Genomic DNA, 72089 nt, shown 5'->3' with positions numbered 1-72089 from the left:
CATTCAGAGTTTTAAGGAAACCCTTTGTTCCCGTCTCCTTTGAATTCTTTGTTTAGTCTTCTTTTCCTGAAAAAGTTTATGCCTCACAGGAAGCACTTCTGTCTTTTGTTACCTCTCTTCTTCCCTCCCAAGATAGTGCCAACAAATTCAGAAAGGGCAGCTTTGTATGGACAAGACAGCATCTCATAGAGAAAATGATATAGTTAGTAAGACTGAGGGAGGGGGTCCTGCCTTCAAGAGGGAAGAGGAAACTCTTTTTGGTTGTTTGAAAGTATTATAGTTTGAAGAGTAAGGATAAAAGTATAATGAAAAAAACCCAGAGTTTTCCTGAAAAATTTTTCAGTTATATGCTGAGTTACATGCAATTAAACTTTTCCTGACAACTCTAACCCACCCATTATTTCTAAGTGAAGAATCTTTATCATCACTAGTGCACTTGAAGTAATAAATCACATACTCTTCAATAGCATTTCTTTAGTTTTACTTGTTATATATGAATATCTTATGTTCTGAAATATTTCCCTTGAAGTCAAAGAAAACAACATCAGATATATTTCCTATCATGTCTAACATGCTGAAAGTGTCTGTATTCATCAGCATTCTTCAGAGAAACAGAATGCACATATTTTATAAGTGGCTTGTGTGATTGTGGAGGCTGGCTAGTCCAAAAATTGCATGATAAACCATCAGGCTGAACCATATCTCAAAATACAGTCATTTTCTGAGATAACTAGGAATTAGGAATTCAACATACAAATTTGGGGAAGGGCCACAATTCACTCCACAATACTGCTCATTAATATTTATTGGAAAAAACTGTTTTTACCTAAGTATAATCTGATCATTTGATCTCCATGTTTATCCTTTCCTTCCTCTAACACAGATTTCCATTTTAATTTCATTTCTAACTTTAGGAAACTACATGTTAATTGATGTACTGTCTAAGCTTGGGTGGGGTTGTGTGGCCACCTCATTTGCTTTGATGCACTCACTTGTGAACTTTGACACATTGCACAGTTTACTCAATGGAGTTGAGAAAGGAAGAGTGAGGCCCATAATTAGTATGAAGGATAGAGGGAACACAGAGGCAAGCAAGGATTGGCACAAACTTCAGCTGAATCCTTTTTCTTTTCATCGGTATTGTGACTTACTTTGATTATATCCCTGCTCTCCAGAAGTGAAGCCTCAGATCAACAGTCCTGGCATGAGGAAGAAATGGATCCCTCCCTTCTGGCCTCCTCTGGGATAAGGAGAACAGAAAACTGGCTTGCTAAGAATACCATTCTGCAGCAGATACAACCAGACTATCTCCTAGAGGTTCCCAAGGAAAGTGGGTCAATGATTTTTGAAAAGTTCATCATAGAAAAGTAAAATAGTTGAAGAACATCTTAGCAGATATAAAACCAAAGACTATATGTGAAAAAGTGGAAATAATCTGGAAATGAGAACGTAATATCCATGAACAGAATGATGTGGGATAAAATACAAAATACATAGAAAATAGTCAAGAAAGTTAGGATATTACAAAAATAGAAGAACACAAAAACACCTTTCTTAGAAGCTATATTGGTTGGTCTTTATCAAGCAATTAGCACCACTGGGCTGTAGGTATAACTCAATGATGGAGTACTTGCCTACCATACATGAGGTCCTAGGTTCAATCCCCAGCAACACACACATGCTCATATACACACAAATAGCATGACTAATCTTTTGGTGAGGATGAATTGGAAATTTATATTAGTACCTTTGAGTAACAATTACAGATTGAATATATACATATAATAGTTATGCCTGATATAATACATACCATGTGTTAGTAACATTTTGAAACTATAGCAAAATACCTTATTAAGTGATTTATAAAGAAAAAAAGGTTTATTTTGGCATACAGTTTGAAGGTTTCTATCCAAGATAGGTAGATTGTTCCTTTGGGCTTCTAGTAGGCCTGACAGATGGGAATGGCAGGAAGAATGGTGGAACAAAGTGCTCACTTTATAACTAGGAAGCTAAAGAAAAAGAGGAAAGGACCAGGTCCTACAGACCCTATAACAGACACACCCCCAATGATCTAAAGACCTCCTACTAAGTGCCACTTTCTAAAGGTTTTACCATCTCCCACAGTGCCAATGTAGGGACTACGTTTTTACGCATGAACATTTGAGGGACACTTATCCAAAGCATAAGATAATAAGCTATTAAGATAGTATATAATTGCTATCCATCTTACCGCAGAAATGCTTTTTTATTCACAATAAAGATCAAAATGCAAGAAACCTTCCAGTAATATATTATGATATCTATGTAGGCTAAAACTCTCAAGTCAGTATTCTGATAAACAAAACAAAATGCAGTAAGCTAATTCCTTTATAGAATAGACCTCAACATGACTCAGTTTTTAAAAAAACTTATGTATCTGATACATCATTTATTTGTGGTGAAAACTTAAAATCCTCTCTTACAACTTTTTGAAATGTACAGCATAGCATTGTCAACTATAGTTACCATCCTGTTCAATAATACCATGGAATTTCTTGCGCCTTCCTAACTGTAACTTTGTACCCATTGATCAACCTTTCTCCCCACCACTTTCCCCAGCCTCTAATAACCACCACTCTACTCTCAACTTCCATGAAATCAAAATTTTAGATTCCACATACGTGAGATCATGTAGTACTTATCCTTCTGTGCCTTTTTTCAGGTATAATGATCTCCAGTTCCATCTATGTTGCTTGGAATTACAGGAGTTTTTTTTTTTTTTTTTTTTATAGTTGAATAGTATTTCAATATACATATGTATCACATTTTCTTTATCCATTCATCAGCTGATGGATGGATTGTCTCCATTTCTTGTCTATTGTGAATAGTGTTACAATGAACATGGCAGTGCAGATGTCTTTTTCACTCACTTTTTTTTTTTTTTTTTTTTTTTTGTGTGTGTGTGTGTGTGGTGCTAGTGATTGAACCCAGGGCCTTGTGTGTTCAAGACAAGCACTAGATGTCTCTTTGGTATATTGATTTCATTTCCTTGAGACATATATCCAGCAGTGGGATTGCTATATCATATGTCAGTTCTATTTGTAATATTTTGAGGAAACTTTAAACTGTTTTTCATAATGGCTGTATTATATTCCTACCAACAGTGTGCAGGGACAGCTCAGTTTTGTCTTTGTGTCACATGATATGCCAGGAATAGGGAATTTATGCAGCAGTACTTTTGGAGATTGTTAAAACTATCGACATTTTCTGACACCAAATTCCAGACAGATTATCAGGCTGATAACTTCATTTTAATAAGTTTTAAAGTAGATCAGAAGAGAGAAAAATATCAGTGAGTGAACCAATTTAACCAACAGAAGTAGTGAACTGAATAAACAGCTCCCAGTGGCAGACCACTTAGCCTCCTATAGAGGAATTGATTTTAATGGACCTGGGCAAGTCCCCTCATGCAGGAAATAGAGACAGACTGATGGGACGAAGAAAAACAAAATGTCAAAACCAAGCTTCTATCATATATATCATTCATATATCAGTGTTATGACCAAATCACATTGATGGGCCATCTGGGGCTGCTGATGCTCTTAAGTTTATTTGAATTGCAGTCCAGTTCAAATTGAGAGAAAATGTGGAGAGATTTCCCAATTATAATTCAAAATAGCTACCAGTTAGATTAGTAAATGTAATTGATTGGAAAGTATTTGTACTTAATTAGTGTAATATAACTCTTTAACTACTGAAGCATGTTTGAAGCCCCTAAGAGGTGAGACTGACCCTAGCCATAGTTAAAAGCCATCCAAACAACCACCCTTCATGGACATTTAAGGAAGGGGCAGGTGGAAAAGGGAAGGTTAGTCAAATCTCTGTTACTGGGCTGGGAATGTGGCTCAAGCGGCCCGGGTTCGAGCCTCAGCACCACATACAAACAAAGATGTTGTGTCCGCCGAAAACTAACTAACTAACTAACCAACTAAATATTAAAAAACTCTCTCTCTCTCTGTCTCTCACTCTCACTCTCTCTCTAAAAAATAAAAAATAAATAAAAAGATCTGTGCCATTAATGACCAGTTTTCACATCTGTTAGTTTAAAAAAAAGATTATTCTTTTTTTACAGTAACTTGACAATACTTTATGAACTGTGGGAAGAATATCCATTTTCTACCTCAATTTATTAATTAGGGAGTAAAATGCTTGTTAAAACACATTTTGCTGGGCCCTGGTCCTATAGTATATGATCCATTGATTTGAGATGGGACCTAAGAATTTGAATTTTGAACAAAACTTTGGGTAATGCTGATGCTTCTAGTCCGAGAACAACCCTTCGAGAACCACTGATGTAATGTTGGGTTAAGAGTAGGTCGTCAAGAAACTGGAGTTTAGAGCAAAGTTGTGATAATAAAAGTGTAGAATGTCAACCTTCCCCCTACATATCCCTTACCAATGTCCAATAGAAAGAGGCCATGAGGATAGGCACAGTGGTACATGCCTATAATCCCAGCTACTGGGAAATCTGAGGCAAGAGAATTGCAACTTGGAGGCCAACCTGGGAAACTTAGCAAGATTTTGTCAAAAAAAAAAAATTAATTAATTAATTAATTAATAAAGGCTGGGGATGTAGTTCAGTGGTAAAGCTTGTAGAGCCCACTCAAGGCCCTGAGTTCAGTCCCTGGTACTGAAAGGGGGGGGGGGAAGCAGCAGCTATAAAATTATCTTTCTTTCTCTTATTTTATTATTATTTTTTTAATAATTATTTCACCTATTTTCTTTTTTTAAAATTTTTCTCTTTTTTTTTTTAGAGAGAGAGAATTTTAATATTTTATTTAGTTTTCAGCGGAAACAACATCCTTGTTTGTATGTGGTGCTGAGGATTGAACTGGGGCCGCATGCATGCCAGGCGAGCGCGCTACCGCTTGAGCCACATCCCCAGCCCCTTCCTTTCTCTTATGATTCTCTGTCTCTTTCAGTCTGTTTCTCTCAGGACTTCTCTGGGCCTATTATCAGCAATTATACTTTGGGACTCTGTTGGGACAGAGTAAAATGAAAATAGTAACTATGTGGGGTATGAGAAACAAGGTGCCAAGGCTAACAAGTTCTCTGTGGAATAAGTCTTGGTGTATTTTCCCTTGATGGGAAACAAAGTTGCTCAGAAAACACGAGGGATTGCCTCAAGTTTTTATTGTTTGTAATTGTCTTTAAAATATATCTACATGAGTATTGATTCACAAGTAAAACAATGAATGATCAATTTAATCTACACCTTGGAGTATTTGGTTAACCTTTGAAGACCCAGAATATAAGATTCACATCTCTTTTTTTTTAATTGATTTTTAAAAAAATAAATGACAGCAGAATGCATTACAATTCTTATTACACGTATAAAGGCACAATTTTCTGTTTGTATATAAAGTATGTTGACACCAATTCGTGTCTTCATACAAGTACTTTGGATAATGATGTCTATCACATTCCACCATCCTTGCTAATCCCCTGCCATCTCCCTTTCCCTTCCACCCCTCTGCGCTATCTAGAATTCATCTACTCCTCCCATGCAAAGCTCTCTTCTGTGCACAGTGTCTGGAACCCAGTAGACTCTATAAGCTATGAAGGCAGGGATTCTGCTAATTATTGTTGTCTCCCAAGTATTGTATAGTACTTGGCACCTAAGAAGATTTCAGTCAATATTGATATAGAGTACTTTTTTTTTTTTTTTTTTTTTTTTTTTGCCCGGAGTGGTGGTATACTCCTCTAAACCCAGCTACTTGGGAAGCTGAGGCAGGAGGATCACAAGTTTGAGGCTAGCCTGGGCAACTTAGTAATTTGACTTTGTCTTTAAATAAAAAATAAAAAGGGCTGAAGGTGTAGCTCAGTGGTAAAGTGCCCCCTGGGTTCAAACCCCGGTACCAGGAGGGGAAAAGTACATTTTAACTCATCTGTGTTTGTTTATTTATTTACACATATGTATACATGTATCTGTGTGGGTGTGTATGATTGGATCTGACATAAAAATCCCTTCAGAGCCTTGCTAAGACTCTAGGGGACTTGCTGCTATGGTCTAAAATAATCCCTCTATTTTTCCTCTCAATCCCAGGCTAAACACAAACAATAAGACACCCGTACAGGCACACACCAGTGCTCTTTATTAAGTATGGTTTGCTTATAATTGCCTCTAGAGTCTCTGATTGATTTGAACACAAGGGAATAACAGTACAGCCAATTAAGGTTTGGGCCTACACCACATACATTTTTAAATAAATTGTCACTTACTACCAATAATTTGCAATCTTATAGAAAGCTTATATGAAAACGAATACCAATTTAAAAAATAGGATATTCCAAAATATAGAATTTCAAATATCCTAGAATATATTCCTCTGTTTCATTCTTTTTTCTTTCTTTTCCAGAGCTGGGAATAATCAAACCCAGCACAGGTTAGGCAAGCAGTCTACCACTGAGCTATATTGGCAGCTCCTCTTTCTTGTCTTTGAACACACAGTTCCATAATACACTGTTATGGCTTGGATCTTAAATATTCCCCAAAGGCCCAGGCATTCAGTGTTGGGTTGTTTTCCTGTGGTGTTTTGGGAGGTGGTAGGACTTTGGGAGATGGGGCTATTGGAAGGAAGTTGGGTCATTGGGGGCATATTCTTGAAGGGAACATTCGGACTCCAACCCCTCCCTCTTCCCCGGTGCTTCTTGGCTACCAATAGGTGAACAGCTTTGTACAACCTCGCGTTCCTCGCAGTGGTATTCTGCCTTACTACAGCGCAAAAAAGAACAGAGCCAATGAACCATGCACTGAAACTTCTGAAACTGTGAGTCAAAATGAACTTTTCTTCTGTATAGTTTGTTTTTCTAAGGTATTTTTTTTTTCATAGTAACAGAGATTTTTTTTTTAAGAAAGAATTTTAGTATTTATTTTTTAGTTTTCAGCGGTCACAACATCTTTGTTTGACACAACATCTTTGTTTGTACGTGGTGCTGAGGATCGAACCTGGGCTGCACGCATGCCAGGCGAGCGCGCTACCGCTTGAGCCACATCCCCAGCCCCCAAAAAAGAATAATTAATTACTGTTGCCACTAGTTGTAATTTTTTTTTTATCAAGCAGAGAAGGAATGTTGAAAGGGTTTAGGAGAGGAAGAACAAAGGATTTCCTCTGGAGACCATCCAGAGATGGACAGGAGGTGGGATGATCCCTTGCCCTTTGCTCCTCATTTAGGGATCACACTGAGTACCTAGACTAGGGGAAGATAGATAACTGATTCTCATCCTATTCTCATTGTATGGGTGGGGAAAAGGATCATGTAAGAGTGACCAGACAAAATGGCTAATGCTCTGGTCAACTTCAAAAAGTACTGAAGAGGGGCTGGGGGTGTGGCTCAAGTGGTAGTGCGCTCACCTGGCATGCCTGCGGCTAGGGTTCGATCCTCAGCACTGCATGCAAACAAAGATTTTGTGTCCGCCAAAAGCTAAAAAATAAATATTAAAAAATTCTCTCTCTTAAAAAAAAAAAAAAGTACTGACGATTTGGAGTATAGGGGAATGAGGAAATTGTTCTGCCTTGGAGGTGGGTTAGAAATGCCTTTAAAAGGAGTGTATTGAATCTTGAAGGACAATGAGAAATTCTACAGATAGAGAAAGAGAAAAGGCAAAGGGAAGGGCAGGAAAAAAAAGCTTGTATATGAAATTATTTTCAAGTTTTTTTCCTTCACGCTTTGATGTGTATCTCTGGGCCTTCTGCTAAGCCTTTGGTACTCCTCATGCACCCAAGCATAAGTAAACATCTGTCCACAATTTTTTAAATGGAAGTTTGATTTAATTGAGAAATGCTAGAATAAATTAATTTTATCATGATTTCCCCCATCTCTAAATCTTTCTTATTATTATTTTAATTATTTTTTTTTATTGGCACCAGGAACTGAACTCAGGGGCGCTTTACCACTAACCTCGTCCCCAGCCTTTTTATTTTTTATTTTGAGACAGGATCTTGCTGAGGGTCTTACTAAGTTACTAAGGTTGGCCTCAAACATGTGATCTTCCTGCCTCAGCCTACCAAATCACTGGGTTTACAGGCATACACCACTGTCCCCAGAAACATTTACTCTTTTAACCTTTTGGAAGTGTACAGTTTAATAGTATTAACTATATGCATGTTGTTATGTAATAAGTCCACAGATCTTGCCTTAGTTAGTAATTAGAAAAATGCAAATCAAAACTGCTCTGAGATTTCATCTCACCCAAATCAGAATGGCAATTATCAAGAATGTAAGCAATAATAAGTGTTGGAGAGGATGTGGGGGAAAAAGTACATTCATATATTGCTGGTAGGACTGAAAATTGGCGTAACCATTTTGGAAAGCAGTGCAGAAATTCCTCAGAAAACTTGGAATGGAACCACCATTTGACCCAGCTATCCCACTCCTCGATCTATACCCAAAGGACTTAAAAGTCAGCATACTATGGTGACACAGCCACAATAATGTTTATAGTAGCTAAATTCACAATACCTAAACTGTGGAACCAACCTAGATGTCCATCAATAGATGAATGGATAAAGAAACTGTGGTATTTATTTATTTATTAATATTTATTTTTTAGTTTTCGGCGGACACAACGTCTTCGTTTGTATGGGGTGCTGAGGATTGAACCCAGGCCACACGCATGCCAGGCCAGCGTGCTACTGCTTGAGCCACATCCCCAGCCCCAGAAACTGTGGTATTTATACACAATAGAATATTACTCAGCATTAAAAGAGAATAAAATTATGGTATTTTCAGGTAAATGGATGGAGTTAAAGAATATTATGCTAAGTGAAGTAAGCCAATCCCAAAAAAACTAAAGGCCAAATATTTTCTCTCATTAGTGGATGCTGACCCACAATGGGGACTGGCATGGGAAGAATGGAGGAATTTTGGATTGGGCAAAGGAGAGGGCGAGGAGGGGTTAAGGGCATAGGAAAGATGGTAGAATGAGATGGACATCATTACCCTTAAGTACACAAATGATTGCATGAATGGTGCATTTCTACACCATGTACAACCAGAGAATTGAAATGTTGCACTCCATTTGTGTACTGTGAATTGAAAGGTATTCTGCTGCATATACAACTAAGTAGAATGAATAAAAATAATTTAAAAATTCTTATTGCTTATTAAGTTACTAACACTAAGAAAGGCTGCTTCATCATATTCTTTAAAATATTAAACCTAGAATTTGTATCAATATTACTGTGCCTAACACTGTTCCAGACATTTTCCATATATGAAATAATTTTATTCTTACACCAGTTGTATGTGTGCTATTACTGTTCTCATTTTACAGATAAGGAAACTGAGACACTGAAATGTTAATAACTTGCCATGAGTCACACAGTTAATAAATGACATGTACAGATTCTTTGCACCGTTCTCTCTTCTGCAAGATTGGTGTCTTCTGGTTGCTGGGACAATAATATTGTTTTGAATTCCCCTTAGTAGTAAAATTAACTTCCTAGGAACCCAAGATAAATACATCTTTCCTAGTTTAAGCATTACAATCTGTTATGACTTTGCCCTTTATCTTATTTATTTATTTCATAGCACAGGGGGTTAGAACCCAAGGCCTTAGGCATTCAAGGCAAGCACTCTACCAACTGAGCTATGTCCCCAGCCCATTGATTTTGATCTTAAATGTCTCCAAAACACTTATGTCTGAAGGCTTGACCCCTGCAAATAATTATGGTGCTATTGAGATAGTGGAAACTTCAAAATGTAAATCCTAGTTGATGAAAGTTGCATCACTTGGGGGCATGACCTTGATGGATATACTTGATGGTTTATTGCTGTGATTATACTTAACCATGTGATTTGGAACCTTTGGGATTGTTCAGGAGGAGTTTTTAAAAGTTTGGAGATGCTAGCTAGAGAAGCATTAGAATTCTAGGAGCATAGCTTAATGGGTGATATTGGTGAGAGCTCAGATGATCAAAATATTGATAGGAAACCAGACAGTAAAAGCTGTGCTCCTTCCAGCGATTCACAAGGGTGAGGTAGAATGACCACAAGTTCTAGGCCAGCCTCAGCAACTTAGTGAGGTCCTAAGCAACTTAGCAAGATTCTGTCTCAATATAAAAAATACGAGAGTTATGGATGTGGCTCACTAGCTAAGTGACCTGGTTCAAAACAAGACTAAACAAACAAAACAAAACAAGACAAAAAAAACCCAAATCCTGAGGTTTTACATAGAAATGAGGACTCAATTTGGAATTGGACTGGAGACTACTTGTGTTATATTCTGGCAAGGAACTTGTCTACATTTTGTCCATGTCCTGAGACTTTTTTGAAGTCAAGTTTAAAGAATGATGAACTAGTTTTTCTGGCAGAGGGAATTTAAAGGCAGCACAGCATTCAGGCAGTGGTATAGGTATTGCTGACTCCTTTTAGCCAAATTTACAATGAGGAAACAGGAGGAAAAAGCACTACAGAAAGATTTGGAAAACTTGCAGTTTTTCCAGAAAATGAGCACATTTTAAAGTTATAGCCCAGGAAGCTGAAGTTGCTAAAGAGAGTACTGTTTAAAAGAAATCAAGTTATTTACATTGGAACAATATAAAAAAAATCTCTAATGATTGTCTCAGAAATTGTTGAGACTCTCCCCCCCCCCGCCCGCCAGCCAATGCAGACTTAAGAACGTAAAAGTGTAAGCTTATTTCTAAGATTTTGCTTTGAGAATAGAGGCCTGGGTTGCCTAGGTTTCATAGATCCATCTAGGGAATTGTTTTCCCAGGGTTTGTTTCCCTGTCTTCAGCCATCCAGGAGCCTAGAGCAATGAAGCCATGGTCCAAGGGGGTCTGGCTAATGACAAACCTTCTGCTAATGACAAACCTTGGCATCATTACTGTGCTACTTTTCCAGGCATGCTGAATTCAAGAGTTACAGGGTTATAGAAGCTTCCACCATAATTTCAAAGGAAAGCTTGGGAAGTGATGCAGTGTAAGAATTCCTTCAAGAAGCCTATGACAGGGTGATGTGTGAAGCTATTACAGTGAAGCCAAAATTTCAGTGGAGATTCCAGGAAGTTGAAGATACCAGTGAAAATGGAATGACCGGCAAGGAAACCTGCAAGTAGGGAGAATAACCAGCCCAAGAGAGAAACCACAGGGTTGCAGCCAGTAAGGCCATATGGGTTGGGTGTCTAAGTCCTTTGAAACTCATATCATTCCACCTTGTGACCCAGAGGTGAGACATGGAGCATTAGGATTTAATGTTTGCTCTGCTGGATTTTGGTTCTGTTTTGATCTAATTCCTCCTTGCTGATTTCCTACCTCTTTCTTTTGGGATGGGAATGTTTACCCTGTGCATTGTATCTTGGAAGTATATAACTTTCTTTTTTATTTTACAGGGGTTCACAGCTAAGAGTTTGTCTTGAAGCTCAGAGGAAACGTTATACTTGGATTTTTAATTTTTTTAATTGTATATGTACATAATACCTTTGATTAATTAGTTTGTTTATTTATTTATTTTTATATGGTGCTGAGGATTGAACACAGGCTAGGCAAGTGCTCTGCCACTGAGCCACAACTACAGCCCCCAATATACTTGGATTTTTGAACAATGCTTTTTAAGATTATGGGAACTCTTGCAGATGAACTGAATGCATTTTCTATTATGAGATGTACATGAGCTTTTGGGGGCCAGGGCAGAATGTTATTATGATTTGGATCTTAAATACCTCCTAAATGCTCAAATGTTGAAGGCTGCTCATCTTATGATACTATTGAGTTGGTGGAAACTTTAGAGTTAGGGCCTACCTGAAGGAAGTTGGGTCATTGGGAATGTGACATTTTAGGATATATTGAGACCCTTGTCTCTTTCTCTCTTTCTCTGCTTCATGGACACAATGATATAAGTAGCTTCACTCACCAAGCACTCTCTGCCTAGAGCAATGGAGCCAAATGAGTATAAACTGAAACCCCTGAAAGATGAGCAAAAATAAATGTTTCTCCCTTATAAGTTGATCATCTCAGGTATTTCATCACAGTGATGCAAAACACACTATGCTTTCACTGTATGGCTACTATGTTTTTGGAGGAATAGGTAACCCTGAAACTAGAACCATAATCCATTTGAGTTTCTGTCTTAGTATTGCCCACAGGATTAGAAAATTTTCAGTAGGATCTTGAAATTAACAAATTTTATCTATTAGAATAAAAGAGCCAGGGTAAAAGAAGATTCATGATTGTAGAGAGTAAAGGTATCCTCCTTAATAGGATTTTACAAAAGCTAAGAGAAGTACAATGTGTCATGGTGGACCCTGAACAATTTACAAGGAGAAGAAGAAAGTAAAATTTAAAGTAAGAAAATACAAAATATGAGAGAAGGTACCTAAGGAATTATGTTAAGCAGGCCATACAGTGTTTCTTTTATTATTTTCATCCTCTTTGTCTTTACATGTAAGAAAATTCATTATCCTTATACCATGGCTCAGAATGAGCTGTTTTTAGGCAGTCATTTAAGAATTATTTCAAATATTTTAAAACTTTTGATATTATTTCCAGAAACCTTCATTTATTTGTATAATTTTTGTCTGGTATATTATCATAGGGGCTAACAAACTTTTTCTGCAAGGGATTGAATGGGGTTTGGATGGAAGACAAGATAGTCTCTTATAATTCCCAAGTCTTCCATGGTAGCCCCAAAACAACCATAGACCTCTATTCAACCACTGACCTCTATTCAAGATAATTACAAGAAACTTTCTATTGGCTCATTAGTAACTTAACACATCTGAGGAAATAACAAAGTTCTTTGTTTCTAATACTGCAGAGTTTTTATTTGTTCGTTTGTTTTGGGTGCTAAATATTGAACATGGTCTTGTACATCCTAAGCATATGCTCCCATATTTTTTATTTTTAGCATTCTTTTGACTTGATGACTTCCATCTTTGTTTTGAAATTTCCCCATCTGTTCATGTATGCTTTTCATTTTTTAATTAAATTCTTTAACCTATTAATCCTCACCATTTTGAAGTTCTTGATAGTTTCTAACACCTAGGTCATCTCTGAATCTGGTTCTATTGATTACTTTGTATCTTGATGGGGGTAGTTGTTGTTTCATTCTTATATTGGTACACACTATAATTTTTTTTTTTATTGAATGCATCTTGTGTAGAACAGGAAAAATTCAGGAAAACAGTATTTGTGCCTGGAATGAACATGCCTCTTCTCAGACAGTGTGATGGATTGAGTCAATCTAGTTTAAAAGATAGGTTAGATTAAATTTAACTATGGCCAAAATGGCTTTCACTTCTAGTGCCTTATGCTTGGGATGGTGTCTGGAATGCTGCCAGGATTTCTCAATGCTTGTGCTCCACCCTCTGCTCACAGTCTTCCCTGTATACCAGGTAGTGAAAGACCCTAGCCCAGTTAGTCCAGTTACCTAAGGCCAAGATATGAAATCAAGATACCGGGCTTGTCATAAACAGGCTCAGGCGCCGGCGCGCAACCTGTCCCAAACCCTATAAAAATCTCTGTATCCCCAAGCCCGGTGTGCCAGTTCACCAAGGCTCCGGCTGAGGTTCTGCTGGACACCCGCAGGCGCCTGTGTCCCAATAAACCTAAACCTCTTGCTCTTGCAGCCAGTGTTTCGTGTGATTCTCCTTGGACAGGGAAACGGGGGGTCTTTCAAAAACGGGGTGTCTTTCAATAGCACCACAGAAGTAGTCTTTCTTCATGTTCTTGCTCCTCTGCCAGTGAATTGCAGAGAGCTACTATTTATTACTTGGTATTTTTGCTGGGGTGGAGAAGAAGAGATGGAGTGGTTCTCTGTAATTTTAGGTAGCTTTATAAAAGTATATAATACTTGGGTCCTGGAGATGAACTTTTCTCAGAATCGCCCTACTGACAGGTTGCCAAACTCAGCTTTGTATCTGTGGTTTTTCTTATGTGTGAAGATTTCCCTGTCCCTCCTTGTCTTAGGAGACTTTTAAATATACTGGTATATAATCCCAGGCTCAGAACAGTTTCTTGTCACACCTCCAGGGGTGGGCTTTTCCCCCAACCTGATCCTCTGGTAACAATTTTTTTTTTTAATTATTTTTATTTATTTATTTTTTAGTTGTAGTTAGACACAATACCTTTATTTTATTTATTTTTATGTGGTGCTGAGTATCGAACCCAGGGCCTCACACATGCTAGGCGAATGCTCTACTGCTGAGCCACAATCCAAACCCAACAGTGGGTTTTTGTCTGTGTTCTGGAAGCAACAATATTTGCTGCTCCTTCCCAGAGTCTTAAGCCTTTTGAGTAAGAGCATCATGGGCAGCTGGGCTTCCTGCAGTGGTAGTTCTGCTGTCCTCTGGGCCTATAATATTGAGGGAGGCTCTTTCTAGCCACCCACCTCACCCTCTATCTTCCTTGTAAACATCTGGTAGAAGTAATGAGCAAGTGCATGCTCTGAGCAAGGGCATGCTTCCTCTTCTATAACACCCATGGGCTCTTTAGTCTTTGGGCCTACACCAGATCTTTGGTAATCCACTAAAAGTTTTGCTTAGGTGCAGATGAGACAGTCCATACATCCAGGCTCTGCTCATGAGAAATGTCACCCTTGTCGATATTAGGCTTTTGGACCTCAATATCAGCTCAGCTCTTGGGCTCAATGTTTTGGTCCAAAAAAAGTGATTTTGCAGATTGTTTGGATTTTTTCTCATTTTTAGAAAGGGAACAGTGCTCTTTCCAGTAATTCAGATTCCAAGTGAAATTAGAAAACTTAAAGTCTACAGCTGAACTACACCCAGCCAGATTTTTTAAAATTAATTAATTAATTAATTTGTTTATTGTGACAAGGTCTTGCTATGTTGTCCAGCTATCTTCAAACTCCTGGGTTCAACTGATCTTCCTGTATCAGCCTCCTAAGTAGCTGGTATTATATGCACTTGCTGCTGTACCCAAATCAGGAAATAATTTTCATGGCTGCATAGTATTGCTGTGTATTAACATGAGAGTTTATTCAACCAAAGTCATAGGGCGATTGATGTGATTCCTAATGTTTTATTCGCAGCTTCTTTGCCCCAATCTACCTCTTAAAGTAGTGGACTCCTATTTTTTTCTTTCTTTCTTCTGTTTTGAGATTTTCCCCTTCCCAACTCTCTAGTGGGGCTGCCAGTCATAGTACCACCAGCCTCCAAATGAGAAAGTGACTTAGGCCCTGCTATCACAGTGTCCTGGCTACAATGATTGTTTCAGAGATGAGCACAGAAGAAAAGGAACAAAGTGTTTCTCCAGAGATATTAGCATACATGAGGCCCTGTGTTCAATCCCTAGTGCCACACACACAAAAAAAGGAGATCAGTGTTTCTATGGCAGAAATTATCCAACTCTTCCAACTCTTGACAGGCAGTTGATAAATAGGTGGATGATGTCAATAAAGTATAAAGTTGTGTTGATCTGTGCACAATTTTTTTTTCACAAAAAGAGGTGAAAATTGTTGTCAGTTGACATCATAGAACTGTAAGAATATAGACTGAGGACACTTCCCAGCCATCTTCCCCACTACTTAGGTGGGGAAAGCCCATAGGTGATAGGAGAGGCTGCAAGAGACCAATAAATAGGAAAAGATTGGGGAAAGTGGGTCCTGGCAGCAGCAACTCTAATACCAGGTTATAAATAAAGTCTTTGGTCTGGTTCCTTCAGTTCTTTCTTCATGTCTGATCCACCCTATAAATCTTTTTTTTTTTTTTTTTTTTTTTTTTTTGCTTGTGTTATTTTGATGTGGGTTGGTCACTGGGCCAGGAAACCATTTTTACTAGTTTGTATTCTAGGTGGGTTCAAGGTCTTGCATTATAAAACACACTGAAGAAACAATGTAACTACCTCTCCTGCTCTTTTCCTCATTAAGATACATTTCCAGAGTAGGAGTTATGAGCCAAGGAATATGCCAAAGAATAAAGCACATCTTAAAAGCTTTTGATGTGTCTTGTAAAACGGCCCTCAGAAAGGCTGTCCAATTTATATTCTTTCTAGGGCTGTGTATGTTCCTATTTTTAAAGAGTCACAATACTGAATAGTATCGATTTTTAAAAATTTCCATTTAGAAAAAGGTTTGCTGATTTTCTGTTAATAGTGACTCTATACCTGTGTTCTCAGACTTGCCTTAACAGAATAATAAAAAGAGAAAATGAAATCAACCAGGAGTGGGAGTTCAGAATATAACCAGAAAAAAAAGAGAGAAGTCCAAAATGAGTTGAGAGCTTTACCTCTCTGAATGCTCAATCTGGCTTTTCCCCAAAGTCACTATTATGGACTGATTGGACCAGTGTGAATGTTTCAGGGAGAAATAAATTTAAGGCAGTGAACTGTGGCCTCTCTACCACCTTAGCCTGATTGACCAGAGCATCAGGCACAGCTGCACACTCTGCCTGGGGGGTCCAGGATATAAGAGCAGCAGGGGAGGTGACCTCTGGTTCCAGATCCTGAGCCATCTCTCACCCCCAAAGTTGTGTGTGCAACTCCTAAGAATATTGGCTCTATTGCCAGCCACTGCAGAATTCCTCCCATAAGCACTTGGTGTCAGAGTTGATTTAGGGAAGGTGGCTTCTTTCCCTATCTTTTCCCATCTTTGGACCCTTTGATCCTTAGGGAGAAAAGCTGAAGCATCAAAAGGAAGGTTGGCAAAAAGATTAATATTAAAATATAGTAGACTCCTTGTGCCCTGTTCTCTGTGTTAGCCATAACTTCCTGTTGGGATTCCAGGTATAGTTTCTCAATGGGGGCCTCTTATCAGGGAGGGTTAAGATTGTGCTCTGAGCTATTTGTTACTCCTCTGCTTCTCCCTTATAGAAAATGAAGTTTGTAAAGACAGGAGCTTAATCTATGTGATTCATTGCTACTTGTTGGATGCTTCTAGGGCAAATGCTTAGTTTTTCATTGAATGAATGAACCATTAATACACTGAAATTCTTTTGTTCCCTTAGTAGAAACTACCTATTGACATTACCAACCCAGCTTAACTTCCCCTCCACTCAGAAGGTTTGTTTAGATCTGAAGTTTGGGCACTGTGATGTAAAATTTATTATTATTCCTGGAGACCAAGGATGAGATTCAGATGTGGCAGAACACTCTGGACTGAAGGAACGCTTGTACTGCATCTCCTTTTCAGTAAGCACTGACTCAGCCCTAACTGTAATCTCTTCCTTTCCTGTGCCCCTCCCTGGCCACTTACTTGGTCAAACTTCAAGTATGACCTCTATTATCTTACTTTTGCTATGGCCTCTAAGCCTAAACTTGAGTTCCTGACCACAACTCTCCCACATTCTTGACCTGGGTGTCTTCTTTTAGATCCTGACCTTAACTTTAGATTCTATTGTTTCCCTTCTTCCTGGCATCTTGTTTTGGGTTCTACCCTTGCTGCCCCTGTCTAATTCAGTTCTTTTCTATTTATTCTCCCATGTTAGGCTGTGGGCCAGTTGGTTTTGTTCCCTCAATTTCCTACTTCTCCCCAGAATTCCCCTCTCTTGCCTAGGTCCCACTTCCTTCTGGTGGTACAGAAGTGGCTACAATTCAGATGTCCAGAGTTTGAAATATCTCAGCTGTGAAGAAGAAAAAAGTTATAATTCCAAGGAAGTATGTTTATACAGACTGATAAACCTATCCACACCCCAGGGCTGCAGAGTAAGAAAAGTAAGGAACACACAATCAGGGATGAACAAAGACAGGGTAAACAGTTGTGCTATGGTGGAAGGGATCTGTACTTTGGTGATAAGCTTATGGAACCTGGAGGACAGAAGCTAACAAATTCTGGAGGGTTGATGTGTTACTGGTGTTAAATAGGTGCTTTGTTATACCAGCAAGCACAAGGGTGAAGTTGCTACTGCTGTGCATATATCCAAAACTAAAGTACACATTTCTCCTGGAGCAGAATATAAGTGTAATTGGATTCCTGGGTCTTAGAGCCAGGGCAGTTGGCTTCAGCTCCTGTTAATTTGTATTTATCCTTTCTTCCTTAGAGGGACATTCCATTATGAGGTTTCACAGTCAGGAGCCCTGAAAAGAAACTGGGCTCTACTTCTCTTTCTCTCAGACTAGGTTTTTTGTTGCTTTGTTTTTGTTTTTAAGCTAAACCTAATGAGGTTTTGCTAACTCAGAAGTACTTGTGAGGAAACAGAATGGGTGGGAAAAAAGATTCTGAGAGCAAGAAAAATCCTCTTTTCTAATGACACCTGTTCCTTTCTAGTATCTTTCTGTGGTGTCACCAGGTACACACCTGTAATCCCACTGACACAGGAGGTAGAGGAGGATCACATGTTGGAAACCAGTCTCAGCAATTTGGGGGGCCAGGGGCTAAGCAACTTAGTGAGACTCTGCCTCAAATAAAAAATAAAAGCGGGTAGGGATGTGGCTCAGTGGTAAAGTGCCCCTGGGCTCAATTTCAATTCCCAGTATCGAGAGAGAGAGAGAGAGAGAGAGAGAGAGAGAGAGAGAGAGAGAGAGAGATATGACTTTGTTCCAGTGAATGACAAGGTAAGCAAGGTAAGAATCTAGTTGGGAGGAGAGAAAGGGAAAGGGTTAAGAAAGAATGAGAGAGAATAAGGAAGCAAAGAAGAGAGTCTCCTGGGTAGAAATTCTCCTGTCTGCTGGGTTGTAGAACTTTATGCAAAAGGAAGCAGCAACCACTGGCCTATATCCACACTTCTGTCCACCTAAGAACCAGCAGAGGTGACCAGTTCTTACTCTGAGTATCTACATGTCAATTAGGTTAACATTCCTGAGAGATGGGTACATTAGCTTTTGTTTAAAAAAAAAAAAACAAAAAACTTTTTGCACATTTCAAGACCTTCTCTTCAGGAGTAATGCCAAGTGGCTCTGCAGTTCAGATATTAAGAAATAGGGGCTGGTGGGCTGGGGATACCCGTCAGTGGTAGAGCACTTGCCTAGCATGTGCTGGGCTATGGATTCAATCTCCAGCATGAGGGTGGGAGAAGGAATATACATAGTAGGTTAGGAATGTAAGAGCTTGTGCTTAGTACTGGGTTCAAATCCCAGTACTGGAGTGAGGGAGGACAGTTTAGGAATGTATTTAACAAAAGGAAAAAGATAAAATGAAAATACATGCACTGTCACTATCTTTGGTTTAGTATGAAGTAAGGAAATTTGTGAAGTAGATAATTCTCTTAAGGCAACATTAAACATATACTATGAAAGGTAAAAATGTGATAACATTTGGCAAATATACTTACATTTTCCTTGAACAGAAATTTGTTCCTGACAATGTCTCATGATAGGTTTGATCCCATTTGGGGGCTATCATAATTTCTACATGCTTCTGAGATACTTATCTCTTAGATGCCCCTGCTGCATTCTTTTTCCTTCAGTCACAGTCCATGCACTCAAGTGAACTTTTTAAGATGTACATGGGGAATGCATTATTTTCATTTTCTACTCCATGATCTTTTAGCTGCTGTTTTATTTCCCTGTGTACAGGGAAGCTAGGAGCTTGTTGATGGGTAGCCTCCTCCACCACTTTTCCAATTTAGAATTAATTTTAGTTCTTCCCTCCCATCATCTATTTTCCCTCTTCAGCAGGAGTTTGGTATAAATGTTGAGTATTTCCTTACAGAAATTCTAGACCTACGGAGGAAACACCAGATCTGTCTTAGACTCTACTGCCCCCTGGAGGTTGATCTCATCATCAACCCCTGTCATGCTCCGTTCAGATTATGTTGAATTTCTCAGAAGTGCCGTGATTTTTTTAGTTAGGCTCTAATCCTCTTGTAAAATAACTCCGGTCTTCATTCCTTTTACATACATAACAACATCCTGCAGGTTCAGCTGAAACACTGAGACTAACAAAAGGAATTTTACCAAGAAACCGAGGAACAAAAATTATGAGTTTATAGAGTATAATATTTTATCCTCAATCAACAAAATTATGACCAAGATGAACTGGCCCTATCTAATTTAATTGCTCTATTCAAATATTCACAAACTTCAGGAAATTTACAGTTGGAAATGTTGCCTACCTAGTTGAGTACTTATTTCCTTTGAGAATCTACTTCTGACTAACCTATGTCCTTCCTGAGTCTTGGCCTCCTGTGTGAGGACGGTACTTTGTTGTCAGAGGAAGTGTTCCTTTTCTGGACTTTGTGACAATTCGTAGCAATATGAGTGATATTTGCCTCCTCATTGTCTATATGGTCTCAGGTTTGTGGAAATCTTAGGGTACTTTAATCCTTTTCCCCTCCTTAGTTTTTGCCAATATCCCTTGTATCAGCTTCTTCACTGGTTGGCATCACATGGAACTGCCTAAGACTCAAAGGCAAGCATCATCTGATTTCATTCCTTTTCCTTTCCAAGTTAGACCCAAACTGATTTTCTCTTTTGAATGACTTTGCATCCTCTCTGAGCCCTTTCATAACCAAATTTCAGCTTTCAATCTCATCTACTTACAAACACAATGACCTGTTTTGACCAACTTACAGATTTAGCCTTTAGATTTGGCAACCATGTTTGGGGGGAAATTATACATGAGCCTTTGATGGAAGGTTTTTAAACAAAATTTTTCCAAAATTATTTTATAATAAGTGAAAGTAAGGTCCCTGACTATAGGCTTTCAGATACATAGGAAGAGGTCAAGAGATGATTGGTTTCCGAAAAGAAGTTTAAATACTGGTAAGCCCCAGGATACTAACATTTTTCTGTAGGTTTATTTGTTGTGAAAAAATTTAGTCCTAAGGCACTTAAGACTGCTAAAGGATCTGGGAGCTCCATTTCTTGAAAACTTTTGGAGACTGGCCATCCTTTTGAGCAATCTTTCTCCTCCCATTCCTGATAAGTCTTTCCCTCAAGTATTCTCTTCTCAGGGCACAAAAGAGACAGGGAGAAAGAAAGAAATGGGCAAGAGAGATAGGAAGAGTTCTTTGTGCATTTTTTGCTTTTAGCAAACTTATTCTTTTTCATATCCTGCTTTAACTTACACTACCTGGCTTTCCTTCCTCAGTACTCCAGGGTGAACTACAAGTAAGTCTTTGTTAGTTGTGGGGAAAGAAGAAGTGAGTGTATAGAACTAAACCTTGAAGGCAGAAACACCTCTGAGATCTTGGTCCAGAATTCCAAGAATGCTTCAGCACCAAGAACCCAGTTTCCCTAAATTATTCCTGTTCTCTTATCCAGCCCCCATATCCTCTGTAGACAAGGACACCAATGCCCACTGTAACCACAACCCCTGCCATTCCTGTGATTTTCCATGCCATGCCAATTTAACCAGGAAGGGTTTTGTGCTATTCTTCATTTTGTAATAGGTCTTGTCATGGACAATGGCTAAATAGTACCATGAATATATGTGAGAAGTCTCAGAGGAACAGGAACAAAAGGGTGAATTCCTCACAGTATCACCTCTATTTTTCCTTTAAATTACATCTAAGGTATTTTACAATCAATTCCCTCAGTCTTGTTTCTTAAAAGAGAATAAACATAAACAAAACATTCCTTTATAAATAAGATCCTAGCTGGGCACAGTGGCTCATGCCTATAATCCCAGAGGTTTGAAAGGCTGAGGCAGAAGGATAGTGAGTTCAAAGCCAAAGCCAGCCTCAGTGTAAAAAAAAAAAAAAAAAAAAAAAAAAGGCCAGCCTCAGTAACATACCAAGGCCCTAAACAACTCAACAAGAACTTGTCTCTAAATAAAATAGTAAAAAAAGGGGGGGGGTGGCTCAAGCGGTAGCGCACCTGCCTGGCATGCGTGCGGCCCGGGTTCGATCCTCAGCACCACATACAAACAAAGATGTTGTGTCTGCCAAAAACTAAAAAAAAAAAATAAATAAATATTAAAAGAGATTTTCTCTCTCTCTCTCTCTCTCTCTAAAAAAAGAAGAAAAAAAGGCTGGGGATGAGACTCAGTGGTTGAGTGCCTCTGGGTTCAATCTCCATTCCAAAATAAATGAGTAAGTAAGCAAGTAAGTAAATAATAAGAGCCTAAAGCCCACTCTCTAAAACCAATAACAGGGGCTGGGGAAGTGGCTCAAGCGGTTGGGCACTTGCCTGGCATGCGTGCGGCCGGGGTTCGATCCTCAGCACCACATACAAAGATGTTGTGTCCGCTGATAACTAAAAAATATTAAAAAATGAAAAAATAAAACTAATAACACTCTAGAGAACTCAGTCTAATAATTTGAATTCCTGAGGACTTTTTCCTCTCCCAAGTAAGTCTGAATCTCTAGAAATACTTATCTGATTCAGTAATAAAAACAATTATAAATTAGACAGGGAGTAGCTCTTCCTGGATGCAGATTACAGGAATCATGAGTAATAGGTAGGATTCTTTACCTGCTCTTCGCTTCTTTGCCTGCTTTTCACAGTACGGAATAAGCAGCAGACAGGCACATCACGCAGTTTCTCTTTATTGGACCCAGGATCCAAATAGCAATGGGATCGCAAAATGGCTGGAAGTGGTGCTCAAGTAAGGCATTGTAGACCTATCCTTCCAACTGACACCAGAGGGCAATGTTGGGCACCTTTATAGTGACAGTGGCAGAGGGCATGGAAAAATATGGTAAGTAGGGGAGTTAGCAGATCAAAATGCTGGGCATACTCTTGTCTCAAAATCAACAAAGGCAAAGTAAAATCTGCTCTGAGGGAGGGGCTATTTATTCATTTTTGCATTAATGCTAAATGAGTTAATAACTTCAGTGCATTTTGAGTAATGCTGATAGCCAAAAGCGTTAATTAAATTAATAATTAATTAAATTAATTAGCTGGTCCTTGTACCTGATCCCAATACAATAATGAGGACATGATTTTGAGAAAAAAGGAAAGGAAGTTTTATTGCTTTGCTAGCAAAGGAGATACACAGAGGACTTCTGTCCCAGAGGCTATGATTCTGCCCATCTGGGGGAACAGTGGGGCAGGTTTGTTTGTTTTTTTTTTTTTTTTTTGGGGGGGGGGGTACTAGGGATTGAACTCAGGGGCACCTGACCACTGAGCCACATCCTGGCCCTATTTTGTATCTCATTTAGAGATAGGGTCTCACTGTATTGCTTAGCACTTCGCTGTTGCTGAGGCTGGCTTTGAACTTGCAATCCTCCTGTCTCCTCTTGAGTAGCCAAGATTAGAGGCATGTTTTTAAAAAGGTGAATAGCAGGTTTTTAAAAAGGTGATTCAAAGGCTATATTCTATGTGTTCTCTGTCAGAGTTATAGTTCCCTTGTCATTTCTGAGATCTTTTGGTGCTATCCCCAAATCTGAATTTGTTCCTGTGGTGGGTATGTGCTCAAGAACAGATAATTCTGCCTAGGTTGGGGAAGATAGGCAGTCCTATTTCCCCTGAAATTAGGGTGGAAGGGAGAGAAGATGAGAAAGAAACATGTCCATTCAAGAAATAAAACACAAGGGCTGGGGCTCAGAGGTAGAGCGCTTGCCTAGCATGTGTGAGGCACTGGGTTCGATCCTCAGCACCACATAAAAATGAAACAAAGATATTGTGTCCACCTACAACTAAAAAATATTTTAAAAAAATAAACACAGTGGCAGAGCAGCAAAGGCTATATTCAAAGCACAAAGAGGACCAGTTACGATCATTAATTAAATTAATATCACTATCTTTTATGCCCCTCTGTTCACTACCTATTTAGTCATGTCCTCCTCCTGTTCCTTTTCCATGTCTCTTTCCACTCTCCCCAGTATTGTCTAATTTAAAGTGGAGGTGTTGGAACCCAAACAATTATTGACAATGGAGGAATCTTTCTTTACAAAATTATGTCTTAGGTAAGAGCAGAAGTTCTGGATCTCATGGATATTAAAGCTGTAGTGAGAGAAGTGATGAAGCTGTGTATGGGGAGGGGAATTATGGTCAGGTTAAAATTCATGATGTTTTGTGGTTTGGAGTCATGACTTATCCCAGAACAAATTTTAATAATGATGTTTCTGCTTTCACTTTCCATTGCTCTCTTGGTCAGTGTTATTGATTTTAGTGTCTACTTTGTGTAGAGTCCAGTGTTAAATCTCACAAGAAAGAAGAGTAAAGAGAAAAGGTACCGTTTCTGCATTTAGGGTGGTACTTATGTGTAGTGGGAATATTCTAAGGTTCTGAGTAAAGCAGGAGAGGGTAAGAGAGCTAATTAAAGCAGGGTAGGATTTTCAGGGCACTTCCATGGCTGCAATGCAGGGAAGAGGGAACTGCAGTGTCTGGGGAAGAGGGCAGAATCTCAAGTGGGGTTTTCCAGCTCTGCGCTCCTCTTTTTAGGTACAGCAATGGGAAGCCCACATGGAGGGAGGCAGTGGGGATGTCTGTGTGTTAGAAGACTAATATTTGCTGGTATCAAGAGGTGGAAAAAAATCAGTTCCCTGACAGATGCAGGAATCTCTCTGGACAGGTGAGAAAATGAGATGTAGAAAAGTACACCCACATTTTAAAAAGAAGAAAGAAAGAAAAGTACAGTCATCCACACATATCCCAAAGAGTCAGAAAGCACCAATGTAGAAAAGTAGTAAAAATCCTAAAGTAAAAAGCATTTCACAGGGATTATCCCAGCTCCAAAGAACAAAGAAGTGTTCTTTATCCTAGACAGATGTCTTTTTTCAGTCTGTCTAAAATTAACCCAAATTTTGTAAGATACAATTTTCTAGTTCTACAGTTGGTTCTTTTCTCCTTCTCATATCTTGGAGCCTCAGTGGTGTTTCATAATCATGTATGTTTGGGTGAATACTCCATGTTATAGGAGATGAAGAAACTAAAGTATGAAGATAAGAAATTACTTCCTTCTGTAATACATTATGAAATGAAAGTAAGAATTACATTATCCATCTCTTCTTTCCCTCTTCTCTCCCTCTCTCCCTCCCTCCCTCCCTCTCTCTGCCTCAGTAGATTGACAAAGCAGGATGAGTCGTGGCATCTGGTAAATGTCCACTTTCAACTTCAGTGGTGTGTGTACAAACACAAATCAATGTGGCTTTGTTGGTGGAGAAAGGGACAGGTAAGAGGGGTCTTCCTGGCTCATTAAGAAAAAAGAAAGGGAAAGGGCTGTCCCAGGAACCTACCCGCTCGAAGTATCCAAACCTTCCCCTCATGAGGGATTGGAGGTGGCCTGTTCTTAACTCACAATCAAGGGGGGAAATGTCAGAGATAGGGTCCATGATGACTCCCTCCTCAAGAATCATCCAACTATTGTCATGTTAACTAAAAAGAACAAATAAAAAAAATTAAAAAATCATCCAGTGTTCCTGGTGATCTATGGCATAAATGGAACCACCAGACCCTAATTACTCACAGCAGGGTCTTCCTTCTTCTTCACTGGATACAGTTGGCTGGAATGGGACAGATATTTCTCTGGAGATTGTTATGCTCGAATTTGGGACCCCCAAAAGACCACCAGAGACCAAGATCGATGTAAGCAGCAAAGAGGTGTTTATTGGGAGCTAGCTGGGTCCTCCACGCACACACAGCAACTGGTGATGCTGAGAGGGTTTGCAGCAGTTTTATACACTCTTTGGGGACTTCACATACATCATAGCATCTCTTAGCAAATCATCAATTACCGCGGGAAAATCAAATAATAACTCTAAAACATGATTAGCACATTCACTGGCGGGAACAGGTCGGGCAGGGGTGATTGGTTAGTCCTAAGAAGGAGTATACGTTTAAACTGATTGGTTGAAACCCTGAGATGTATACATGCTGAACTACATGGTTTCCCAACTTGTTATCAACTACCATAAACTACTGGGAGGGTCATCTGGCATCCCAGGTATTTCCCTGTCTCAAGCTGATTGGTGGCTGCTAGGGGATTACTATGGGTCCTCACCTAGCCTGACTGAGGCAGGGACACCTGGCGCAGCAGATCTCTCCTGTTATTTGTGGATAAACAACTTAGCAGGGTGGGTGTGTGCCTAGGAGTGCTCTGTGGGTCTTTCCAAGGACAAGGGTCATGCCCCCTTCCTTGGACAGCTTTGCTCTGAGGTAGAGGCTGGTTTTTCAAGGTAAGCACCAGGAGGTTGGCTTCTTAGAGAGGAAGGCTTCACTACAGGAAAATGTCAGAATTTTCCTGTTTTTAATCATCCATCTGTGATTCCACTCTTTTACTCAGCAATCCTACTCCACAGTTGACAAAAAGTCTTTCCTAGATCCTGTTTTTAATATTTATCAAATAACTTTTCAAATAAAAACCACTATTTCTACTAATTTGTCTTATAACTTATCCCTATCTCCGTCTGATCCTATTGGAAAGCAGGCTAGAGAAGAAAAAATGGCTCTGAGTGAAGTTCTCTTTCTATTCTTCCTTCTTCTCTCTCCTATTGCTTATAAAAATGGTTTTTGTCAGTCTGCTTTCTATCATTAGACCAAAATACCTTAGATAATCAGCTTAAAGGGAGGAAGTTTATTTGGCTCTTGTTTCAGAGGTCTCAGGCCACTGTTGTTTGGCCCTATGGCAACACAATGCATCTCAGCAGGAGCACATGGCCTTGGAAACCTGCTCACCTTGTGGTATTTGGAAAACAAAAGAGAAAGACAGGAAGGAGCCAGGATCCCAAAATCCCTTTCAAGGTCACCTGGTGGGCTCACAGTCAGCTAAGAGGGTACTATAAAATTACATGGTAAAGAATATTGATACACAGAGGGAGAAGAATTGGAGACATTACAATAATCATTCAGCCACATTACTTAAGCCATCACATACTTCCTGTCTTGTAGTTAACTGGACTATTTCTTTATTCTAGGCATTGCACAATCACTGTACTCAGACCTAACTATTTTCAATCTTATTATGTTCTAAGCCTCATTTTCTTACCTCTAAAATATAATATTTGATTTCTATATAATCTTGGTCATGCTTGTCTCTCTGCTAGACATCAATTCGGGAAGGTATTATCACCCATCATTTTTCATCATTTGACAATTATACCTCAGCCCTCCTCTTACTTTGTATGTCAGCATGTTTCAGCACCACAACCAGACTTCCTCAATTGTCCTTGGCTGGACCTCTAGTGAAGTACCCACATGCCACTCTTAGGTAATGAAGATTTGAGAGAAAGAGCTCTATTTGGGAATCATAATCACACGTTTACAGGGAGATAAGATGGTTGGGGTACAAGTTCCAAGGTTGTGGAACCTACTCTTTCTTTCAGGGTAGGTTCCACATGGAAGATTTAATGTATAATTCAGAACAATGGCTCATTACTACCAAAATGCACCTGTGACCCTTCTGTAACACAACCCACAGCTTCCTTGCATCTACAGGCTAAATGGCCTCTTGAAATGTAACCAGCCCCAGGAAGTGCTGGTGAATTACTACATTGATCTAGCTGATGCAAGCTCTAACCAAGAAATTGTCTTCTCCTACTATGTGAGACAGGAAATAGGGATGGGTGAGAATATACTTACCAGAAAAGGGAATGGGGAGAGTCAGCCAGAAAGGATGGATCGATTGACTGTCTACCTGGAGATATAATGCAAGGCATATATGTAATTTCAAAAATTTTAGATGCTACACTACCAAATTAAAATTGAGGCAAGAAGATCAAGTTCAAGGCTAGCCTTGGCAACTAAGCAAGACCTTGTCTCAAAATAAAAATAAAAAGGACTGGGATGTCAGTAGTAGAGTGCTCCTGAGTTCAGACCCAGTACCATGCACACACATACACAAAGAAAATAAAACATAAAGAACAAGTAAAATTAATTTTTTAAATATATTTTATGTTTGTAGGGAGTACTAGGATTGGCTCTAGGGGTGCTCTACCACTAAGCTACATCCTCAGCCCTTTCTTATTTTTTATTTTGAGACAGGTCTTTCTACATAACCCAATATGTTCCAAATATCATTTCAACCTGAAATAATGATATATATTATTAATAGATGATTTTTAAAAACATTTATTTTTTAGTTGTAGTTGGACACAATACTTTATTTTTATGTGGTGTGAGAATTGAACCCAGGGCCTCGCACATGCTAGGCAAGCTCTCTACTGCTGAGCTACAACCCCAGCTAGATTATATATATATATATATATGTATTTTTTGGGGGGGGAGGGGACCAGGGATTAAATCCAGGAGGACTTAACCATTGAGCCACATCCCCAGCCCTTTCTATTTTTTATTTTGAGACAGGATCCCAGTAAGTTGCTTAATGCCTCACTAAATTGCTGAGGCTGGCTTAGAACTTGTGATCCTCCTGTCTAGCCTCCTGTCTAGCCTCCTGTCTAGCCTGCTGAGATTATAGGTGTGAACCACCACACTTGGCCCATTAATAGATACTTCACGGAGCTGGGGATGTGGCTCAAGTGGTAGCTTGCTGGCCTGGCATGCGTGCAGCCTGGGTTCGATCCTCAGCACCACATACAAACAAAGACGTTGTGTCCGCCAAAACTAAAAAAAAAAAATAAATATTAAATTCTCTCTCTTTAAAAAAAATTATTTTAATAGATGCTTCACATTCTTTGTTTCAACTAACTTTTTGAAACGGTATATTTTATACTTAAAACATATCTCAGTTTAGATTAACCCCATTTCAATAGTCAGTGAATATTGAATAATGCATTTAGTATTCACATGCGGCTAATGGTTACTGTATTGCTGCACCATGTCAAAAAAAAATGAAAATAGATTTTAAACAGGATCCCAGGACAATTGTGTGGGAAAATAAAATGAGAAATTAACTGAGAAACTTGTTGGGCAGGGCCAAAAGGTGGAGACCTTGGTTAATGGAAAGTGAGAAAGACATGGAACTCAGGGGGGAATTTCATTTTGTAAACTACTGGTTCATTTGTTCATTTGCTTTGCAATGCTGAGAATGGAACCCACTGCCTCATGCCTAGGAGGAAAGTGAAATTCTGGCCAAGCCTCATGGAACCTCTGGGGGTCAGGTGGGAGTTTGTGGAACTGACATCAAGCCCTCAGCAGGAGCAGGAGCTGACAGCCTGCTGAGCAATAATTCACTGAGCAATAATTCCAGTGAGTGGACAGGAAGGTAGAGTTAGGGAAGATTTCTCCACCATCACAAGAGCACAGGGTGCATTCATTTCCACTAAATTTTGAATTGCACTGTGATAAAAAAAAAAATCATGAGGATGGATTTTCACTGATTTTATAAGGGTTATAGGTAGGAAAAAAAAAAAGTCTGGAAATTTCCAAGAAATGAAAGATAGCTGTCAGATCAGACAAGGCAGGCAGCGGCCAAAGGAGGCAGATTTAAAAGGGCTGCTGAACAGGCTTTATTGAGATATCACTCCCAGGCGGAACTCCATCAGACCCACAGAGGGGACAGGAGAAGGGTCTGAGGAGAAACCTCGTGGAAGCGTGAGCGGACTGGACTTTTATGGGGCTTACAGCAGGAAGGGAAGGGCTTGGGACAGGAAAAGGTGTTACTAGGGTCCCTTGCCCCCTTGGAGTTGGTCAGGGGAGTTGGCTGAACTCCAGGATTGGCCAGGGGGGTCCTGTTGATTGACAGGCGTTAGTCTGGAGATCTGACTGATTGACAGGCATTTCCGATGGCATCTGATTGATAGCTATCTATTGTGAGGGATGATTTCAATACTGTCTGACCTTTTTGTCTCCCCATTGCCTCCACCCATGGTTCTCAGCCAAATCTCTAATTGGAGGAAGAGCCATTGGGACCCATTAGCAGCATCCTTTATTTGATAACTTTCCCCAGACGCTGAGCTGCGGGAGGAGGGATGCAAAGATGCTCTACAGGTAAGGCCTGGGTGAAACTCCATAACTTCTGTGCTGTTCATTATTTTCTTCTCTTTTTTAAGTAATTGAGAATGGGAGTTTGGAGATAGAAGGGCAGAAACATGTGAACTCTAAGAAGAAAGGTGAGTATACATGCTCCTCCTGGAAGAGAAAAGGATAGTTTAAAATCCCAGAGACGAGTTCTATGCATAGAAGCAACAAGAACGGAACACAAACAGAATAATAGCAAAATCAGACATGATGGGCAACTGAGGCTTGTGGTGGTCCAGTGAGAAGTGTGTTCAGGTGGCAATGGTGGGTGCACATGTATGTTCCCTGTTCTCTTTCAGCACTGAAGGTCTCCTTCTGTTTCTCTCACTGACATTCACTTCCAGACTAACCCCCGCTCCCTCCCTGGTGATATATGGCATTTTCCCCAGTGAGGTGTTAGAGCTGACAACATTTAGTTCTCCATAGAAATGTGCTTTATGGGACTCAGGATGTGGATCAAGGGGTTGCGTGCTCCCCTGGCATGCATGAGGCACTGGGTTCGATCCTCAGCACCACATAAAAATAAAATAAAGATATTTAAAAAAAGATAAAGAAATGTGCTTTAACAGCCATGTAAAATGGCAACTGAATGGGGTGATAAAAAGAGCTGGGTATGGAGAAAGATCTGTGTGCACTAGTTTTGGAGACAAGGTAGACTCAGGAAAATACCTAGATAAAATGAAAATTGGATGCTATCTGGTATTAATATCTTTAGTGTTTTAGATTCATGTTGAAATGAATTTCCTGCTGCTTCTTTTTAAAAATTAATTCCAAGGAGTCATGTATTCTATAGAGCTTTTCTACTTTCTACTTGTTTTTTTCCCTAACTTTCTATATTACTCCACTGTGCTGCTCGGTTTTTCTACCTCTGTCAAATATATTAGTCCTGAAAAGCTGGATGTTACAAAGACAAGTAAATGTAACAGTGAAGGAGCCTGGGTATGCTGGCTGATGATCCAAGTCACATTGTTCCCTTCCTCTACGGGTTGACCTGATCCCCACGGTCAACCTTTCCCTTCCCTAGCTTTCACTTGGCTTCTCACTTTCCCAGCAGTTACCAGGAGCTGATGTGCAGCTGTAGCTGTAAACAGCTCTGGGATCCGTGTGTGTCCTCCAGGTGGTGGATGAAACTGTCTTGCTGGAGAGAGGTGAGCAACAGCTCTGTGAGTAGTCTGCTACTGGGGTGGGGAGAGGGAATTGAAAGAGGACAGTTTGCATCAGAATGAGAGAAATTTCAGCAAGTAGGAAAGAAAGTCTTAGGGAAATAATACAGCACCATCAGGTGGTAGAAAAGCTGGTATGGAAATGAAAGTAGGAAGGATGGTATGAGATGGGCATAGTTAATATGGATGTTAATAAGAAAAGAGGATGAAATTGAAGGCATGAAGATTATGAAAAATGGTGCAGTAGAGGTTAACGTTTAAAGAGTAAGGAAGATAATTACGATAGAATGAATATAAGAATTCTGGAGTAACAAATAAAAGTAATTTGGGAGTAATGAACTGTGACACCAGGTTTCTCAACTGGTTTCACTGTTTCAATACTCTGTTCCCTTTTTCCCCTCTTGTCAGGCCTATATGATGTTTTCTTCCTGGTATTGAAGCCAGATTTAAAGTTAGGTAGTCAGTGTAGTTAGGTAAATCAGGTCTAATATCGAGTGAAATCTAAAATGGAGGCCATGTTGAGAATGAATTCCCAGAAAAGTTGAGCAACTCTCCTGGAATGTTAATGAAGTCCAGGAAACAGCCCCCAACAGATTTGAAGATAGCCCATCCCAAAGAAATGTTAATGAATAGCCCCAGCAGATTTGAAGATAGCCCATCCCAAAGAAATGTTAATGAACAGCAAACTTGAAGATGCTGACTCGGAAGTGCCCAGATTCCTTCTTTGGCCCACCTGTGTCCCACCCCTCAGGCCTTCCAACCTAGTTCCATCACTGAAAGAACTATAAAAAGGGGAAACAACCGCACTTCCACGGATTCCATCTCTTGGGTCCCCTTCTTCCTCCGGGAGAAGTCTTTTCTGCTGTCCTTTAATAAACTTCTAATTTCTACTCTGACCTTGCCTCGGCATGCTTCTCTGGTGTTATTCTTCAACATTGGGGAAGCAAGGACTCCTCACTGGTCAACAGCGGTAACAGTATCATCACTACCACAAGTGGCTGAATATGATGAGTGTCCAGAGATTGGCCCATGGGTTTTTTCTCAAGCTCTCATTGATGTGGGGTTTGGAGAGCATCTGAGAAAGCATTCTATTATCTGGAGGCTCTGGTTCTTTGAAGACATGGATCTTTCCAGTTTTTCCAAAGAGCTGCTCTAACCAATTTGTTCTTTTGGAAACAACGGTAGAGGAGGGAGGTAAAGGGAAGTTCATATATAAGAAAGAAGAGATTCTCTAGGCACTGAAAGAAAGAAAATCTTGGAAGAATCTTCTGTTGTATGAGGTAGCTTTTCTTGGCCCTTCTGCTTGAAGGAGTTCCCCAGCTGTGTTGGAAGAGAACCACTGTGAGAGGGTATACAACCAGTCCTTCTCTTTCTGTTGTCCTCAGACATTGATTTCCATGGGATCAGTCAAGAAAGAACATTTGGGAAGGCAAACCAGAAGTCTGTTATCATTATTATTAAAAAGTTTTTGTGAAAAAAATCTGACCAGACCATCTGGGCAGCTGCCTCTTTCTTCCTTTGTGTACCTTCCTGGGTTGTTCTGAGTGGTCTGAGTGGTGGTGGAGGAGGCCAAGGCTGAGGAGCTGCAGTGATTCTCTTACCAGCAGACATGTGAAAGGAATCACAATTAACCCTGAGTATGTGAAGCTCTTAGCCAAGAGGAATAATTCACTGCATTGGGGCCTTTCACATTCAAACTTCACATTTCTAATTCTTTCAATCATTCAGGGAACTCATATAATGAAACATACTGCTTAGAAGATAGTGGTTAGCACTAAAATACATCATGGAGAAAAATGATGAGATTGGTCAGTTTAACCTAGAAATCAGAGGCTCAAGGGTGGCAGAAGTTGAAGAAGTGGACAGTGAGGATCAAGTCTCACTACTTAGAAAAGCAGCCTTCAGCAGGTAGAGCCACCTGGAAGTGCCTGTTGCCACAAAGGGAATTTTGAAGTGATAGTAGAGATTTAAAAGAAAAAGAGGCTAGACAGTTTTATGTGCTGGATTCTCCAAGTCATTAATTGCTAACGTTAGTTTAAAAGACACCAGGGAGGTTCAACACATACTCCCATGTCTTCCTCAAGCACATAAATAAGACACCTGTATGAACGGTATATCCTGGGACTTAATATATACTGCAGTTAATAGAATTGTGTTAGCAAATAAACATGATAGACTTTTTCAAACAAAAATCATTGTTTTTTTTTACATAATTTTCTTATCCAAAGAATAATCTCTGAAAGATGAATAAAGCTATTTTTTAAAAAAATTTAGTTGTAGATGGACACAATAGCTTTATTTTATTTATTTATTTTTGAACCAGGCAAGTGTGAGCTACTACAGAGCCATAACCCCAGCCCCAAATAAAGCTATAATTTTTTAGCTAAAAAAAAAAAAAAAGTTTTTGCACCTGTTTTATGAACTGGGGCTTGGGATGATATGTAACCTCTCTTTGGGCAGGAGGTATCTGAGGTCAGGGACCATGTCTTCTACATCTCTCTAATGTTTGGTCATACATAATGCTCACTGTATTTTTGTTGAATCAACTAAGCTAATATTGTCCCTCTCCTCAGAAAATTCAGAATGTAAGTCAAAGAGTAAGGACACAGTGACTAGCATTTGGAAGAAACAGTAAACATTTTTAATAATGAGGTTAAGTTTAATCGAAAGCCTTCTGGGGGCTGGGGATATAGCTCAGGTGGTAGAGTGCTTGCCAGCATGCACAAGGTCCTGGGTTCAATCCCCATCACCAAAAAAAAAAGAGAGAGAGAGAGAGAGCAAGCCTTCCATACTAGATGGAACAAGAGTCAACCCATCTATTTTGTGTGTGTGTATGGTGGGGAGGGAGTGTTGGGAATTAAACCCAGAGCTTTGCATAAGTTAAGCATGTGTTCTATCACTGAGCTTCACCCCAGCCAAGAATTGAACCCATTAGTCACCAATTTCCAAACTACAGCACTGTAATGGGTGTAGAAGGTAAGTTACCTTTGAGGTCTGGATTCTCCAGACATTCTTAGTTGTGGAGCTTTGGAAGCTTCCTTTCTGTCTCCTGTTTTTGTACTGAGTTTCTTGCTGTGGAATACTACTGGGTTGTTAGTCACAGGTGCAGGAATTTTCCCAAGAATTTCTCAGGTTAGGGCTTTCAAAACCTTAAGTCTTAATCTGTTCATTTCCCGATCAAACCTCATCTATCACTCACCTTTGTTGGCTTGTGTGAAAAACCAGCCTCTATCTCAGAGCAAAGCTGTCCAAGGAAGGGACATGACCTTTGTCCTTGGAAAAACCCACAGAGCACTCCTAGGCACATTTCCACCCTGCTAAGTTGTTTATCTACAAATAACAAGAGAGATATGCTGCGCCAGGTGTCCCTGACTCAGTCAGGCTAGGTGGAGATCCATAGCAACCCCCTAGCAGCCACCAATCAGCATGAGACAGGGAAATACCTGGGATGCCAGATGACCCTCCCAGTAGTTTATGGTAGATGATAACAAGTTGGGAAACCGTGCAGCTCAGCATGTATACATCTCAGGACTTCAACCAATCAGTTTAAACGTATACCCCTTCTTAGGACTGACCAATCACCCCCGCCCGAACTGTTCCCGCCAGTGAATGTGCTAATCATGTTTTAGAGTTGTTATTTGATTTTCCCGAGGTATGTGATGATTTGCTAAGGGATGCTATGATGTATGTAAAGTCCCTGCCCTTTCCAAAGAATGTATATAAGCTCTGCTTAAGTTGTTCTCGGGGCTCTTTGTTCTCTGCTCCTCTGAAGTGAGCTCTGAGCCCCAGTATGCTGGACCCCCAATAAACCCTTTGCTGTTGCATGAGACAGTCTCTTGGTGGTCTTTTCCTCCAACGTTCGCCCGACCTTTTCATCTGTAACCAATCAGCCCCTCAGTTCTTCCTCCTTTTCTCTGAGTGTTCTCTGCTTTCCTCTCTTTTTTTTCTAGTGGTCCCTCCATCCCAACTTAGCTCATAACAGAAATCTTGTGTTTTCCAAAATTCTCTTATTCTTAACCTCATCAAGAAGTAGTGATATTCATCCAGAGGCTAAATTATTATCTCCATCACTCCAGTTGGAAGGTTATCAGGCCCCTCAGTTCTTCCCAGAGACCTGACTCTGGGATCTGTTTCCTATTGGATAAGTGACAACTCAAAAGCACAGCAAGATAACACAATGTGGAGTCCCCAGAAAATTCAGATAATTTCTAATGAATCTAAGTCTAAAACCAAGAAAGTTTGGTGGGGTATGGGAACTTCCTTCCCTGAATTCTTTTTTTTTTTTTTAATATATATATTTTTTTCCTAGGTATTGATGGACACAACACAATGTGGTGCTGAGGATCAAACCTGGGTCCTGCCCATGCTAGGTGAGCACTCTACCACTGAGCCACAATCCCAGCCCCTCCCTGAATTCTTATATAATCATATGCAATCACCAAAACAGATTTACAAATCTTCACCTCCTTACAATACAGACCATGCATTCTTACTCTAGGTCACACAAATCTAAATGCAGGTATTGACTTTAGTTTTTTTCCCCACTGTGTTATTGTTTTTTCTTTCTTTCTCTCTCTCTCTCCTTTTTTTATGGGGAATTGAACCCAGAGGTGCTTAACCACTGATCCATATCCTTGGATGTTTTTATTTCAAGACAGGATCTTGCTAAATTGTTTAGAGCCTTGCTAAGCTGCTGAACTTGGCTCCTACCTTAGCTGAAAGGGTAAAGTTTCTAAGCTGGAAAGCTTGAATTAAAATGTAAAAGATTAGGTATTATTAAGTTCCTCTGTTACACCCAGATTCCTGAGATAGTCAAGACAACGCCCTACTGGCCATTCAGCCTAGGGCCCTGTGCAGTTTGTCACAGGGCCCGAACCAATCAGTTTGAATGTGTATCCCGCTTAGGAGTGACCAATCACCCCCGCCCAACCTGTTCCCGCCAATGAATGTGCCAATCACGTCTCAGAGTTGTTGTTCAATTTTCCCACGCCTCATGATGATTTGTTCTGATGTATGCAAAGCCCCGCCCTCCCCCAAAAGTGTACTTAAGCTCTGCTTGACCTCTGCTCTGGGCTCCGGGCTGCTCTCCCTTCTTGAGTGAGCACGGGGCCCCAGCGCGCTGGAATGGATCCCCAATAAATCCCCTTTTGCCAATTGCATGGAGCCAGTCTCTTGTGTGGTCTCTTTCTCCGACGTTCCGCCGGACCCTTACAAACCTCCTGAGTCACTGGGATATAGACATGTGCCACCATTACCAGTTTTTCTTAATTTTTTTTTATTGGTGCATTATAGTTATACATAATGGTGGGATTTGTTGTTACATATTAGAATGTACACACAATATAATAATATAATTTGGTCAATGCCAATCCCTAGTATCTCCCCCTTTCCTTCCCCTCCTCCTTCCTCTGGTCCCTTAGAAATAGAGAATACCCTTTTGGGCACCTATACTAGGCTACAAATTTTAAAAATAAAAGTCCTCAACCTATGAAAGCAGTGTAAGAAAAATCTTCATTTGAAACCTCAGAGTGGTTTCTTGCATCTATGTTATAAAAAAAAGTCAAGATGTTTACTTTGTTCTATTTATTTCTATGAGAGATAGAAAGGAGGTTTTTTAAAAAAATTTTTTTTTCAGCTTCAAAGAGTTTTACGAAAAGGGTGTGAGGGGGTCATTTTCATTTACACATCAATATGCACACTGTTCATGACAATTTGAATTCAAGGCAATGTGTGTAATATGTGCTTTTCTGAAATCCAATATATTCATTTGGACACATGGGTTTTCCTTGTGTTCTTGTTCCTATATGAAAAGAACTGGTGCTTTGGCTTCAAGAACAAATTAAAAAATCACAAATCTCACTTTTATCTGATTTGGGTCTAGATTAATTTCTAAGGAACCATTTAGCAATAATAGCTTCAAACATTTAAATATCCTCTGAAACTGCAATTAATTAAGGAATTGCTGATTCTAAGAACTTTGCCATCTATTAAAAAAATGAGGAAAGAATTCTAATTCTGGATTAGAATTAGAATTAGAATTAGTTCAAAGCAAAATATTAATAATCTCATTTTTGCAATATCTATAAATAAAATAGATGGAGGAGATAATAAGAGTAATGTTAACCCAGGCACAGAGGCGAATGCCTGTAATCCTAGCAGCTCAGGAAATTGAGACAGGAGGGTCATGAGTTCATAGCCCCCCTCAGCAACTGTCAGGCGCTAAGCAACTCAGCAACTCAGTGAGACACTGTCTCTAAATAGAGCTGGGGATGTGGCATAGTGATTGAAGGCCCCTGAGTTCAATCCCTGGTACCCGCCCCCCAAGAGTAATGTTAAGTAATGTTAAGGTACATATTGAACGTGGGAATGTTTTTTCATTAAATTTATCACTTACTTTAGTTCAATAAAATGCTCATAAGGAAAATAATCGCTTAATGCAAAAGTGGTTGTTCAGAACTTGAGAGCAAAAGAATGGATGCCTACCAACTTTCTTGGATAAAACTTAATCATTTGTCCAGAAATAGATCGTTTTTAAGTTGACTATCTCTACTATGTCTTAAAAATTCAAAGCAGAAAGCAAAATCATAAAAAGCCAGAAACCTCATCAATACATCTACATAGAAGTTTGCTTGTAGTTTGGGTATCCAAACTTTTCTTCCCACACATGGCAGATGGGCTTTTTGCAGGTACAGTCCTGGCAGTAATGAGAACCCAGTTGATGCACAGAATTTTTACAAAGTCTGCAAGGGGAGAACTTATTCTTTCCATATGGATCAAATCTGGTTCTTTTTGAAGTCAAAGCTTTCTTTTCATTTAGCTTTCTTTCACCACTTTCTGTGATGCCTGCACCATCCTTCCATATATCTGGGGTGATAACAGTACCAAGTTTCTTTTCACATTTCTGAACACCATCCTTCCGTTTGCAGTTCCCTTAGATGAGGCAGCAGCAGCTTGCAAACATCAATACTCCTGAGAAAGATTTCCTTCTGTTACTTCTGCTATCCAAGCCCTGGGTCCCGCCTACCCTACGCCTGGAAAACCACTGCAGGAATAAACGCGCAGATGAGAGCTCTCCTGTTTTCACAGCCACTCAGGCAAGGAAGCGTTCCTGAGGCCGTCACAGAGTGGAAGGCCGTGACATTCTGCACCTACCAGTCCAGAGACTTCTCTTTCACCCACTGTGGGACTAATTGCTTTCCAGCCATCCTTTGTTGGCGTGGAATCCTTTTGCCTTACTGCCGCTGTCTTCAATTACCTAAAGTACTAGACCAGGGTGAGAGCCAGGAATACAGGAAATAGGTGCCACACCGCAACCAACCCTTCCCCCACTAAGTCTGTCCTTAAATTGTAAGCATACAAGTGCTCCCTAGGAAAAGATGAGATGTTGGTGTCTCAGAGTAAGTTTTGTTATTTGTCAGCTCTGGTGACATGTCCTCTAAAAAGCTCTGAACTCCCTTAGGTGACCTGTAAACCCTTCTGTGTGCTCCAGCATCTTGTAACACCCAATAGTATAATACTATATTAAAAATCATTTGTAGTGAATTATAATTCTAATTGTTTTTCCCTCTGACAGTGAGCTTTTTAAAGATAGTGTGTTTGACTTGTTTCCCCACGTCACATAGTAGGTATTCACTAAATGATAGCAAATACATATTTGTTGAATAAGTAATAATAACTCGTAATAGTTGCTTCTCTCTACAGCCACATTCTTTCTCTCTCCTTTTGGACCTCAGTAGATATCATGGGGAGAACCTATAGAACCTAGACAGTCTGGTGCACATGCCCAGTGGCTGTGGGGAGCAGAACACGGTCTTTTTTGCTCCCATCATCTGTCTTGTGGTGCTTTGAGAGGGCAGGGTTGCTGCCTGAGGAAATCAGGTTTCAGACAGTAGGTTTCCTGGAGATAGGTAAGTTGTTTCAGTCTTTTTAAATATTTTTCTCCTCAAGGCCTATGATAGGTTGGTAAGATATAGGGAAGTTCCAGCCCTTGAAATGTCCCCATTCTTGAAAGGCATGGGAATTTTTTTTTTTTTTTAAGAGAGAGAGAGAGAACCTCTCAATATTTATTTTTAGTTCTCAGCAGACACAACATCCTTGTTGGTATGTGGTGCTGAGGATTGAACCCGGGCCCCACGCATGCCAGGTGAGCGGGCCACCGCTTGAGCCACATCCCCAGCCCATGGGAATGTTTTTTGAAGTTATCACTGACATCTCAAATCACATCTGGCTTCTCAGATTACCAGAAGGAGCTGATGTACAAATACAGCAATGTATCATACAGTGCTTTTGGGGAGCAGGATGGAAATATTGCTCACTTCCCAGGAGTTCTGTACTCCAATGCATGATTCTGGAACTGTTTCTCGACCTCTCGCTATTACCCTATTCCTCCTTGCACTCAGTCTTCTACCTCTTTAATATTGTTTAGCCATATATCTGGTAAAGTCCTTCACTCTTCTCTTGAACCTTGTACCTCTCCTGTTCTTGTCCTTGTTAATATCCATTAATGCCTCCCTTTACTAGGCCTCCTGTGGCATTGTCTCCTCAACTCCCCTTCTGGAACATCCACCAGAATGAACTATAAAATTGTGCACCCTCACCTGGAAATCTCCATGCATGCTATTTTCCTTTTTACCCATGTAGATGGACAACATTTGTCACAAAATATTTTGGTCATGCCCAGATATACATCTTCAGAACATCCAGAATGCTCTGAAGGGGTTAGTAGGGAACCATGCACAAAGCTGTGAAAGTGCAGATCTGTGCAGGGGCCTGCAGCTCCCCTGCTGTGTCTAGAAGGAATTCATATCTCTAATCTCTGAGCAAAATCAAAAGAGTATGCCCTAGGAGTTAGTTTTCTTTAGTACTCACTCCAGGCTATGGGTGACCTTGGTGAATATACTTTCCAGTCTGGGTCTCAGCTTTAATGTCTGTAGAATGAGAGTGGTTCTCAAACTGTGGTCCTCAGATCAAGGGCATCAGTTATACCTGGGAATTTGTTTGAAATGCAACTTCTGGCTCCCAGCCCAGATCTAGTGAACAGAAGCTCTGGGGGTGTAAGCCAGCAATTTGTATTTTAACAGAGCCTCCAGATGATTCTGATAGATGCTGAGATTTCAGACCACTGGACTAGAGAGTCTTTGGGCCTGTTACTATCTCCCCAAACCAAAGCAAAGCCATTTCCTGTTGTGGACTAGCAGGCAGCTTAGTGACTTTTGTAACAGGTTTGCTCCTCTGTACCAGGCACTGCTCTGAGTAAGTACTTTGATACTATTTAATGTTTACAGTAAATCAGTCAGCTAGGTACTGTCATACCATTATCAATTCCGATTTACAGATAAAGAAACTAAGCACAGAGACTCAGTAAATTACCAAAGGTGCACACCAATAAATGGTAGGACTAGCCCAGAGTGGAATGGCACACACCTATAATCCCAGCAGTTTGGGAGGCTGAGGCAGGAGGATCTCAAGTTCAAAGACAGCCTCAGCAACTTAGCAAGGCCCTAAGGAACTTAGCAAGACCCTGTCTCTAAGTAAAATACAAAAATGGCTGGGATTGTTGCTCAGTGGTTAAGCACTGCTGGGTTCAATCCCTGGTATGTATGTATATGTATGTATAAGTATATAAATAAATAAAATTGCAGGACTAAGATGACCATGGCAATTTGATTCCAGAGGCACTATATTTCCTCTCTCACTTCCAAACACAGAATGAAGCATTGATGCTACAGGATAATTTGTTCATCTCATAATACTCCCTGTGAAAGAAACATTTTTACAGACTTTCCCAGAGAAATCATTTACATTGCTATTTCAGGACCTACATTAATTTCTCTTTGGTGGGGGGCGAGGGTACAAGGGATTGAACTCCGGGGCACTCAACCACTGAGCCACAAATCCAGCCCTATTTTGTATTTTATTTACAGACAGGGTCTCACTGAGTTGCTTAGCCCCTGGCCATTGCTGAGGGGGGGGCTTTGAACGTGCCATCCTCCTGCCTCAGCTTCCCGAGCCTCTGGGATTATAGGCATGTGCCACTGTGCCCAGCCTACATTAATAATCTTGAATATCAAAATAAAATATCTGTATAGATTCATTAGTATTCCTCATACATATTTTATCAGTTTCCCTATGTATCCTTCCTTCCTGCAATATCTGCAATAAAGAACTTATAAGGAGGAAGGCTTACTTTGGCTCATGGTTTCAGAGGTTTTAGCCCATAGTTGCTTGGCTGTGTTGCTTTGGGCCTGCAATAGTACAGTATGTTATGACAGGAGCACCTGGTAGAGGAGGCCTATTCACTTCATGGTAATCAAAGAAAGCAAGACAGGAAAGTAGGCGAGGGTCCCAATATCCCCTTCAAAGGTATGTCCCCAATGACCTCACTTCCTCCCAAACTCAGCTCCACCTCCTAAAAGTTCCACCACCTCCTAATAGCACCGTAGGCTAGTAACCAAAGCTTTATCACAGGAGCATTTGGGGTATACTTGATCCAAGTTATAGCATGCTGTGAAAGATAGCATACTGGGAGGTACAAGACATGGCTTGACTACAACAAGATGCCAGAGGTGTTTCCTCCTCCTTTCATTCCAGAGCCAGACATTGCATTAAAAAACCTGTCACTGTCAAGTTTGGTGGTTTGGCACAGGTGTTTAAGTTTAACTTCCTAGTCCTGCTGCCTACAAGCTGTGTAATCTTGAACAAGATATTTAATCTTTTTAAGTGTTTGTTTTATTATCTACAGAATGAGGATGATAATTTAAATGACGTAGTTTTTAAAACTTGCTAAGGTCTTTCTGGGAAGGGTGCTAAGCAAGGAAGGTCTCATTTATTCTCTCTTGGAGAAGGAGCTGGACTTGAGGGGAGTTCCATTTTGGAAGTTCAGGTTCAGTAACATGGCAGTCTCTCCCCTTAGTCTTCCCTTTTTAAACCTCAATTCCTCCAATTCATTGAGTTTCCTAAATGCATGCTCAGTTGAAAACCTCATGCTGGGTCCAACAGGCCACTGCTAAGATTGTGCTGCTGTTACTGAAGTCCTGTCCATTCTCCCCTCATTGTTGTCCTGGAATGTTGAAGCTACAGAAAGCTTGCAGAATGTGATAGCTTTAATTTTATTTAATTAATAAAAATTAATAATTTATCCATTCAGAGAGAACGCTTTTTACAATTTGCACATAATTATGGCAGATGTTGTCTGCTGCTCTGACTTCCTGTCTCCCTCTTCCCTCTAGGGTAATATTGAGGACACATATTGCAGCAGCATTGCTGGATATGGGAAGCATCAAAGATGCGAGCTTAACTAGCTTCTTTTTGGGGGGATGGGGGTACTGGGGAATGAACCCAGAGGCCTTTACCAATGAGCCACATTCCAGCCCTTTTTATTTTTTGTTTTGAGACAGGGTCTCACTAAGTTGCTTAGGGCCTCACTAAGTTGCTGAGGCTGGCTTTGAACTTCAGATCCTCCTGCCTCAGCCTCACCAGCTGCTGGGATTTCAGGCATGTGCCACTGCACCTGGCTCTAGCTTCTCTTTATACTCTTCTTGTCATGACTGTTCTTAGAGGCATTCACCCATCTTTGCCCCTATTCAAGCTTTTGAGGTCAAGGAGGATGTGATGATTTCCTTATTCATTTTCATCTTATAAGGAATGCCTTATGAGTTCAGTTTCTATTTTGTTTTATTTTGGTTTTGGTATTGGGGATTGAACTCAGGGTCACTCAACCGCTGAAACATATCTCCAGCTTTATTTTGTATTTTATTTAGAGACAGGATCTCTAAATAAATAAATCTCTGAGTTGTTTAGTGCCTGACCATTGCTGAAGCTGGCTTTGAACTTGTGATCCTCTTGTCTCAGCCTCCTGAGCTGCTGGAATTACAGGTGTGTACACCACCACGCTTGGCCATGAGTTCTTTATCTTCACATTTTAGGACCCAATGGTGAGTCAGGGTCTGCAGACTCTGGAAAAATTTTGTCCCTTCCAGCAACAACCTGTATACACAGATCCTGTTAGTTTATGTTTTCTCCCTGGCTGGAGAAGTGGATTTCAGGAATACACTTATTAAAAAGTTAGGTCAACAGTCTGTGATCTCAGGTGTATTGGTCACATTAGAAGTTCTTTGGAATTGTGAAAGTATGCTGCATGTTGCCTATCATTTTTCTGGTATTCTCTGTCCCACGAACATTCTTCAATTCTAGGATTCATTTAATAGAAATAGCTAACTCATAAAATCATTGTTGGGAGCTTTGTGAGAGCCCATTTAAGTCCTCAAAGGGCATTATATACTTTTTAACACAAAGAGAAACTAGATGGTAGAAGTTTCCTCTTACCTATTTACATTAGTATTAGACCCTATAAATTAATAACGGTGGTTTTCATGTCCTTTCCAGTGGCGAGAATATTTTTTTCTTTCTTTTCTTTTCTTCTCTTCTTCTTCTTCTTCTTCTTTTTTTTTTTTTTTTTTTTTTGATTGAACCCAGGGTCTTGTGCATGCAAGGCAAGGCAAGCACTCTACCAACTGAGCTAGATCCCCAGCCCTAAGAAAATTTACTGATGTTCTAGCTTTAGGAAATTATGTGTGAGTGTACACACACACAGAGACAGACACACACATACACAAACACACACATACACATGCACACACGCACACACACACACACATACACACACACCTGCATTTGCCTCATGGTCAATTCATCAGCTGATTCTGAGAAATAGTTTTTCTAATCCATGATTAATTCTTAGTTGGTACTTTCTTTGCAGTAGGATACATATTTACAAACCATAAATGAGGAACTTAGTTCCTTCCAAAACCTTACTAGCAATGCTTCTTTATCCACTTGAGTATCCATTCATGAAGCCAGACACCTACTTGGTCTTTGGATACCAGGCCTTGCTCTGAGCATGAGGTTCTTATTGTGGAACTCACAGCCTATGTATCGTTGGCCCAGTTTATTAAGGCCAGCCTGACTTAAGGAGGTAGCCAAGACCACAAGCATAATGGCTTAGTTGGCTAAGCAACATAGTGGATAATGGGGCTTGTCTTCCATTCAGGTAAGCAGCCTATTCTCCTATTGCCACTTACTGGGTAGGCTATGATCCTGATGTGAGATAGAGAAGAACATATTGCTCTTACCTTCTAGGTCCTTATAATTCTATATAGAGAAAGAAAAAGTGTATGAAAAATTAAAAAAGGATTAATAAAATTGGGTCATAAGAAAACAAAAATAATACCAGAAGCTTTTAATTTTCTTTCTTCATAGAATGTGAAATATCATGAGATATTTTACATGTAAACAGGACATATATCATTATATCTATCTATCTATCTATCTATCTATATATATATATACAAATTAGAAAACACATTATTGGATTTGTAAACATAAAAACAATATTTATGGATGTACCTCTTTCTTCTACTATTGTAGGTATCAGAAAGCTAGTAAGATATAATCTCTACTCTAAAAAGTTTACAGTATAGAGCTGGGGATATAGATCAGAGGTAGAGTGCTTGCCTAGCATGCATCAGGCCCTGGGTTTGGTGCCATCACAGAAAAAAAAAGTTTGTAGTATAGAAGGAAAGCTAGGTTACATTCTACAGATTACAAAGCAGGATCTGATTATATAACATACAAAAAGTAAAATATATTGGATTTCAAAGGGGAGAAAGAGCTGATGTCAGGTTAAGGGATAAGAGAAGTCTTTTTGTTATTGTTTAGCAGTACTGAGGATACTACCTAGGGCCTTGCACATGTAGGCAAGTGCTGCACCACTGAGCTACTCCTCAGCTGGGGGATAAAAAAAAGTCATTACAAGGGAGTGGCATTTGGGGGTGATCTAAAAGAATATGTAAAGTTTTGTTAGACAACTCTTGAAAGGAAGAGGGAGTGTGAACAGAGGTACCAATTTGCAAAAGTATTGAATGGCTATTGGGTTTAACTGAAGTTGTACTCAAGTTGGGACTCAAGTTGGAAACACAGGATAAGCTCATATTATGGAAGCCTTGAGTTTGTGCCTAATTCTGAGGAGCTATTAATGATTCTCTTATTAAACTTGGTTTCAGAAAGATTAATCTGTCTCTTGGTATATGGGATAATTTAGAGGTCAAAGAATCTGGACTTGAGGGATCAGGAGATTGTTTCATTTGCCAAGATTAGCAGTAAGGGGAAATTGAATTAGTGGGGTATCAGTACAAGAAAAAAGGAAGCATAGAATTGTATGATCAATTCAAATTACATCAAAAATTATCTTAGGAGCTGTGGATATAGCTTAGTGGTAGAGCACTTGCCCTGGATTAGATCCCCAGCATGCACATGTGCACACACACAATATTAGATTGTCACAAGAGTAGTACATTTATTCTGAAAATATCTACAATGTTCATATTACTTCATCAAGAATACAGAAATAAGGAAGAAAATATTTCTTGTCCTCATGGTAATTACAAATTAACTGGTTGAAATTAAGGGCAGTTTTCCTGAAGATGTAAGATGTAAATTAAACTTGGGAGAATGAGCTAATTTTAATAGTTGGAATGTTCGGTAGAGATATTAACCTCCCTAAGAGCTGGAATTAGAGGTGTACCCACTATGTCCTGCTTTTGCCTTATATTTCAACAAAACTGTAGGTTCTCAAGGACTAGTCATGTTCTAAAAATTGGTACAGTACTTATTTTCATCATATTTTTTTTTCCAAACAGGGAATAAAGATATCCTTATTGTATAACCATCAATAAGGGTGTTGAAATTAATACTTACTGTTGTTAGTACATCTCTTTCCAACCCCTGCCCTCCTATCAACTCATTTATCTAGCTGTGGTTTCTTATTTTCCAGGGAGACAGTGTGGGCTGGTTGATTGGTTGGTTGGTTTTCAGTGCTACAGAGAGAACCCAGGGCCTAGCACATGCTAAACATACACTCACCCACTGATCTGTATACCCAGCCCTATTTCCATTGTTTTACTGAGCTATTTCATCTAACTTCCCCACAACTCAGTAAAAAGACTCAAGACTTATACTTTTATCATTGGCCAAAGAGTGTTGGCCACCAATCTGAAAATAGCAACCATCAGAGTCTGTGACTACCATCTAGGTGATTGCTGAGATTTCACTTACATCTCCTGACATATTTCTGCTTCATTCTTCATGGTCTCTCTCTGAGTTTTACAAGTATTTCTTCCTAAGACATGTAGCGCATTATACTATCTGAACTCTTAAAACATTTTTTAAAGTCTTCCACATCAAAGACATTTTATATGATGTAGTCTTTAGACCAAAAGAACTTTATAAATCATTGTTCTCAAGGGACTAACTATTCCTAATATTTTTGCTGTGATTAATAATTCACTGTAGGGCTGGGGATGTGGCTCAAGCAGTAGTGCGCTTGCCTGGCATGCGTGTGGCCTGGGTTCGCCACATACAAAGATGTTGTGTCCGCTGAAAAACTAAAGAGTGAATATTAAAAATTCTCTCTCTCTCTCCCCTTCTCTCTCACTCTCTCTTTGGAAAAAAAAATAATAATAATTCACTGTAGCCAGGTGCAGTGCTGCACACCTGTAATCCCAACTACTTGTGAGGCTGAGGCAGGAGGAACACAAGTTCTAGGCCAGCCTGGGCAACTTAGCAAGACCCCATCTCAAAATAAAAAAATAAATAAATAAGAAGGGCTGGGGATATAGGTCAGTGGTAGAGCACCTTTGGGTTGAAAATCCAGTACCAAAAAAAAAAAAAAAATTACTACAACATGAGAATATGAGTGATTGAAATCCTCTTATAACTCTGAATATGCTCAGAAAAGGGCAATGCAGTAGGTTTTATGACACATTTTCATTCTGAATATATGAGAAACCCCCAAGTAACAATTCATTATTTTGTTTTACAGATGAACAAACAGCAATTCAGTTTTCCAATTCCTATGAATGAGGTTAATTCCAGCAGAGAAAGCAATAGAGTTTTGGGAAAGGTTGGTAGCATTCAGAAGAGAAACCTTTTTTGAGTTACTGTCTCTTGGAAGCTTATTTTTGACAGAAAGTGTGCTTTCCTTTTCTGTCCTAAATTCTTGAAGATAGAATAATAATCTCCATAGTACACATGAGAAAAAGCTATTAGTGGCATGAGTATGGAGGTTTCTATGTGATTTTTAAAAAACAATATTTTTTTCTATGAGATTGAAAATAGATTGTTTTTTTTCTAATTATTTTTACATAATATATCTTCATTATATAACAGTTCTAAAATGAAAATAAAGATTACTTTGATTCCACTTCTATGAGATAGCACTATTAATAATCTCATCATGTGTTTGTGAGATTTTTTTAATACACATACAATATTTGAGAGACTGTGTATGTGCTTGTGTGTGTGCGCTTGAATGGAGGGATGGGGAGAGAGTTAGATACTCTGACATCTGTCATAAGAAAAGCTCCAAAGATCTGAGTATCTTGATGTGTTCTGGTTATTATTTTTTTGTTTGCTTGCTTTTCGGGATAGAAGCTGAAAAGAGACTGAAGTAGTCCTCTGTGGCATTGCTGAAGGGTAGAATTTTCTTCTGCCTCTTGAAGCAGGATTCATTCAATCAACTTACTTGATTTCTCTGATTGACTACTGGGTGGGTAACAGAGGAGCAAGCCCAAGGTTCAGCTACTCTCTACCACTTCACAGGGAGATGGGATAGGAATAATCACACAAAGGAGGCATTGCACAGAAAAATCAGAGTGAGCAGAGCAGTGGTTTAGTGGTTCTGTTCAGCCACTCACCAGCCAGAGAAGGGATGGTGGTAGAGGGTAATTAAGGAGATAAGAACATCTTCCTGGGGGTTAAGTATTGGGAAGCTGGGATTTAGGGATTGAGGATAGGTTTTAAAAAATAAACTCTAGCGCTGGGGATGTCGCTCAAGCCGTAGCGTGCTTGCTGCGTGAGGACTGAGTTCCATCCTCAGAACCACATACAGAGATCCTCAGCATCACATACAAAGATGTTGTGTCTGTGGAAAATTAAAAAATAAATATTAAAAATTCTCTCTCTCTCTTAAAAAAAAAAAAAAAAAGCTCTAGAAAGAAAATCTGTGCATTTGGCTCTGTGTATAATTCTTTGGACCCCAAAATTTCTTTTAAAAGCTAGTGACCATCCTTTAACAAAAACTCAAGTCTTTGGCTTCTTTCTTAAATCTTGACCAAAATTTCTCAAAAAAGCATATTAAAGATGCAGGAGGGATCAGAGTGGAGAATTTAGTTAAAGTGTTGTGTTCAGAGCAAAGGATGTAGATCAGTGGTAGAGTACTTGTTTAGTATGCAAGAGGTCCTGGGTTCAATCTCCTATGGAACAGAAAAGCAGGAGGAGTGGGGGGAGGGAGATGGGGACAGGGAGGGGGAGGGGAAGGAGGAGGAGCAGTTGTTACGTGGGCAGGAAACATTTTAAATGGTTACAAAAACTCTTCTGAGGGGCTGGGGATGTGGCTCAAGCGGTAGCGCGCTCACCTGGCATGCGTGCGGCCCGGGTTCGATCCTCAGCACCACATACCAACAAAGATGTTGTGTCCGCGGAGAACTAAAAAATAAATATTAAAAAAATTCTCTCTCTCTCTCTCTCAAAAAAAAAAAAAAAAAAAAGGTTGAGTGGCACTTAGCATTAAAGTGACATTTGTATGTAAGATTAAGGTGGTCCTTTGCAGTTATTTGTTTCTCCAGAATATAAAAGATTGAGGATTGAAGGAAAATAAGGATGGGTACATTTCTAAACTGGTCTGTTTTCCAAGAAGCACAGGTTTCAGATGACTCACCATTGTCAGTCGCTAATTAGATGTAAGAGATTAGAGTGAACTATGTAAAGGACAAACTTTTCCTCTACCTTTGTTATGTTTAGTGACTGGGGCCTGTGAATTAAACTGATAAAAAAAAAAACAAAAAAAAACAGGTGAACAAAAGAGGAAGGTTTGTTGCTTGCCTGTAGGTTTGTACTTCCTGCAGAGGACTTGCTAAATTGAGTTTTCTGTTAACTCTCTTCTCTCCTCCACTAGAATGTAAGGTCCTTGAGAGCATATAGCCTATGCTGGACACTTTTATTGCCTCCCCATTATCTATTCTCTTCATCACTAACAAAGCACAATTTTATTTAGAGCATCATGCTCACGATAATTGTCACCTTCTCATAATCACTTGCAGTTAGGTGTGGACATGAAGCAGAATTACAGACTACCAAAAGAAAAGGGTAGGGCTGGGGATGTGGCTCAAGCGGTAGCGCGCTCGCCTGGCATGCATGCGGCCAGGGTTCGATCCTCAGCACCACATACAAACAAAGATGTTGTGTCCGCTGAAAAGTAAAAAAAATGAACATTAAAATTTGGAAAAAAAAAAAAAAAGGGGGGGTAGTCTCCAGACAGTGTTTCCTTCCTGAATACAATGATAAAGCTTCTCAAGGGAAACCTCTTGGCCTCATCTTCTCCTGACTGGAACAAGGTAAGATACCTGGAAGTAAAGTAACCATTCTGCAGCTGTGCAGATAGAACCACATGCATGAAGAGGAGAAAGCAGAGCGACAAAAGAGCCTGGCTTCTTGATGACTTACGTCCTTGACCCAGCCTGGACTCCATACCCTTGGACATCTTGGATAGGCAATGAGAAAAATGAATGGTTTATTTTTACTTTTCATACTTACCTTTTGAAGTATAATAAACACACCAAAAGTATACATATCAGAAGTGTGATAGTTCAATGAATTTTTACAAATTGAGAATACCTATGTAGCCAGCATCCTTAAAGCCCACTCCCCAGTTTTGATTTCCAATCTTCAGAAGTAAACTATTTATGCTGATTTCTAAGAACATAAATTAGATTTGCCTGTACTCTTTGCCTATATAAATAAGTATTTCAGCCAGGTGTTGTGGTTCACACCTGTAATCCCGCATACTCCGAAAGTGGAAACAGGAGAATTACAAGTTTGGGGCTAGCCTGGGCAACTTACACCCTGTCTCAAAACAAAAAATAAATAAATAAATTTAAATAAATTAATTAATTAAAATTAAAAAAGGGCTGGAGATGTCACTCAGTGGTAGAGTACTTGCTTAACATGCATAAGGACCTGGTTTTGATTCTCAGCACAAATTAAAAAAAAAAAAATGGGGCTGAGTGTGTAGCTTAGTAGCTGAGTGCCCTGGGTTCAGTCCCCAATACTACAAATAAGCAAACAAATCCCCTGTGAACATGCTTGTGATATTCATCAATATTGTTCTATGAATCTTTCATTCTCATTGCTACACAGTATTCCATTATATCAGTTGATACCTAAGTTTACCTATCCTTTGTATAACTGGTGGAAAGTAGGATAGTTTCAAGGTTTTATGATTATTAGATTTGCCTCTATAGCACTGCTATGACTATTCTAATAAATGCCTTTAGGTGAACATATTGCATATATTTATCATGGGTATGTGCCTGGAAATGTAATTGCTGGGTCATAGGCTATACATATGTTTTGCATTAGTTAATACTACAAAACTATTTTCCAAAATGTTTGGACCAATTTATACCTTCAACAGAAAGGTATGGAAAATTCTAGTTATTCTAGGTTTTTGACAAAACTGCAATTTCCTTATTTATTTAACTAGTATGTGAATGTACACTGATATTACATTGGATTTTCCTTTGTATTTTCCTGGTAACTGATAAAGTTAAGCACTCCAAAAAATTTTTTTATTGGTCATTTGAATATGCCCTTAAAAATAAAAAAACCTTTTGAGATATAATTCACATACTCTACAATTCACCTATTTCAATGATGCAATTCAACAGATTTTAGTATGTTCCCAGATAGAGAGAGAATTTTTTTTTTAATATTTATTTTTTTTAGTTCTCAGCGGACACAACATCTTTGTTGGTATGTGATGCTGAGGATCAAACCTGGGCTGCACGCATGCCAGGCGAGCGCGCTACCGCTTGAGCCACATCCCCAGCCCGTATGTTCCCAGATATGCACAATTTTAGAAAATTTTTGTCATTTCAAAAAGAAATGTTATCCCCTTAAGCTATCATCCTTTATCTCCTGACTATCCCTGCCCAGCTCTACGCAACTACTAACATACTTTCTGTCTCTATAGATTTTCTTATTCTGAACTTTCATATGAATGCTGTTAGATAATATGTAGACTTTTGTGACTGGCTTCTTTTGCCTACCTTAATGCTTTCAAGATTCATCCAAGTTGTATCATGAGCATTTCATTTCTTTTTATGGTCAGATAATATTTAATTATACAGATATGTCACATTTTATTTATTCATCTGTTGATGGACATTTGTTTTTTTTCTACCTTTTTGCTATAATAATCCTACTGTAAACATTCAAGTAGAAGTTTGTGAGTGGATGTACATTTTCATTTCTTTTCCACCTAAGGGTGGAATTGTTGGGCCATATGGTAACTCTACATTTAATAATTTCAGGAATTGCTAGATCATTTTCCAAAGTGGTTGCATCCCCACTTTACCATCCCCACTAGTGGTACACATATCCTCCCAAATGGTTGTTGCTCTCAGACTTTTTAGATATAGCCATGTTAATGGGTGTGAAGTGGTACTTTTTAGGATTGGAGATCCTCTTTTACCAAGTATCTACGTCTGGGCTGGGAATACAGCTCATGGAAGTGTACTTGCCTACTGTGTGTGAGGGCCTGGGTTGCATCCCCAGCACTGCAAAAATAAATGAATAAAAAGAAAGTGTCTAAGTCTTTTGCTTACTTTTCTTCCCTTAATAATTTATATTTATTTATATTTAACAGTTATCCTTGATGAAATAGATTTTTTTTAACCTTTGCCTAGCCCCTCACACTCTGTTTTTTTTTTTTTTAAATCTACTTTTGTATCGGACTTTCTTTTGTAACTTTTTATCGTCTAGATAAGAGGCTTTACACACACACACACACACATATATATTGCAAATATCTTCTTTTGGTCTACAGTTTGCCTTCTTACTCTTTGAATGGTGCCTTTTGGTGAACAAAAGTTCTTAATTTTGTGTTTTGTTTTTTAATGAAATTAAAATTTTAGTTTGGTTCTGTTTCTTTCTTTCACAAGGTGGTGGGGGAATGGGTCTCATTGTTTTCCAGGCTGGTCTTACACCCCTAGATTCAATGATCCTCCCATTTCAGCTTCCTGAGACCCTGGGATTATAGGTATGTGCCACCATGCTTAGTTAAAAGGTCTCAATTTCAATATAGTAGTGCTTTTTATATTCTATCAAACAGAATTTTTATCTGTCCCAGAGTCATAAAAATATTTGCCTTACTTTCTTCATCTAGAAGATATTTTTGGTTTAATTTTCATATTTAGTTATACAATATACCTAAACTTGCTTTTAGCATGATAGGGCACAATGCATTGTTTTAGTATGTGTATATCCAGTTATATAGCCAGACTCAGCATCATCTGTGGAAAGACTGATCTTTACCTACTACACTATAGTGTCTTTTGTTGTTGTTGTTATTATCATAAATAAGGAAAACTGAGAGTTTATTTCTGGATTCTGTTTTATTTCATTGTTTGGTTTGTCTCTCTTATAATACCCTCTAATTTACACACACACACACACACACACACACACACACACACACACAGATATACTTTCATTGTAATTCCTTTGTTTTGCTTTGTTTTCAGTTCTGGGAAATGAATCTAGGAACATTCTATTTCTGAGCTACACAGTCAGCCCTTTTGAAATTTTATTTTGAAACAGAGTCTCACTAAATTGCCCAAGCTGGCCTTAAACTTATGATTCTTCTGTCTTAGCCTCCCATGTAGCTGGGATTAGAGGTAATTGTTGATACCTGGTAGTGTAGTCCTTTAGTTTTGTAATTATTCTTCAGGATAAACTTGACTAATCTTGGCAATCTGAATTTCCATATGAATTTGAATCAGTTTTAATTAAAAAAAAAAAAAACTTCTGGGAATTTGGGAAGATTGCTTTGAAACTGTAGAAAATGATATTTTTTGTAATACTGTTTCCTATCTCTTAAGTATTAAGACCATCTTCAGTTTCTTTCAGCAATGTTTTATAGTTTTCAATGTGGTAGTGTTACACATTTACATTTTATTTAAATTTATTTCTAGGTATTTGGTTATTTGATGTTATTGTTAATGTTATTTTCTTTTTTTAAATATTTATTTTTTAGTTGGACACAATATCTTTATTTATTTATTTTTATGTGGTGCTGAGGATCAAACCCAGGGCCTCGCATGTGCTAGGTGAGCGTTCTACCACTGAGCTACAACCTCAGCCCCTGTTAATGTTATTTTCATTTAATTTTATATTTGTCTTGTATTTGGGCCTTGAATCTATCAACTTTGCTACATTTACTTACTGTCCTGATTTCCCCCAAGATTTTTCTTCTTTTCTTTTTTTTTTTTTTTTTTTTTTGTACTGGGGGTTGAACCCAGGGGTGCTTTACCACTGACCTATATCCTCATCTCCCTCTTTTTATTTTATTTTAAGACAGAGTCTCACTAAGTGGCTTAAGACTTCCTCAGATTTCTGAAGCTGGTTTCAAAGTTGTGGTTCTTCTACCTCAGTCTCCCCGCCATGCCTGGCTCCCCTGGATTCTTTTAGATTATCTAGGTGAACAATCTCAAAGTCCTTGAATGTTGCAGTGGGCTTTGTGGTACACCACCCAGAAACATTTCTTTTCATAAAGAAACGCACTCCTCAGTTGTGAGAGTTGGTAGCTGGTGACTCCCAGTAGTGTCCCCTCTAGATTATTTTCTGCCACTTGCTAGGACAGACAGTTCATAATAAAAAATGGACCAATGTATAGGATAAAGGCTCTACCTTCTTGCCTCAGTTTGGGACCACTCTTCTCAAGCACCTTATCTCTGGTACTTTCACAAGAGTAGTTGTGGCCAAATTGCTGCCCAACATCTCACTCTGCCCAAACTTTCACTCTTGGTTTCCCCATAGGTACAGATCAGGGGAAATAAATTTGCTGCAGTTTTCAATAGATATTCTGCTGGACTGCTTTGCTGAGTGAGGCACCAGCATCACTAAGAAACTTCTGCTCTTGTTGCCCTCCAGGGGTACAGCCTTCCTAGTGTGTTTGCTGGGCTTTCATTGCAAGGTCTGTGGTCCTGAGGTGAGATAACCACTCCATGTGGTAGTCCCATTGTCTAGTGATTGTATCCTTCTCCCTTTAGATCTGGCATAGCCCTCTCCCTTGAAAAAATCTTGAGGCCTCTTAGTGTTCTTTGTCGTATAATTATGTTTAATTTACTACTCTTTTCCTTCTTTGTCTCTTTTCTTTTCACTTATCTTCCTATATCTTTGGCCAATGTCATATACATTTCACATGCCCCTCGCCAGACACCTCTGGGCTTCAGGTGGCTGCTGGGTTTTGTCTGGGTTGTTTGTGCTTTCATAGGAAGTTGGCCTTTCCTTCTCTAGCCTAGTAGGGGGCTTTGGGTAATGTACATTGGCCAAGGTAAGTTTTAGAATGAAAAATTTACTATAAATTCTCATTTATTTAAGTTTACACATAAATTCTATTAGTATCCCCATTTTGATTTCTCTTTTCTGTCCATAAAACGAGAGTGATTATTCCCTGCCTATTTACCCCATTGTCTAGTGATTGAAATATCACATTTCTTGTGGTAAGAAATGAAGCAATGTGAAAATCCTGTAAGTCTTATAAAAGGTAAGTACATTATTAACTTGAAATTTCAAAGTATTTCTATTTTAAAAGTCTCACATATTTAAGACTTTTTATGGATTGAGTTAATAATTCACTTATGAATAGATACAATGGACCAAACCAAGCACAAAAATTTAAAGTAGTTAAAACTTACATTACATATTTTGACAAATATATATTAGACATCAAAAGCAAAATAAAATTGGAACATATCTTGTGTTGAGGTGGATGTGGTATTTTCTCAATGAATTTATCCCTGCATGATTATCACTTTTTTTCTACTACCACATACACACACAAATTAATTTTAATGATCTATCAGTGCTCCACTTGATGGGGTCCTCCTTCAATATGTTGAGAGAATCATTAAATCTTTACTTGAAAAAGAATTCTACATTAAAAAATTTTACCTAGGTTGGGAACAGTGGCACAGACCTGTCATCCCAGAGGCTCAGGAGGCTGAGGCAGGAGGATCATGAATTCAAAGCCAGACTCAGCAACGGTGAGGTGCCAAGCAACTAAGTGAGATCCTATCTCTATATAAAATACAAAAAAAGGGCTGGGAATGTGGCTCAGTGGCCAAGTGCCCCTGAGTTCAATCCCTGGTACCAAAAAAATTAAAAAATTTACCTACACAGTCACAATATCACAATATCTCAAATTGCCTTTGGTGGTCAAGAAGGTTTTTTTTTTTTTTTTTTTTTTTTTTTTTTTTAATCCCAGAACAATACACTGTGGAATGAATGAGTTACATCTTTAATACAGAAAGAGTGAAAAAGGAGTGAGAAGAGATCATGATTATGAAGCTTTGACCCATATAGTCCATTTTCAGTGAAGAGTTCAGTTACAGACTGCATGTGGAAATTCAAGATCTGGAAGTTAAAAACTCTAGATGTTTTAAAAAATCATTGTATAGCCTTAGATATAATAAATGTATTCCAGTTTGAAAATTGCTAATTTAGTGATTTGGTAGGATGGAGTGTAGTTCAGTGCTTGCCTAGCATACATGGGGCTTTGGATTCTATACCCTGCACAGCAAAAATAAAAACAGAAAACAGATTTAGTATATATTTGCCATCAGCCTGCCTGTGTTCAAATAACAATTCTACAACTTGCTAGATGAATGATATGGGGCAGATTTTTCAACCTATATCTCCGTTTTCTTATTGGTAAAACTGGAGTTAAGATTTGCTTTGAGAAGTGATGATGAGGATGTGATAAGATTATTCTTAAGCCTGCACTATGGTGCTCTCTTGCAATCCCAGCAAATTAGGAGGCTGAGGCAGGAGGATTTCCAGGTTTGAGGCCAGCCTTAGAAATTTAGTGAGAACCTGTGTTAAAATAAAAAGGGTTGGGGATGTAGCCCACTGGTGAATCCCCAGTACCAAAAAAAAAAAAAAAAAAAAAATTCATGTATAGTAGTTTAAAACTCATCTAACAGCCGAAAGAAGAAAGATTACAAACTAGTAGGAGGATGATTTAGGGGGTAATGATATATTCATTACTTTAATTGTGCTGACTATTTCATGATTGATCAATATTCATCAACTATATACTTTAAATATGTGTAATTAGCCATGTACTGAGTTTGCCTTAATAATGTTGTTTAGAGGTTGGAGGTATAGCTCAGTGGTACAGTGCTTGCCTATCTTGCATGATACCCTGGGTTGGATCCTCTGCACCACTAAAATAAATAAATAAATAAATAAACACACACACACACACACACACACACACACACACATCTCACAATAGATGACACTCCCTTGTAAAAATTCAAGTGTACAAAAAGAAGTCTTCCACATCTCTAATTTCCTCCTCGATAATAATTACCACTAATAGCTGGGCAGGTAGCTTATGCCTGTAATTTCAGCTACTTGGGTGGCTGAGGCAGGAGGACGGAAAGCAAAGTCAACCTGAGCAATATAGCAAGACCTTGTTTAAAACAAAACAAAGCTCCATGTATATACAATATGTCAAAATACATTCTAGGGGCTGGAGTCATGGCTCAGTGGTAGAGTGCTTGATTAGCACACATGAGGCACTGGGTTCAATCCTCAGCACTACATAAAAATCAATAAGGGCATTGTGTCATTTACAACTAAAAAATTATCATTATCATTATTATTTTAAATATTTATTTTTTTAGAAGTAGTTGGACACAATACCCTTATTTTGTTTATTTATTTTTTTGTGGTGTTGAGGATAGAACTCAGGGCCTTGTATGTGCTAATCGAGCACTCTACCGCTGAGTCACAATCCCAGCCCCCCAAAAATTATTTTTTAAAAATATATTCTACTGTCATGTAACTAATAAGAACAAATTTTAAAAAATTAAAAAACAAAGTAAACTTTTAAAAAAAAGTAGTTGGGGATGTAGCTCAGTGGTAGAGAGTCCCTGGGTTAGATCCTGGTACTACAAGAAAAGAAAAAGAAAAGAAAAGAAAGCACCTCTATCAGTTTGTCAAATGCAGTGCTAGCTCCTTGAAAATACCATCCAAAACTCTATTGATTAAGCAAATCCAGACTTATTTATACCATGGTAAAGGAGCACACTGCCTTGATGGAGTCTTGGCAGTATCTGGGAGGAGAAAGAAAGTATGAATATTTATGAGCTTTTAGGATCTGGTAAAGCGGTTCGTAATTACAGGGTCAGTCTTTAAGTTTGGGTAAGGATCATGGTTAGGAATTATGGATGCATTTTTCTGAGGGTTTCAAAAAGCCTTAGTAAATAATCATTTGATAACAGTCTATTGAGAAGCCAAGCCATTAAAATAGGTTCTCTGGATGTTCCCAAAATTAACTTTTATTTCCTGAGTAAGAGTTTTCCTGGAACTTGAATCATGCTAATGAAGACAGGGGGACAGTAAAGTCAAGTTAATGTGGATAGTAAACTGTAGGTAAGGACGATTCTCAGTTTCCTGTATAACTTTTCAGAAATATTCTGTGCATGTTTGATTTTATATATATACATTTAAGAAATGTGATTTTTATCCTTTAACTGTTGTTGCAGAAATCCAGAAATTCAATATGAGATTGCTTAAATAACACCTGTCCAATAGTATTTGTTCTGTGTTATACATAATGTACTTCTTCAGAGTATGTATATATTTTTTTAATTTTTAATATTTATTTTTTAGTTTTCAATGGACACATCTTATTTTATTTTTATGTGGTGCTGAGGATCGAACCCAGCGCCCAGTGCATGCCAGATGAGCACGTTACTGCTACCACTTGAGCCACATCCCCAGCCCCGAGTATGTATAATTTTAAACTATTGTGATGATTATGGAATTACTGCTTGAAGGATTCTACTATTATTGTCTACTTTAGCAATTTATCTAACAGATCGTGGTTTTGGCAAAACCTGTGGGGCTCATTTTCTCTCATTCCTGGTTTTTCCTTTTCTGTCATAAAGCACAATTGTAGGACTGTGTGACAGGGACCAAAATATTTATTTTATAAGCCCTGAAATCTGAAGACAACCAGAGGAGCCTTCATTAAATACTCATTTGTTGGGCACCTACTCAGTGATGGGCACAGGTTGATGATGGTTACAACACCATCTACCAGTACAGGGCTTGGTTCAGTAAGAGAGAGAAGCACTGTATGGGTAGTTATGAGTAAGATGAATTTACAAAAGACAGGTTATGGCCAAAAAAATAGAATTATAAGTTTGTAGAATTGAAAATGTCTTTATAAATCATGTAGTCTGGGGGCTGTGACTATGACTTAGTGGTAGAGTGCTTGCCTGACACATGTGAGGCCCTGGGTTTGATCCTCAGTACCACATAAAAATAAATAAACAAAATAAATGTATTGTGTCCAACTACAACTAAAAAAAATTTAAAAATAAATGAATCATGTAGTCTAACTGGACATGGTGGTACAACTATAACTCCAGCAATTCGGGAGGCCGAGGCAGAAGTATTGCAAATTTGAAGACAGCTTCAGCAAATTAGTGAGGCTCTAAGCAACTTAGCAAGACCCTTTCTCTAAAAATTAAAAATGTAGCTGAGTGGTAAAGTGCCCTGGATTCAACCCTCAGTACCAAAATAATCAATCAATTAATTAAATTAATCATGAAGTCTGATCTTCTTAATTGAAAAACAAGAAAACTGAGATCCAAAATATTTTTTTTTCACAATACTGGGATTGACCCTAGGTGTGCTTTATCACCGAGCTATACCTCTGACTTCCATGGCATACTCTTTATTCATTTCCTATCACTACTATCACAAATTATCACAAATTTAGCAGCTTCAAACAACACAAATACCATTCAGAAGTCTGTACAGGGTTTGAATGGGTTAAAACCAAGTAATTAGTGGGGCCACATGCCCTCAAGGATTTAGGAAAGAATTTGTTCCTTAGGTCTGTGGTATGTGTAACGCAGTGATACAGCACTCACCTAATATGTGGGAGACCCTGGTCTCCAGTACCACAAAATAAATAAAAAATTTTTAAAAAATCTGTTGGGTGGGGTTGGGGTTGTGGCTCAGCAGTAGAGCATTCGTTTTGCACTCTCGGGACCCTGGGTTCGATCCTCATGACCACGTAAAAAATAAATGAGTGAAATAAAGGTATTGTGAATTGGGGCTGGAGATGTGGCTCAGCGGTAGCGCGCTCGCCTGGCGTGCGTGCGTGCGGCCCGGGTTCGATCCTCAGCACCACATACCAACAAAGATGTTGTGTCCGCCGAGAACTAAAAAATAAATATTAAAAAAAAAAAAAGGTATTGTGAATAAATATTAAAAAAAAAATCTGTTCCCTATCTTTTGAAGTTTGAGAGCTGCATTCCTTGCTTTCCTTAGCTCGTGTTCTCCTCTTTCCTCTTAAAAGCAACAGTCTAACATCTACAAATTTCTGTCTCCATCATTATAAGTCACATCCTGTCCCTCTGATTTCCTGCTTGCCTGTTATAAATATATATATATTTTTAAAATAAAAATACCCATGTTAATGCAAGAAGGCAAACTGGATAATAAAACCATTCAAGGGGCTGGGGTTGTGGCTCAGTGGTAGAGCTCTTGCCTAGCATGTGTGAGGCACTGGGTTTGATTCTCAGCACCACATATAAACAAATAAATAAAGGTCAATATAGCTAATAAAAATATTTTAAAAAAACCAATAAACTAAGTGGTTTTAATTCTTTGTTTCATTAATATGCTATCAAATTGTGTTATTAGCTGATAAGTATTTCAAATATTTAAAAATGATAGCCACTAGTAACTTTTGGCCTATAATATGAAAGGAGTTAAAAAAATTAGTGATATTACTGTAACAAAAATTCTTTCTATCTACTTATGTATGTAAAGCATTTATATCCATCAAAAAAGAAAGAGAAGAAAAGAAAAGAAAGGAATATAATTGATGAGAACTCTGTCCCTTTCTAGCAAAAATTATTAACTATTCAGTCGTGGATATATGAACTAATTATAAAGAGAAAAGAAAAAAGATAGCCCACTCATTTTTTTTAAAGGGCATTCTATAAAATAAAATAGCTGTAGCAAAACACTTACATTTTACTTGTATATTTACAAAGCAATTTTGAGAACTTTGGCAGACAATGAAATCAAAATGATGACAATCACATCTACTTTGATAGATCAACTTTAATGTTTTGCTACATACAGAGTTTCCCTAATCAATTGCAAATCCTTCAGGGGATGGGGAATTTGGCCAAGCATCACTATCAGAATTTATTTTATTTATTTATTTATTTTTTTCCTTTTTTTTTCACTATCAGAATTTAGATCTGGGAAATAAAGAGGAGCAATTGTCTTTTCTCAAATGTTGATTGTGCCACCCAAATTTGTTGGGAATCAGAATCAAAGGCCAAGAATGAATCCCATATGGTCAGCTACCTGTCAGACAGAGGTGGAATCAAGTTATCCAGGAATGGGGTTGAAGAGGTACAAGGTGAGTCAGTCCCTCAACTCTCCCAAGCTGCACTTTGGATATGTGTGAGGCAGTGAAGGGAAGCAGAGCAGCAGGCACTCCTAAATGTACCCTCTCTCTTCCACGCCAATTCTGTGCATATTCTCCTGGATGGACAGAGAGGGAGAAACGCTGCAGACCAGCCGGTCTCTTCTACACAGACCTATGTCCAGGGTCTGGTAAATCCAGGGTCACAAGGCTTGTGATAGATAACCATTCTCTTAAAAGGCCGGGTACCCTCTTTGTTATGCTTTCGCCACTGCCCTAAGCTGGGATGAATCAGGGCACAACAGGCTTCCCTCACTCATTTAATTAAGAGATGTAGGGATAGGACAGGAATTTAACTCAGTGGCAGAGCACTTGCCTAGCAGATACAAGGCCCTGGATTTCATCCCCAACACCAAAAAGCAAATAATAATAATAATTTTATTTAATAATAACTTATCAAACTCTGTATTATTGTTCTTTTAATCTATCATGTCCTGCTAATAATTGTTATGATAATACAATTTGGAATGAATTCACTTATAATGACAAGTGATTTTTTTTCCCCTGTACTGGGGATTGAGCCCAGGGGTGCTTTATTAGTGAGCTATATCCCCAGCCCTTTTTATTTTTTTATTTTGAGACAGGTCTTGCTAAGTTGCCTAGGGTCTCACTAAATTGCTGAGGTTGGTCTCGAAATTGTGATCCTTCTGTCTCAGCCCCCTGAGTGGCTGGGATTACAGGTTTGCATGGCTTCATCAGGCACAAGTAATTTTTAAAAATAAAAATAGATTTTATATACAGATTTTTAGTCAGTTTATAGTTCCAGAAGTCAGAAGTCTGAAATGAATTCCTCTGGGCTAAAACCAAGTTGCCAGCAGAGCTGCACTTTATTCAGAAGTTCTAGGGAGAAGGTGATAAATACAAGCATAAAATGTTAAGATGAAGGGGCTGGGGATGTGGCTCAAGTGGTAGCGTGCTTGCCTGGCATGCGTGGGGCCCGGGGTACGATCCTCAGCACCACATACAAACAAAGATGTTGTGTCCGCCGAGAACTAATAAATAAATATTAAAATTTCTCACTCTCTTTAAAAAAAAATGTTAAGATGAAATATGTAAGGTTAATAGAATGTCAGATCAGGAGGAGGAAAAATGACATGAAGTTTTCATTAAGGGCTGGGGGTATAGATCAGTGGTAGAGCATACACTTAGCATGCATTTGACTCTGGTTTCAATCCCCAGCACCAAAAAAAAAAAAAAAATTAAATCAAGTATATATAAAAATCTTTTCACTTTTCATAGGCAATGGCCTATTTCTTTTAAATAGAGTCCACTGGAATAGATTTTTTAATATAAAATGTCAATTTTCTCTGAGCAACCAGATTTTCACTTAAAACTCAGCAACATGTGAGACTGAAGCAGGAGTCTGGCAAGTTCCAGGTCAGCCTGAGCAACTTAGTGAGACCCTGTCTCAAAGCAAAATAAAAAGGTCTAGGGATGCAGCTCATTGGTGGAGTACTCCTGGGTTCAATCTCCAGTACTAAATAAAATAATAATAATAATAATAATAATAATAATAATAATAACTTTCATAACGTGCCAGAAGTTACATTCTTTGTAACTATTTAAATTTATAACAAATTTTAGATGTCAACTTAAAAAATATATGTGGCACATATATAAAATTTTATTTTGAAATATATTTTGCTTTAAGATTATAAAGTTAATTTTATAAAAGTTAATTAGCATATTAGATTTTCTGAATTCTCATGTTAATTCTCTAAAACTTTATTTCCCTGAGAGAAAGTACATTACAAACCACAACATATCTAAAAACAAAGATGCCATAGAAGTGGCTATTTACTTAGGTCTCTCTTTCCTTTTCCACTGTGACCACAAAAGTGTCAACAGACAAGCAACCTTTACCACAAATGCCTGCAATGAGCATAAGTCACTCACAGCCATGATTTCTAACGCTGATTTTCTAGAGTTAAACTTTTATTAAAAGAAGAGTGCCTTAACACTAGGTTAATATAAAGAGAACATTATTGGAATACTCCTTAGATCTAGAAATAGATTGCCAGCAACTTAAAGCCCCTGGGTGTCTCAGAGGCAACCACTACCTTGACATTGTCATAATTACTTCCTTGCTTTACTTTATAGTTATAATACTCATATATGTATTTCCAAACATCAAAATTTAGTTGTGTCTAGTTTTCACTTTGGCATAAGTGGACAAGTATTTCAGATAATATGCATTTTTTATTTTGTTTTGTTTATGGTTCTGGGGATGAACCCAGGGCCTCATGCATGCCATGCAAGAGCTCTACTACTGAACTATACCCCCAGCCTTGTATTCTTTCATACTGTTTTTTTTTTAAATTTTTTTATTTTATTAGGTTTTTAAAATTCATATATATTGTTGCATGAAGCCATACTTACTTACTTAATTAATTTTCATTGTTCATGTGGTCTTATTTCATTGACTGCGCCACAGATATTTGAATCTTTAATTTTACTAGATAATGCTGAACCCTTAAAAAAAAAAAAGTTTAACACTTTATAGCTGGGGTCAATGGTGCACACCAGTAATCCCAGTGTCTTGGAAGGCTGAGACAAGAGGATCATAAGTTGTTTCAAGGGGCTGGGGATGTGGCTCAAGCCATAGCATGCTTGCCTGGCATGTGTGTGGCCTGGGTTAGATTCTCAGCACCACATACAAACAAAGATGTTGTGTCCGCCGAAAACTAAAAAATAAATATTTAAATTAAAAAAAAAATTGTTTCAGGCCACCTTGAGGATGTAGCTGGGTTTAATCCCCAATAGCAAAAAAAAAAAAAAAAAAAAATTTACCACTTCACACTACCACCACCAAAGTTAGTGTCATGCTCTACTTCAACTTAACATTTGACATTACCAGATTTTTAAGTTTTGGCTAATTTGGAAGAGGTATAAAGTATTTCAAGCTTTAATGTATATTTCCAATTATTACTAATTGAAACTTTCGTTTAAATATTTTTGGCTATTTGGATATCTTGTTTTGTGTCAATTTGAATCAGTTATCCATTTTTCTTTTGGGTTCTCTGACATATTTCTTTCTTATTTTTAGGAGTTTTTACTCTGTATGAGAGCTCATCTGGGTTATACGTACTATACAAATATCTTCTCCCACTTTGTGACTTTCTTTCTTTCTTTTTTTTTTTTTTAAAGAGAGAGTGAGAGAGGAGAGAGGGAGAGAGAGAGAATTTTTAATATTTATTTTTTAGTCCTCGCGGACACAACATCTTTGTTGGTATGTGGTGCTGAGGATCGAACCTGGGCCGCACGCATGCCAGGCGAGCGCGCTACCGCTTGAGCCACATCCCCAGCCCTAACTTTGTGACTTTCTTATAAAAATTATTTTGGAAACTTACTGTGTGAAATGCAGTGGATTTCAGTATATCTGCCAAATGCTCAATCATTACCACTACCTAACTGTGGAACATATCGCCATATCCACTGAAGAAATCAGTACCAGTGAGCAATCACTCCCCATTCTCTGCTTCCCCTGGCAACCATAAATCTACTTTCTGTCTTCTGTATTTGCCTATTCTAGAAATTTCATGAACATGGAATCACAATATGCAGCCTTTTTTGGTCTGACTCCTTTCACTCAGTGTGTTTCAGGTTTAATACATATTGCAGCATGTGTTAGTACTTCATTCCCTTTTATGGCTGAACAATATTTCACTGTGTATATGACACATTTGTTTATTCATTCATTCATCAATTGATGGACATTTGGGTAATTTCCACTCTTTAGTTATGAATAATGCTGGTAAGAACATTTATGTACAGGTACTCAGATGCTTTCGTTTCTCTTAGGAATATACCTGCAAGTGGAATTGCTCAGTCATATGGTAACTCTGCTTAAAAGCTTTTTGAGGAACTCAAATGTTTTCTATAGGGACTTGCACCATTTTATATTCCTACCAGCAGAGTCTGAGGGTTCTGATTTCTCCACATCCTTGCCAATGCCTATTATTATCTATCTTTTTCATTCTAGCCATTCTAATTAATGGCTGTGAAGTAATATCTCAGTGACTTTGTGTGTGAATTTGTGGCTTGCCTTTTAATGATGACTTAACAAACAAATGCTCTATGTTCAATATAACAATCTTTCTGTTTATTGTTAGTGTATTTGATGACCTGTTTAAGAAGTCTTTCCTTACTCCAAGGTCATGCAGGTAATTTCCTATATTTTTGTTCAGAAGTTTTATTGACAGTCTTTGTGTGTGTGTGTGTGTGTGTGTGTGTGTGTGTGTGTTACTGGGGATTGAACTCAGGGCCTCCCACATGCTAGGCAAGTGCTTTACCACTGAACTGCATCCCCAGTCCTTCTGTTCTTCTTTTAAAATAATTTTTTAAAATTTTTTGTAGTTGTGGATGAACAGAATGCCTTTATTTATTTGCTTATTTTTTTATGTGGTGCTAAGGAACTCAGTGCCCCACACATGTGAGGCAAGTGCTCTGCCACTGCACAACTGCCCTAGCCCTTCTTTTTTAAATTTTGAGACAAGATCTCCCTAAATTTCCCAGGCTGGTCTCAAACTTGCGATCCTTCTGCCTCAGAATTCCAGATAGCTAAGATTAAAGGCATGTGCCACCATGCCTGTTTTATCAATGATTTTGGTTTTTTAGCTCTACAACTCACCAAGAATGATTTGTTTACATATAAATATCCAATCACTCCAGCATAGTTTATAAATACCATACTTTCTTCATTGTCTTCTAGAACTCTATTGGTTATAAGTTTCTGTACATGTGTCTATGTGTGTTTATATGTCTACTTTTGAACTTCCTTTCTGTTCATGTTACCTTTTTTTTCTGTCCTTCTACAAATATCACAGTCATCTTTACTATAGTTTTGTGTTGAGACTTTTCTTTCTCCTCTCTCCCCACCTTTTTGTTTTGTTTTGTTTTTATGTGCTAGGGATAGAACCCTAGAGCTCTACTACTGAGCTATATCCCCAGTCCTGTTTCAAGTCTTGAAATCTGTTAAAGGAAGGACTTCCACTTCGTTTACCTTCTTCAAAGTCATCTTGGTTTAAAGATGAAAATGGTTTCTTGGTCTATAGTTTAAATTAAAGGATTGTTTCTCATTCAGCCTGCTCTCCTATCAAGAGTTGGCTGGGTTGGGGTGTGGTGGCACATCCCTGTAATCCCAGTGCTTGGGAGGCCGAGGCAGGAGGATCACCAGCTCAAAGCCAGTCTAGCCTCAACAAAGCCCTAAGCAATTTAGTGAGGTTCTAAACAACTTAACTAAACTGTCTCAAAATAAAAAACTAAAAGGGCTGAAGATATGGCTCAGTAGTTAAACATTCCTGGGTACCACTCTTACTATGGGGGGGAAAAAAAGCTCAATTTATAAATCAGGCTAATGGCACAGCCACAATCTAGAACATGGCTGGCTTTAACACGAAAGAAAAGTAAGTGTGATGAATCACACACCATCCCTCAAAATGCCTGCCTTGGTTTTGAGGCTATAACTCGGTGGCAGAGCACTTGCCTAGCATATGTGAGATTCTGGGCTACCTCCAACCAACCAACCAACCAACCAACCAACAAACAAACCAACCAACAAAAAGCTTCTACCCAGAAATAACACATTCCATTAGCTAACATGAATTAATTAACAGCTACATTTGACTTTAAAAGAATGGGAGGGAACTGGTTACATTTACCAAGTACATAGAAGAAATGGTAGAAAATTTGTGAACAGCCATGATAAGAACAAAAATCCATCCCCACACACACTTTTTAAAATCAATTTCATCTATCTGATAAAATAAATATTTATTTGGGCTGGGGCTGTAGCTCAGTAGCAGAGTATGTACTTAGCATATGTAAGGTTGTGGGTTCAATCGGAAGTAGCAGGACAAAGGGAAATGGTTTCTGGACCTTCTTGGAGGTGGCAAGTTTTGGAAAGGTAAACACCTGCCTACAATTACCCTCAGTCCATTTGAACTAGAATGGACTGATTAAGTTTCAGCTCTCACAGTACAACCCTTTCACCTCTTAACATGCCTGCATTAACAGAGGAGCTTTGAGGGATACCTCATATCCAAACCATAATAACGTTCTACGTATACAAAGAATTCTTGATAAGGGTATAGGAACTCAGATTTTTATGAGTGATACATACAAAGTTGAGAAATCAAGCTATGTTTGTGCACTTGGACAGTAAAATAATAATCCTGAGTAGAAATACCAATCTATTAATTAGGTGACAGGAGCCATATCCTGCACAGGATTAATGTTATTGCTTTCACTGAGTCATCATTATAAATTATTTTCAGTAAAAAATGAAAGACACATATACTGTTTCAGTTTAAATTTTCAAAAATCTAAACTTCTTTCCACTGAGAAGTTAGAACTTATTGGGAAAATGGTAGAATTGGGAAAAGCATAGAATTACTAAAGCTAAACATATCTAGCTTATGTAAGCATAGAATTACATAGCTAAACATATCAGGGGCAATATTGACAACACTTCCACATTATTCACTAATATTATTTTTTTTTAATTTTTTAATATTTATTTTTTCGTTATTGGTGGACACAACATCTTTGTTTGTATGTGGTGCTGAGGATCGAACCTGGGCCGCACGCATGCCAGGCGAGCGCGCTACTGCTTGAGCCACATCCCCAGCCCTCACTAATATTCTTGATGCCAAAATCTATTTTGCTTATTTTTTAAATTCAGTAATTTCAGTTTATGCACAAATTTATATTTAGAAAACTCATTCACAGTCAAATAATATACTGTATTTTTAATCATAACCAGGGTCTTGTAAATATGATGTTAGTCCAAGGAAAACAGAAACCTCAGCACAAATTTATTATAAACAAAAACCATCAAAAGTGTTTATTCTGTTGCCCCATTGTGTCAGTAAATGTTGTTGGCTCTAACTTCAAAATACACCCAGTATTTGATTATTTCCCAACACGTTCATTTTTACCACTCTGGTCTACTGCAATAGCTTACTAACAGATCTATTTCTATACTCATCTCTCAAGTCTATTCTTTGTTTTTTGTTTTTTTAATTAGTTCATATTAATTATATAGAGAGTGGGTTTCATTGTGGCATATTTGTACATGTATACAACATAATTTGATCAGTTTGACTCCCCAGTCTTTCCTCTTATCCTTCCCTCCCCCATCTCTTCCCTGTGTACAAACGGTCAGCTACAGTGATCTTGTTAAAATATAAGTCAGGTCATGTTATTCCTCTATTCACATTCTCTTAATAGTTCTCAGAATAAGAGTCAAAGTCAGTTTTTATAACTGTCATTTGCTCTTGCCTTCAGCTTCCCCTCCCCTGGCATTTGTACACTTCCTTACAACTCTGACCTCATCTCCAACTCTTTTTTCACTCTGATCCAGTCACATTGCTTTCTGATCTTTTAACACACTGGGTACCTGATTTCTGTGCCTAGAACAGATATACACACGCTCCCTCTCATTCAACTCCCCCCCTTATTTTTTGCTTTTTGGTACTGATTGAACTCAGGGGTTCTTTACCACTGAGATACATCCCTGGTCCTTTTTATTTTGAGTTAGGATCTCACTAAGTTGTCCAGGCTGTCGATCCTCCAACCTTCGCCTCCAAATTGGCTGGAATTATTGTCATGGGCCACATGCCTGACTCAGATCTCTTTTTCTGTTAGGAAAAGGTCTTCCCTGATCACCCTATTTAAATTTTAAGCACTACCCCTCAATTCTCCTAACACATTTTCATTAAAAAAAAAAATTGCCCCATTGCACTTGTTATCATGTAAGCATACTGTAGACTTTAAATTTTATTTTATTTTTTTTCTGGAAAATAGTTTATTAATTCATTATGGGGGTAGAAATATGATAAAAGTCACAGGCCCATTAACTGCTATCCTTGACCCCACTGCAATGCAAGCTCCATGAAGACAGGAAGTTTCATCTACCCTTGATGGTCATCCATGAGAGAAAAAGGTGACTTGTCTTTTTTTTTTCTTTTGGTACTAAGGATTGAATCCAGAGGTACTTAACCAGTAAGCAACATCCCCAACCCTTTTTTTTTTTTTTTTTATTTACACACAGAGTCTCCCTGAGTTTTAAGTGCCTCACTAATCTGCTGAGGCTGGCTTTGAATTTGAGATTCTCCTGTTTTAGCCTCCCAAACCACTGGGATTATAGGTGTGTGCCACCACACCTGGCAATTGACTTGTCTTAGAGAAGCCTGTTAAACTATTTTTGATGCCTACTGAATAAATGAATGAATTAGAATAGGGTGTGATCTAAAGAGAGGAGTCAAAAGTTTTTTGCCTCATCAACTGAGACTGTCATTTTCTAAGACAGGGAAAATGAGAGTAGGTTTGCTGAAGTTTTCCCAGAGTACAGTCAAGAAAGAGATCGTAGGCAGATTAAGAGATCTATTTTCTTTCACTCTGGCAACTTTAATAGTTTCTTTAGTCAGATTTACAGTCGTCAAAAAATTACTGGAAAGTTGGAAACAAGGGGAAGCTTACTTGGAGTCCAGCTCTGAGCTTTATCTTTGATTTCCTACTGACTGGGTTACTTCACAGTTCTTAAGAGGTAGATATTTCTCTTCAAGTAGTTCCTGTTTTCAAATTCGTATCTTGTAGCAGAAAAGATAATCCTGAAGGTTATGGTTGTGTTCCTTTGGGGCATTAAATGATTTCATATATTACTATATGACTTACTCTAACACTTACTTGTCTAAAACTACCCAAGCTTCTCAAATGCTTTTGAAATTTTTTCTTTGTTGGGGGGGGGGGTACTAGGAATTGAGTCAGTGGCACTTTACTTCCGACCTATATCCCTGACCTTTTTTAATTTTTTATTTTGAGACTGGGTTTCACCAAGTTGCTTAGGGCCTCATTAGATTGCTGAGGCTGGCCTCCGATTTGCAATTCGTCTGCTGCAGCCTCTAGAGTCACTAGGATTACAGGCATGTTCCACTGCAACTGTATTGAATTGATTTTTAATACATTGGTTCTTTCATCAGTTAACTACTTGTATAAAATCTTTATCATGTGTTCATTTTATGTTCGAATGATAATTGTGATTCTATCTTTTTGAAAACTACAATATAATTTTCACAGAACTGAAAAGCTACCATGCAAAATGATTCTTGAACAATTACTCATTGATTAGGCCAAGCTTGTGATACAAGAAGCTTCCCTGTTGCTATGAAACAAAGGAGTTATGTAGTTGGCTGCTGGACTTTATGCAGCAATTTTTAGCTGCTGTTTTTTGAAATAAAGGTGTCCCTTCTTATCCATTGTAGATATGTTTCAATACATTTTTTTAGATACAAATTCTATTTATACTGTTTATTCCTATATATACCCACCCATGATTAAGTTTAATTTATATGTTTGGCACAGTAAGAGATTAACAACAATAACTAATAATAAAGTAGATCAATTGTAATAACATTTACATAATGTGATCTCTCCCTCTCAAAGAATCTTACTTTTCTATATTTACTCTTCTTTTAGTGATGATCTGAGAGGATACAATGATGACACAGTGAGGTGAAAGACTTAGACATTATAATTTACCATTAGGATACTATGTAAGAAGGGGCTGTGTATGTAGTTCAGTGGTAGAGCACTTGACTATCAAGTGGAAGGTCCTGGGTTTGACACATAGCACTGTAAAAAAAGAGGATACTATTTAAAGGTAACTTGAACACCACCTACAATTCAACTGATAACCAAGATGAGCTACTGAGTGGGTGGGTAGTATATACAGTCCAGAATACTGGACAAAGAGATGATTCATGTTCAGGACAGGATGGTGCAGGATGGTCAATGGTGTAAGATTTCATTATGTTACTCAAAATGGCATGCAATTTAAAATTTATGAATTGTTTATTTCTGGAATATTCCATTTCATATATTTTTTTTTTGGTCAGTGGTTTACTGCAGAAATAGCAGAAAGCAAAATCTTCAATACGGGAGGACCACATTCTTATCACCAGAGTAGGAGTTGACACTGGAATGGACATATACAAACTAACTTTACTAAAATAATCCTTATCTTTTAGTTTCCCCCATATATTTCCCTAGTCACTGTCCCATAATTTATTGCCCCCAGAATAAGCCTCTTTGTCCTGTTACTTTCCCATATTTTATCATTCTTTGTGTAAAAATCTATAGGTGGTTTGGGGCCTAACTACTTCTTTGGGTCTTCATTTTCCATCTAGAGATTTTCATGTACACTTAAAAATATTTAAAACACTTTGTATCTTTTTCTCCTGTTAATCTGTTTTATGTCAGTTTATTATTTATTTATTTTTGATTATGGTACTGGAAATTGAACCAAGAGGCACTCTTCCACTGAACTATATCCCCAACACTTTTTTTTTAAAAAAATATTTATTTTTTTAGTTTTCAGTGGACACAACATCTTTGTTTGTATGTGGTGCTGAGGATTGAACCCGGGCCACACGCATGCCAGGTGAGCGCGCTACCGCTTGAGCCACATCCCCACCCCACCCCAACACTTTTTAATATTTTATTTTGAGAAAGGGTCTCACTAAATTGCTGAGCCTGGCCTGAAATTTGCTATCCTTCTGTCTCAGCTTCAGAAAGGCTGGATTACAGGACAAAGTTATCATATCTGGCTATTTTATGTCAGTTTAATTCTTAGACCAGCCATAAAATCTATAAAAATACATGGAAAATTTCCTCTCCTATGCTAGCTTATATGTTAATTTCCTAATGCTGCTGTAATAATTTGCCACAAATTTAGTGGTTTAGAACAACACAAATGTATTATCTTATAGTTCTGTAGGTCAGAAAATTTTGACATGCATCTCATGAGAGAAAATCAAGATGTCAGTAGGGCTGTGTTCTTTTCTGGAGGCTACAAAGGGAGATCCACTTCTTTGCTTTTGGTAGCTTCTAGAGATTTATCACATTGCTTATTTCATGGTCCCCTTCCATCTTCAAATACTTCTCATATCATATCACTCAACCTGTCCATTCTGCCTCCTTCTTTTGTAACAGTGGTCCATTTCATGCTTTGAATATAGCACTTGCTGCTCTGCCACTGTAATTTATTTTTAAAAGGCCATATTTCTCTTTATTTCTCCTTCCTCCTCCCTAATCTCAGGGGAAACAGGATTATCTTTCTCCCCCATCCTAGGCAGAGTTATCTGCTCTTGAGCACATACCACAGGAACCAATTCAGACTTGGGGATGGCACCAGAAGTTCTCAGAAATGACTGTCTCCCAAAATAACAAGTGGATTACAACTCCAACAAAGAACACCTAGAATGTAGCCTTTGAATCACCTCTTTAGAAACCTTGCTCTCCCTGATGAACAGAATCACAGCCTCTGGGACAGGAGTCCCCTGTGTTCTCCTTTGCTAGCAAAGGAATAAACCTTCTTTTCCCTTTTTCTCAAAACTGTATCCTTGTTATTGAATTGGCATCAGGGACAAGGACCAAGCTTTCAGTAATACTTTCATTTTAAAAGACACTTGTGATTGCATTTCGTTTATGATAATCTCATGATAATCTCCCTTTAGGCTGGGCATGGTGGTGCATGCCTGTGATCCCAGTGGCTTGGGAGGTTGAGGCAGGAGAATGGCAAGTTTAAAGTCAACCTCAGCAATT

At 38.6% G+C, this 72089-nt stretch overlaps 1 pseudogene; it reads right to left on the bottom strand.

Annotated features, from left to right (window-relative positions):
• Nucleotides 1-37451: 37451 nt before the first annotated feature.
• On the bottom strand, nt 37452-41034 carry LOC144255020 (cysteine-rich PDZ-binding protein pseudogene; annotated as a pseudogene).
• Between the last annotated feature and the right edge of the window lie 31055 nt (nt 41035-72089).

The sequence above is a fragment of the Urocitellus parryii genome, chromosome 5 (assembly GCF_045843805.1).
Source record: "Urocitellus parryii isolate mUroPar1 chromosome 5, mUroPar1.hap1, whole genome shotgun sequence".
Classification (NCBI taxonomy): domain Eukaryota; kingdom Metazoa; phylum Chordata; class Mammalia; order Rodentia; family Sciuridae; genus Urocitellus; species Urocitellus parryii.
The sequence above is the reverse complement of the archived record's forward strand: the minus strand, read 5'-3'. Positions and strand labels throughout refer to the sequence as shown.